The 72089-nt window shown below is 40.8% G+C and overlaps 1 protein-coding gene across 1 annotated transcript; it reads right to left on the bottom strand.

Annotated features, from left to right (window-relative positions):
• Positions 1-17912: 17912 nt before the first annotated feature.
• Positions 17913-44860, bottom strand: LOC126913418 (putative uncharacterized protein DDB_G0271982). Its single transcript, XM_050712739.1, has 4 exons — positions 44812-44860; positions 35909-35989; positions 34319-34648; positions 17913-17982 (listed from the first exon to the last, which is right to left on the bottom strand). The coding sequence occupies exons 2-4, from the start codon at positions 35926-35928 to the stop codon at positions 17913-17915; spliced, it is 420 nt and encodes a 139-aa protein (XP_050568696.1). The 5' UTR covers positions 35929-35989; positions 44812-44860.
• Positions 44861-72089: the final 27229 nt, after the last annotated feature.

Genomic DNA, 72089 nt, shown 5'->3' with positions numbered 1-72089 from the left:
GTAAAACTGGCTTTTCCAATGCTTATTTTTTTCCCTTGTCTTGAAAAATATCAAGAATCATCATTCTTTAAGATATATGTTTAATTTGACATCACCTCCGTAAAACTAATTGCAGCTAAGGTTGATATACATATGCATTTCAGGAAAAGTTAATATCTCTTTCAGGTTGTTAATTTACACTGTGATAATTTAGTTGATTGGAAGTATTGAAAAATATTTTTTTTGCTACATACGATATTGCATATATTATCTTTGATTTGCTTCATCATTTGCCAAGGCGATCAGCTCTGGTGTGGGCATGTTCTGCAGCAGAGCAGCGGATTGCAACATACAGGGGGCTTCCTGCATTGAAGCAATCCCAGGGAGCAGAGGCAGCCACCAGCAACCAGCAACCCTTGTGAGAGTGGCCAACAAGGCTTGGGTGGGGCCAGGAGCAGTGGCTTCCACCTCATAGGTACAAAGGTAACCCCTACGGAGCGCAAATGACCAGGGTGGGCAAACAGGGTGTGGCGTGTCAGTGAGTGGGGCAGTTTGCACAGAAGGGTTCTGCCACAGCTATTTGCAATGGCAGTTTTAACCTGCTTGCAAGGAACCACCATGGTATCCACCTGGCAGAAAGCCATGTTCTCTGCATCCCCTGTGGCCTCACCAGCCATAAGAAGTGATTTGGCTACCCGGACGGAGCTCCAAAAAGAACATACAGCTATCCACTTCTCAGGCTGAAGAGTGTGCTTAAGTTTTCAGTCAGTATCTGACAGCTGCAGTGACTACACCTGTGGGAGGTGCATCCAGCTTGGGGAACTGCTCAGCCTGGTGGCAATGCTATGGGAGGAGGTGGGCAGGCAGAGGAGCATCAGAGAGTCAGAGAAGGAGATTGACTGGTGGAATCCTACTCTACTATCCCTGAGACAGGCACACTGGCCAGGCACAAGAAATGAAGGATTCCCTCCCCCCTCGCCACCAGGCAATAGGTTCTAAGAGATGGGGTAAAAGGAAGTAGGTTTCTGCTTGGGGCAGCAGGTTAACCCCCCTTCCTGCCTCTAACCTTTCTGGGTCCTCTTACACAATAGATATGAGGTTGTAGAACTAGATGATCAACAATGTGGATGTAAGTCTGTCCAGATTGGAGGGCATGCCTAGGATGAGTCAGCCTACCTCCTGTGTCACAACAACGTCCATCAAGAATAAAACAAATGGTTATTGTCATAGGGGACTCCCTTCTGAGGGGAACGGAGAGCATGATATGCTGTTTGCACGCAACCCGTAGGGAAGTCTGCTGCCTCCCTGGTGCCTGGGTAAGCGACATCACTAGCAAAGTCACTTGGCTGGCATTGCCCTCTGATTATTACCCGTTATTGTTTTGAAATTGGTTAAAGGATCAGATGTGCAGATAGTATTTTCCTTTATCCTTTCAGTAGCAGGGAACAATATTGAAAGGAGCAGGCAGACCCAGCTGATCACTATGTAGCTCCAATTCTGGTGCCACCAGCAGAATTTTAGGTTTCTTGATCATGGGAAGGTCTACATGGCACCAGGCCTACTGGCACTTGATGGGATGTGCCTTTCTCAGAGGAGGAAAAGGATTTTTGCACAGGAATTAGCAAGGCTGATCAATAGGCCTTTAAACTAGGTTTGAAGGGAAAAGGGATAAAACCAGGCCTGCTGGTGGTAAACTATAGAATAGTTTATCACCAGCAGTGAGATCCTTCAGTTTGCTCCACGCAGTGCTGAGTACAATGAAGCACATTTGAAATGTTTCTACACCAGTGATGATAGCATGAGGAACAAGTAAGAGGAGCTACAAGCTCAGTCCCAGAGCTACGATATCATTAGCATAAGTAAAACCTGGTGGGGAGAGTCCTGTGACTGGTGTGTTACAGTGGACGGTTATAAGTCCTTCGGAAGACATAGGCAGGGCAGGTGAGGTGAAAGGGTGGTGTTATATGTAACGGGGCAGATGGACTGTACAGAGCTTGCAGTTGGTGATGACATGATTAAGAGGCTCTGGGTGAGGATTAAGGGACAAGAAAGTTGTGGGGGTCTATTATAGACCACCCAGCCAAGACGATGACACTGTTGAATTATTCTTTAAGAAACTAAGAGATACCTCTAGATCAGCTGCCCTTGTCCTTATGGGGTACTTTAACTTGCCAGACATTAACTGGGAATATCACACAGCAAACAGGTCCAGGAGACTTCTAAAATACCTCGATAATAACATCTTGGTACAGGTACTAAGGAAGCTGACTAGGAAAGTTGCCCTCCTAGATCTGTTGCTTATGAACAGAGAAGGTCTCATGGGTGAAGAGGTGATTGGTGGCCATCTTGTTCATCGTGACCATGAAGTAGTCAAGTTTAAAGTCTTTCATGATAGGAGGAAAACTTCCATCAAAACTTCAACCCAGGGTATGAGAAGAGCAGACTTCAGGCTGCTCAGGGAACTAGTTAGTAAGGTCCTCTGGGAAAATTCTTTTGAAGACATCGGGTTCCATCAGTGCGGGTCACTTTTAAAGTACCAGCTCCTAAGAGAAAAAGAACAGGCAATTCTAAAATGTCAGCAGTCAAGCAGGCAGGGCAGAAGGTCAGCTTGGTTGAGCAGGGATCTTCTTCCAGACAAAGAAACAAGGTCAGATTACAAGGGAGGACTACAGGGATGTTGTTTGTCATTGTAGGGAGAAAATTTTTATGTTCAAAGCTCAATTAGAGTTAAAGCTGGCCTATTCTGTAGGGGACAACAAGGTGTTTGTTTGTTTTGTTTTGTTTTGTTTTGTTTTGTTTTTAATCATGTTAAAACAGCAAAGGAGGACCAGAGATAACATTGGTATTTTACAAGTCTATGGGGCTCGATGGGATTCATACCAGGGTACTCAGAGAGCTGGCTGATGTCATTGCAGGACGTTTCTCAACTATTTTTCAACAGTCTTGGGAATCTAGAGAGGTCCCAGTTGACTGGAAGCTGGCAAACATCATTCCAATTTTCAAGAAGGGCAAGAAAGAAGACCCTGGTAATTACAGGCCTGTCAGTCTCACTTTAGTGCTTGGTAAGATTACGGAGAAAATTATTTTGGGAGTTATTGAAAAACCCCTGAAAGACAATGCAGTCATTGGTCATAGACAACATGGGTTCAGGAAGGGAAGGTCCTGATTAACAAACTTAATTTCCTTTCATGAGAATGTCACCCATCTAGTTGGCCAAGGGAAGGCTGTAGATGTAATCTTTTTGAATTTCAGTAAAACATTTGATACTGCTTCTCACAATATCCTTCTGGACAAAATGTCCAGCATGGAGCTAGATAAAAACATAATAAGATGGGTGAACAATTGCCTGATGGATTGGGCTCAAAGGGTTATAGCAAATGGGATTAGATCAGGCCAATAATGGCCAATGACTAGTGGAGTTCCCTGGGGCTCCATTTTAGGACCAGTTCTTTTCGAAGTTTTCATAAATGACGTGGATGTAGTTCTAGAAGGTATTTTGAGTAAGTTTGTAGATGTTACTAACTTAAGAGGATCTGTTGACTCTTTTGAGGGTGGAGAGGCCTTGCAGAAAGATCTAGACAAATTAGAGAGGTGGGTAATTACCAACAATATGAAGTTTAACAAGAGCAAGTGCTGGTTTCTGGGAAGAGGAAACCCTGGCTGTATGTACAGACTGGGGGACAAAAGTCTGGAGAGCAGCTCTTCAGAAAGGAATCTGTGGGTTTTGTTCAACACCAAGTTGAATGAGTAAACGGTGTGCCCTGGCAGTTAGGACAGCCAACTGTATCCTGGGGTAAATCTAGCAATACATTGCTAGCTGTTTGAGAGAATGGATTGTCCTGTTTTATCCTGGTGCAGCCTCGCTTCGAGTATTGCATGCAGTTTTGGGTACTGCAGTATTAAAAGGACATAAAACTGTTAGAGTGTCCAAAGGAGGGCCACAAAGATGGCAAAGGTTCTAGAGGTCAAGACGTATGGGGAGTGGCTGAAGTTACTTGGTTTGTTCATCCTACAGAGAATGAGACTGAGGGAAGACTTCATTGCAGCCTATAGCTTCCTCACAAGGGGGAGCGGAGGGTCAGGTGCTGATAATTTCACAAATCACAGAATGGCTGAGGTTGGAAGGGACCTCTGAAGATCATCTAGTCTTCTCTCTCATAACCAGTAATAGGACCCAAGGGAATGGCATGAAGCTGCAACGGGGGAGGTTCAGGCTGAATATCAGGAAAAGGTTCTTCACCAGGAGGGTTGGCAGGCACTGGAATAGGCTCCCCAGGGAAGTGGTCATGGTACTCAGCCTGACAGAGTTCAGGAAGTGTTTGTATAATGCTCTCAGACATATGGTCTGATTTTTGGTGGTTCTATGTTGACCCAGGAGTCAGAGTTGATGATCGTTGTGGATACCTTTCAACTTGAGATATTCTATGATTCTATGATATAGTATTTCTGGTTTTATTGTACTTGTCTATGCATTTATCTTCCTGTTTTTAATAAATAATTCACTAAAATTAAGCACATATTAATGAGCTATCTGAAATATTTCAAGGGTTTTGAGCCAGAAGTGCATTGGCAGCTGTGGCACACAGTTTGAAAGCTATCAGCTGTAAAGCTGTTATGGTGCTATTGTAACAGACTGTAGAGAAAGACAATAGTTTTAGGAGCACTGCCACGTTTCAGTCTCATTATCTAATGTGGATTCAACTGGAAACATTATTCACCTTATCAACTTGGCTATCTACTTCATATAATATGATTGTTACCTACGTCAAATTTACACATTCAGGTAGCAATAGAATTATTTATACACATACATACATGAGGAGATAAGTTTTAGGAAGAAAAGAATAAACAGAAATCACAGAGTATTTTGAGATGAGAAAGCCAGTTGGAGTTTACTAGGAAAACACCAAATAATAATCTGATTAGAGCTTCGAATTCAGTGTAAGGCTCAGCTGTCCTAACACACGTAACACTGACAAACATCTGGAATGATTACTGGGTACATTCATGTGTGCCAATTCCTTTTTTAATAACACCAGAAAGAGATTGTAGCATTAATATAGCTATATTGTCCACATGTGATAATGTCAAAAGACAGCCAACAGGCCAAAAGAATCACTGAGTCATAACTTCAGTCAGCTGTTATAAAACTAATTTGTCTGAATTTTACAATGCGGTACACATGAATTACTTTTAATGAAGACTGAGTTTGGTACTATCCAGAAATAACATTAATTAAAAAAATTGTTGCCCTTTATCAAAAACAAAACAACAACAAAAAATGGCAAACTCTCTTTTCTCTCCGTTACAGACATAATTCTCTAAAAATAAGGAAAATTAAATCTCATTTTTTAACAGCTTTTGAAGCAAGACTGACATCTGAAGTAAACCATAACATTCAGTTTTAAGAAAACCTCTGCGCTGCTGGCTTCCATTCAGTATGTGTCACTGCTGTCATTATTCTAGTAAATATTACAAATTTTACTGCATAATCCTGTAAATGTAATAATTCTTAAAATATTTTGATGAGAAGAAAATAGCACAGCCGTAGAAATTTTTGGATCTGTATCATCAGTAGGTGTCATATATCACTTTATGCCAAAAGTCAAAATACTATAGAAAGAAATAAGAGGATTTATCCTGTTTGTTGGCATGAAACAGTAGCATTAAACTGCAGTTATTGAAGTTCAGATCTAATTTAACTATACAAAGAAAGCTTTAAATTTACTGAACTATTTGTTGTACAAGAAAGAAAATAATGGCACATAAAGGGAAACTACCTAGGTCAATTAAAATCCTGCTTTTAACATTCCTGTGTTGATATTCTAATGCTTAATCATTAAATATCATTAAGGCCTCCATCCTAAAAGTTGTAAAAATTCTTTACACAATAAAGAGTAATGTTAGAGCTTTATTGGTCTCAGAGGTCCTCTGGTGCCTGAAGTTCTGTTTATGGGCATAGGCAGAAGTTCTTCAGTTTCAGTCAAGAAGAGCAATTAAGTGCCTGCAACACTTTAAAAACCTTCCCTAAGTCAAGACAATGGATGTTCTTTACCTATTGCTCATGTCAGGTATAATCTAGTAGTTTCTTAATCATGTTCTTGGCAATAAGCATAAATGGCTGATATTTGTTTCTAATTCTTACAGACAATAGAATCTTATATTGGAATTAATGAGTCTGTGGGCAAAAGACATTTATTTTGACCCATAACATAAAACTCTATCCCTACAACAGTCCAAAAAGAGTTTTGCATTAAATTATTACACACATATTCAAATGCATATATAAATTCCTACTTAGATATAAAATAATATATCACTTATTGAAAACAAGACCTAAAATCCAAAAAATAAGATAATCTGCCCCTTGATGTTTATCTTTGAATATCAAATATATTCTCTTTTATCCTATCTGAGAAAGATTAATTATTTTCTTTTGGTGCTATTGTTGGTGCTTTAAGTTCTTACAGTGTTCAATAATTGTAGTATGAGTTTTTATTTTATTTTATTTTATTTTTCATTTTATTTTACTTTTTTATTTTATTCTGTTTCATTTATTTATTTTTATTTTATTTTTTCTTTTAATCAGTATATTCTGTGAAATATTGGAAGGAAGTGGAGCTAGTACTGAAGTTCATGCTAATTACTCAATATAAATAATTACTAACAAATAATAAAAATTTGAATATTCAGAGTGTTTTTTAAAGACAGAATATAAAGAAAAAAGTGTATAGTTTGCATAATTCAAAGAATATGAGTAGTAGCATAACAATTCACTATTCTTATATAAATTCAATAATTCATATATGAGGAAATATTTTCATGTTTAATAGAGGTTTGGAACAACGTGTATTAAGCAACAGCAGTATTAATAAAATCTAGTATTATATCACCTGCATATAGTTTCAGTCCTATGTAAATCACTATTAAAAAATGGGGAAGTGAGTTAAAGTTAATAACTGTACATTTCTCAAGGTTTTTCTTTGTTTTTTGTTTTTGTTTTTGTTTCCCAGATTTGAAATATCATATATTTTAAAACATTATATACATTTTAAAATATTAATTTATACCTTCGTTATTAACAAGATGTAAGCAGGTGTTACTTACTAATTACATCCATATAGAAAAGACATTTCTTTGTGAAGAATAGTAATTAAGCCTTCAAATTTTCCCATGTACAACTTTTTCTGCTTTAATTAATGATAGATATTTAAAAGAACATTGGCTTCTAATTGGAATTAAAACTTTGTTTTATGAACAACAAAACAGAATGAAACTTCTTTCAATTGATTTAATCAAAAAAAGAAAAAGAAAACAAACAAAAAACTAGAACAAAACCAGCCCTTAATAAATACTCTTATCTTTATGAACTTGCATAAACTTTATTTTATCACCTAATCATAATTCCTAATAATTATTTACTTTAAAAATGGAGAAGTAATTTTAATCTCCATATTGTAGCTACAGAGAATGGAGCTTATTTTAAAATTACTGCAAAACTCCTTGTAAAGTGTTTGTTTATTTGATTTCATTTATAAGTTTTCTTGTACTTGTACTTTTATCCTTGTTTAGACACTTCAGAGCTACCACCAAGGTATTTTTTAATAGTTTAATTGCAGATGTAAAACCAAGAAGAAAGAGTACATGATCAGAATGAAATAAATATTATAAATCACAAAGTTTTTTATATCAATTGCATTTGCTGTGACCCGACTGAGATGAAATTTTGGTGAAGGAGGCTGCATGGCAGTCTTTGCCATTACTTATTTTCCAATAGATTGCAATGGAGATCCATTAAATCATTAATAACACTGTGGTATCCACTTCAAACATAGCATCTTTGCATGAGCATGCAACTACATACAATGTAGATTATATACAGTTATTGAATATTTTGGTGTTTGTTGTTGTTTTGTTATGAGGAGAGACACTCAGGAAAAAAAAAAAAAAGGATTTGGTGTTTACTTCTATAACATGTCTTAGTTTTAGATTTCTGCTGTCTAGTTTTTGCCAAAATTTGTTGGAATTTTCATGAAGGTTCAGTAAGAATAATTAGCATCGGAAAGAATCGATTCCATTTATTTTCTTTGTGTTTTGCTGGTTCCCATAATGAAATCATGCAGATGTGTAAACTGATCATGTCATAGAAATGAAATTTCTTGTGCTGACCTGTCTCTATGGTGAAACAATTTTATCTCACAGTTCTCAGGAATGTTTATAGTTCAAGATTTTAGTTTTTTATTATTACTATTTGTTTCCTTAAAACAAACAAACAAACACAAACAAACAAACAAACCATAAGATTGAAGCATCCTGTCAGACTTCCTTTCTGGTTATACACTGTTAATCACACTGGCTAAGTGAGAGTTGATTTCCTAAAGCTAATAAGGAACTAAACAATTGTATTCTCTTTTGTTTGCAAATCTAGTGCATTAAATCTTAATTAATGAATGTGTGTGTGAGTATTTGTGATGGGGTAGCAATTCCAAAACATGGAAAAAAATTGATCTGACGGTCTACTTCTCAGAGCAATTTTATTAGTTTTTTGGACTTCTGAATGTCTTGCACAGTAATCTTAACATGCTATACTATGGTTTGGTACATGTAGCAAATTTTTAAACTGAATAGTTCAATTTCCGATAGACTTTTGCAAGCTTTAATTAGAACATACCCTTTACTTTTCTATAAATATTTATTTTTAAAACAGTAGATGCTCATCATTTCCCTGTCTTTCTTTTTTTCCCCACAAACATTTTAAGATACTATACTTTTCTTTGATCCTAAGGTTGTCCTGCTAGTTTACGTATTGATTAGCCCTCTGAAGTTAGTGGAAACAAAAAAAAAATCTTTAAGAACATGCACCAAGGAGATGACATCTGTTGATTTAGATGCATCAGGAATACATTGGATATGAAACGATTTTCCACTTCTTGGCAGAATGTTCTTCTAGCTATATGGTAAGGTATTCTGAAATGGGATAACTGGGCTTCTGCTAGTGCTTTAGCAGATGCTTAATTATATAAGGGAAAAAATGAACATTATAAGAAAGGACTGGTAGAGCTGTATCCCAGATACCATATAATTTAGTTAACAGCCAGCATATTGAAAAAGTAGAACAAGGCATTTCAAATGTCAAGAAAAATATCCAAATCCCTTTGCCATAGTTACAGTTGTTACTGCAACTCAGAAAGAGAGTTATTTGTCCATTGTGTTGCCTGGAAGGATTACTCAGCAACTCTAAGGAATGTTGAGAAATAAGAGGTATCACTTAAATGCCAGAATGATTCACTGCAACTCTAGATTAAACTTAGGTCGGAGATGGCAGAGTAGGATTCCCGTCTTTCACATATGCCTAGGGAAATTATGTACAAGGCCAACTACATGTATGTTATGTACCCCAACTACAGGGGGCAACTGAAGGTGGATATGACATTTCTTCTTTTCTGTTTAAATTATCACTTTCCCTTCCCTTCCCTTTTTTTTCAGCTCAAGTAGAGACGGTTAAAATGGTGAATTTATGGATTCTTCCCAGCTAAGTGTAGGCACTTAAATGAGGATCCAGTGTTAAGATCCTTGTTGTTGGAGGCGTATCCTAAAGTTAATGGAAAGTAAGCTGCCTCTTGAGAGCAATTAAGACCTTAGTTTGACTGAAATAACCAGCTGTAAAATCCCTTCACTCTTCATATTATATCTCTAGAGCTTGTGGGATAAATCTGGAACAATATATTTAATTTGGACTTTAGTGGTTGTGTCACATTGAATGGAACACCTATTTTAAAGGATGAAAAATAAGCAAGCAGAAATATTTAAAACCAACCATTTTGGGGCAGTTAAACAATCAACAAATTTCCTTCAAAAATTTCTTTAACATTGTCATAAGTAGCTTACTATGCATAAGAGCTCTTGTATGTATACTCTTCTTAAAAATATATTTATGGTGGGCTAAGTTCCTGTTAATATATTTACAATAGCTGTTGGTTTGATCCCAAGTGTTTAAATATTTATTCACCTATTATACTTAACACTGAGAAAAAAAGCAATGGACGGTTTGCAAGTAAAAATGTGATATCGTGGCAAAAGCTAACCCCTTGGCTTTCAGTGAAATGTCTAATTTCTTTTCACTTTTTTGATAAGGATCAACCTTTTTAATAAGGTTAGATCCTTTCAAAAATATATTTTTTTAAAGCTACCAAAAATCTTCCATGTTACGTCTGGAATTCTCATTTTCCTTCCTTACAAGTGATTCATTTTCACTCACCCTAGTACCAGCACAAGTCAAAACCGTGTGTTTTAAAGAAAAGACATGATCCATTATGTTAAGTTGTAGGACCACGATTTACAAGGACTAATGGTATTACTAATAAAAGAACATAAGCCTGTGGTAAATTAGAAATAAAACAAACATATAATTTATTTGGGCTATCCAATATCATTAATTTAAATACTGAATATTATATGAATATGATATATCATACTGAATATCATATCAACTTTCCTAGTGAAGACTTTCAAGAACAATATAATTCCTGTTTTTGAAAAAGATTTCTATGTATCTTCTAATATCTTTATTATCCACAACTTTGCCTTGGCACACTGATTTATACTTCTAATAGTAATATAATTTTGGAAGATGACTCTCACTGAATTGTTCTAGCTTACATTCTTTCAAAACCCCTGACCACTTACACTACATTGGCTTATGCATTCCAAATTTCATGAGGCATTTCAGAAACACATCAGTGCATTGAAGACAAAGATCTACTTCTGAAAGCAGGATTTGTGTGCTGTCAAAAAAAAAAAAAAAAAAAAAAAAAAAAAAGGAACGTTTTCTCATTTTCTTCCTATCAGTGTGCAATTTAAGCCAGGGCTTGATTCAACTCACTGAACTGTGCAATGAAAACATGTACTTTTAAACAGCTCGTTATATTTTTCAGGCCACTATTTTACGTTTTGTATTGTATTTTTAGAGAAATATATAAAATTTTATTTTATTTTGAGTGATATTTCTGTTTGTGATTATCTGTTTTCTTTATAGTAAATTCTGTCTTTATTTATTTTCCTAACGTTATTGGTAAAGAGTACTCAAATCAAGGTATTTCAAACAGATTTTCCTGTCAACAATGGTTTTACATGAATTTGTTTTCTGACCTCTAGCTTACCCTTCCAAACACTAATCATTAAAACATCTACTCTTCCCTTACCACAACGCCCTTATTTTTTCCAAGAACCTGCAGTGTATCCAGCTTGTCCCTGGTCCCAAAGACATCTCCCTTGCAATATCATGAGTTCATTCCCAAGCCTTCTGTTCCCTCAACTGTTACCTGGTGCTCCTTAGGTTCTAACATCATCATGCTCTCAGCTTTTCTCGTATCACTGACTATTGCTGTTTTGGTTACAATTTGAAATAAAGACAGCAAATGCTGCTATTGTTCTGGAGCCATATGCAGTTTCTTGGTCTCCTCAACATGCTTGTGATTATTGGCACCTGGTTTCTGGTTGACTGAATGAATAGCTAATTCCTCACTTCAGTGTTAGTGAATTAATTCTGCCTTAGCTTACCTATAATTAAGAGATAGTTCTTCAAAAAATGAATTTATTTATTTATTTTTAACAAGACTATTGTGGTACTAGCAGAGAATACTGAGAATTGTTACCAAAATAACCTTTTAATTCTCATTAAGGAGAGAACACTGAAGAGTCTACTTTACATAGACAGAAACCATTTCCACACACTACCACTGAAACAGCTGATATTTATCTTTAAAATCTGATTTCATTAGAGTTCTGTAAGAGCACTCAGAACTCATTGTAGGACAAAAGATCAATTTTGCCAACCTCACTGACATTTTTCACTGGGATAAAATGTTTAAATAGTCTCTTGAAACTCCACTAACATTTATTAGTTTTACTATGCAGGTTTAGGCTGAAGTTAATGCCATATTTTGACAAATTATTTTAAAAACACTTTGTGTTTTGGCTAATAATAATAATTTAAAAAAATACAAAAATAACCTCTATTATGTTTGAGATTTGATGTCACTGTGCAGCAGAATAATATGGTCATTACTGCTTCATCTTACAAGAGCAGCAATTTCAGTCTACAGAAAATAACTACTGTCTAATAAAAAATAAAATAAAATAAAAAGTCATTAGGATGATAGAGTGCCTACTTGACATTAAACTGTAAAACCTACACATCTTGGGAGTGACTTAGACTTCATTCAAATCCGATTTTTAAGTTTAGGTGTCTGTGTTGAACCTTTCAGCTCCTGTATATAACATTTGTTGAATGGAATCTCAGTGCCATACATCCATATCTCTGACAATCTCTCTCTGTTTTCTTGTTGGTATTACAGGCTCTTTAGAGAAGGAGGAAAATAAGCTTCAAAACTTTCCACATCTTGCAGACATCTTCAGGGTTGGTTGTCTTGAACAACTGCTGTCACCTGGAAATTTTCTAATATTTCTGTTAATCACTGTATGTTTTCAGAACATATATGAATATCATGAGCTGTACAGAACCCACGGAAAGATTCACCTCTGTCCACATTGGAAATAGCTCATATTGTCCTACTGTTTGATTTCTATCCTTTTTTTTAAAAGCCTTGTGAACATTTAAAGAGCTTGTGTGTCACTTTGTAAAAAGGTTTTGGATAAATGAAGTAAGTGTACCTGATCACTTTATTAAAATACTTATTGATTCTCAGATGACTCCTTTCTGAATGAAGTTTCTGTTCTTGATGGGTTACAAAAGTTAACGAATTAGCTTCTATGGGTTTAGAAAGTTACTTTATTTATTATTTATTTATTTATTCCCTCAGTCTTATTGTAATCTAAATGTATAAGTAACTTGTCATGGTTTATATAATAATTTCTTTTATTTTTTTCAATTTGTATATATCTTCCACTTGAAGATTTTTTATTTTTTATTTTTCCTAATTACACCAATATCCCTTATTCAGCTGTTTAGGCTGACTTGTAGCCACCATGACTTTCTCCTTTCAGAATTCCTTTGATTATAAGCACTTATTTATTTTAAATATCTACTACTAACATTTAAAGAAAACCTCCACAGCCTGAATGAATTCATCTTTCCCTTTAAATGCTTCATTTACTTCCTGTTAAATAGCACTCTCATTGTATTTAGTTTCTCATTACTAGAGCTTGTTATAGGTAGGATTTTCGGGGTGTGGTGGTAGTGGAGTTCTGTTTGGATTGTTTTTTTTGTTTATTTGTTTGGTTTTTTTTGATTGTTTATTTGCTTGCTTTTGTTTTGTTGGTGTTACATTTTTGGTTTTGGTTTTGTTTTTTGGTTGCTGAGAAGATATTGAAGTAGAGTGTATTTTGACTAGAGATATAGAATCATAGAATCTTTTCAGGGTAGCTATTATCTTGAAGCAAAATATCACAGTCAAGAACTGAAGATCAAGAACCATACTGAACAAAATAACTGGATTCTCTAACCACTTTATCCACGAAGTGATCATTGTGAGTGTCTAAAATTTGTTCAATTATGAAGAGATGTTTATTAGTTTGTATACGTGCAGTTGGAGACTCCCATTTCACACTTTTCACAACCTTTCTCATCTCAAGTATGACATTTTTTACAAGGGGAATTATATGACACAATACCTGTCATAGTAGAAACTTTGAGTGGTGTCCTGTGAGATTTTCCACTTAGATGTTCTCATAATTTTGTGAAATTATTATTATTTTTTCCTAAAATATATACATTTGCAGTATTGGGGAAATCATATCTGGATTGCATTTGAGACCTACGTTAAACCATATATAGATCTGATCTCATTGTTAAATACAATGATACAACTTAACTTTTTGGTATAGGTATTGGTAAGAATGCGTAACTAGATGTAGTGGGTTTGCGTGGCAAGGTTTTGGTAGCAGGGGACCATAGGGGTGGCTTCTGTGAGAAGAATCTAGAAGCAGCCCCATGTTAGGAAAGGGCCCTGCTCCTGACCAGAGACGAGCCAATAAGTAATGTTGTTTGCGCCTCTGTGAGAGCATATTTAAGACAGGGAGGGGGAAAAAAAAAAAAAAAAAAAAAGCTGCGCCACACAGCAGCTGGGAGAGAGAGAGGAGTGAGGAACAGCCTTGCAGGTGCCAAGGTCATTGAAGGAGGAGGGGGAGAGGTGCTCCAGGCGCTGGAGCAGAAGTTCCCCAGTGGCCTGTGGTGAGGACCGTGGTGAAGCAGGCTGTCCCCCTGTAGACCATGGCGTACCACAGTGGAGCAAGATTCCACGCTGCAGCCCACGGAGAAACCACGGTGGAGCAGTTAGACCTGCACTGATGAAGGCTGCGGCCTGTGGAAGACCCCTGCCGGAGCAGATTCTGGGCCGGACCTGTAGCCCGTGGAGAGGAGACCATGCAGGAGCAGGTGACCTGGCAGGAGCTGCTGCCCGTGGAGGACCCAGGTTGGAGCAGTTCCCTCCTGAGGGATGGACCCCGTGGTACAGACCCATATCTGGAGCAGATCTTGAAGAGCTGCTGCCTGTGGGAAGCCCACACCAGATCAGTTCAGCAAGGACTGCATCCCATGGGAGGGACCCCACGGCACAGGGGATGAGAGTGACTGAGAAGGAGCAGCGGAGAAGAAACGCTATAGACTGACCATAACCCCTCTTCCCCTGTGCCGCTCGGGGGGAGGAGGTGGAAGAGGGTGGTTGGGGGGAAGGTGTTTTTGTTTTCTTTCCTTTGTTTCTCACTTCTCTAGCTTGTTAGTAATAGGCAATAGATCTTACTATCTCCCTATGCCGAGTCTGTTTTGCTCATCACGATAATTACTGTGTGATCTCCCTGTCCTTATCTCAACCCTTGAGCCCTTTTCATCGTATTTTCTCCCCATTCCTCTTTGAGGAGGAGTGAGAGAGCAGTTGTGGTGGAGCTCGGCCGCCCACCTGAGTAAAACCACCACACCTGGGCACTTCAGTCTCCATCTCAATTCTTATTTCAGAGAAAAGGAAGAAATTTCAACTCCAGAGCTGAGCAAACCCAAGGGAATTCACTTAGATGAATGAAATTGCTGTCCCAGTCTCCCAACTTGTAATGGTTACACACATGAATAGGTACTTCAAGATGCAGCAATGTTTCAAGGGGAAATTTTAAAGCATCAACCAGAATCTGTAAGTTGTGTTTTTTTTTAATGTTTATAATACTATCACACAAGTGAATATAAAAGCAGTCAGGACTTTTCATAACAGCGAACTGGAGACTCAGCTTGTACTGTCCTTCACATAATTTATATAAACATAAAAATGTTGTAGTGTAAATTCTACATTCACAAATAACCTTTACCTCAGTCCTTGAGGAGGCATTGCATAGGTATGAAATAACTAAAAATTGGATAATTAGGCAGAAGTAGAGGGGAATGCTGCTACTCATTTTGATTAAAACTCATTCACAACATCTTCCAAACAGTGCAAACTACAGCACGTCTGAAAAAATGTTTAATAATTCTATTTCAGATGAAGGGTCATATTAACATCAGTTGAGCAATTTGCAATCATTTTAAGAAGATATGGAATGCCTACAAGGAATGACAAGCAAACTGAAAACTTACTTATGTTACCTCAGCTTACACCACTTATTATTTTAGTCACATCATACTCTATAATCTAAGAAGTCAATTAATATAGCTGGCATGACCCAAAAAAAAAAAAAAAAAGTTTTGCATTTTGCATATACTTAACTTTGAGCTTAATGATAAATTGTATCAATATTTTCCTCTTGATAAATCTAATAAAAAGTGTGAAAAAAAACTCCTTAGTTGAAGATAATTTTATTTTTCTGTTATCAGCTAAAGCAGTCATACTTCAGGTTTCCGCTTTCCAGTTTTTCTAACAGTAGGAGGGAATTTCCTTCAAGGTCTTATCAGCTTGAACCACAACCCTTGCACTGATTTCTGGTTCACTGACAAATTACAATCCCTTAATCCCCTTCCAGGACAGTTTTAATGAATGCATATTTTGAAATGATACCACTCATGACAATTTTTACATGTATACAACCTTATTAAACAACAGGCTAAACTTTTCACTGCAAATGAAGAGAACACCTCAACATCTGAATCCTTCCAAATTCTGAACCACCTTTGCTTTCAGTCGGGCTAATGTGGCTAGTTTCCTCTACTTATTTTATTTCTTTAGACAAAAGAAAGCTAAAATCAATTTTAAAATTATTCATTTTTTCCCAGAGTGTTATCAAAGTGGGTAAAGGAATTATTCACAATAAAATGCAAATTAGAATAATCTAAATGTCATTCACTGAAACACTGAAAGAGTATGAATGACAATAGTCATTTCACTAGCAAGTCCAAAATTCTTGGCAGGAAAAAACAGTGAAATGACTATTTAGTAGGTGGTTGTCACTACACCTGTATGTATGGGAACACGTCTACGCAGTTCCCCTGCCCATGTGCTTCCCTGCCTTTGAGCCACAGAGTTTCTGCACAGAGCCTCACTAATGGAGAGATCAGATGCACTGAGATGAGGTCAAATCTCAGAGAAAGCTGGTTTCTGGTCAGGACTTACAGTTTCTCATATGTGTCATTTTTCACTGCTTATTTCTTGTAGCTGCTTGGTTTTCCTTTATACAATACTTTGCCATGGTAAGAGAGTAAGGTATATAAGTAAGACAATAATACTCATCAAACATATTTTAATTGAAGATCAGTATCTTCTTACTATATACCATATGCTTCTTCATGGGGCTTTCTTGTTTTGTTGGTTATTTTTGTTTTGATATGTGTTTATTATTATTATTTATGTTTGTTTGTTTGTTTGTTTGTTTGTTCTTTTAAAAAGGGAAGATTTAAGATATGAAGCTAGTGAGGTGGAGGAGACAGAGCCATAAAGCAGAGACAGTGCCCTAGAGAATCAAGTTGATTCAGTCACCTTCAGAAAGCACGGTACTGTCCAGTAGGTGTGGTACAGCACCCGCTGTAAAGACATACCAGCTACCCCCATCACCCTTGCCCTTACAGTAGAAGTAGGTTTACCAGATCATGCCACTTCCTCCTGAGGTTAAAAAAAAAAAAAAAGTCACCACTTCTACAGCGTTAGTTTTCCAGGGCTCAAGAGCAGGCAAAGTATTAGGTCTGAGGTAATTTTGCAATTTCCTCCCATTACCATCTTTAAGGACAGTTGCCTACTTTCCTTATGCCTAGATTCACACTAATGTAAGACTCATGGATGTAAAGAAAAGATGGGTAAGAACACTTTTAGAACCAGGGGAAGAATGTCATCACTCTTTCTAGTAAGCTCATAGAATGAGTATTTGGAGACTTTGTCTTCAATTTAAATATATATATATATATAATTTATTTTTTTATTGTGTTTGAACAGTCTGCACTGAAATTTGATATTTTTTCAAAGACTAAGTTGACATGTTCTCCTACAAATGATAATAGCCATGTCTGGATCATGCTGAGGTGAATACACAGTGGGTATGCAGATAGCTTCTGCAGCTCCAATTCTGCTCAAACCCTTACTGAAATACCAAAATAAGCTCAAGTACATTTGCTCGTTTCATTACATGTCATGCTTCATCCATGTTTATCTAACTGTAGGAAAAGTCCTAAAATGGCAGGTGATTTGTTACCGTTATGTATATATATAAGAATAAACAGAAGCAGAAGCAGTAAAAAACATGAACAAATTGGTGCTGTCACAAATTCCAGTTATTGGATACACCACAATACTTGTTTCTATGCACAGCATAGCAACAAAATCGCCTACCAAAATATTAATATATTTCCTAATAGTAAAAATAAATATTAAAATATTACTTTAGAAAATTGCCTATCTCCTCAAATATTCAAAGGAAAAAACAGCTTTTACTGTAGAGTCTTGGTCACTTGTTAACATCTTCACAGACAGCAGTAATATCAAGTGCTGCATTATCAGGATAATATAATTTCATACTGCCAGGTCAACGATATTCTGAAGACAGTGACTTTCATACTCGAAGTCAGGATCTCCTGCTGATCTGCACAAAGAGAATAAGGCAACTTTCATTTCTGAAATAAGTTTAATCTTTGAAGAAAGTGATTACAAATAAGTTCCCTGAAAAAAAAAAAAGTAATAATAATAATAAAATAAATAAATAAATGACTTAATAGAGACACTATTTTGCAAACCATAGTTTGGCTAACAGAATACTGTTCCTAAATACAAACATTTTATAATCAAATTGTGTTTGTCTTCAGCTTCTAACAGAAATGAGCACTTCATATTTTACTGGTGTTTTTATCCTTTGTATCACAGTGAGGCTAGACCTCACTCAATGTTTTTCTCATGTGACAGAATGCAAATTCATACTCCTCATCTGACTATATATCTTAACTTCTTTGCTCAAGCATAAGAAAAAAATGTTAAGTTGAAGCTCATCTCAGTCTTTTACACAAGTTTTAACATGACAGAAGCTTTATGCATCTCAGGTAGCAAAATGCATTTAGGAATTAAACTATGATTTGAACTTATGTTTATGGCTTACCCCTGAGCTTGGTAGAATAGAAACATCTGAAGCTGAACTCTTGAAAGATCTGCAGTTTTGGATTGAAATATATATATCCAAGTGAAACAGAAAAGGAAACTGGTCTTAAAAAGTATATATATATATATATATATATATACACACATATATATATAAAACACATGCCAACATTTCATATCCAATTTTCCAACTGTTGATCAAGGAAACAAAGCCATTTAATTTTACAAGGTTTTTCATATTGAATATTTCATATTAAATGAAAAATAGTGATAGAAGCCTAAAGTTTAAAAAAGATAAAAAAATGGATAGCTCTGTTTGAAATACTACAAATTAAAAAAAAAAAAATCACATGGAGAGTGGACAGTCATCTTGGACAATACAGAATATGATGGGACCCAGAATTAGTCAGAACACGAAGTGATCTGCCTAGTTCTTTTCCTCAATTCTGAATTTCCTAAAGCAGAAATACTCAAAACAAACAAACAAACAAAAAACAACCAAGCAATGACAACAAAAAAACATTTGGATGAAAACTGGAAAAATTAATTTTCTACAGAACAGAAAATTAAACATTACTAAGTAAAATGGAATAGAAATAAAAATTTTAAAAAGCTTAGAAATAAATCTTGTCTCAATTTTGTCCTCTGGATAGTGCTGTGTTTTGGATTTCTGATGAAAATAGTGCTGATAACACACTGATGTTTTAGTTGTTGATGAAAAGTGCTTACACAGCATCAAGGACTTTTCTACTTCTTGTGCTGCCCTGCCCGTGAGGAATCTAGGGGTGCACAAGAAGCTGGGAGGGAATAGAGCCAGGACAGGTGAACCAAACTTGCCGAAGGGATATCCCATACGGGATATGGTGTCATGCTTAGCAATAACAGCTGGGGAAAGAAAGAGAAAAAGGGGGATGTGTTCGATAGTGTTTGTCTTCCCAATAAGCCATTATGTGTGATGAACTCTTCTTTCCTGCTTTCCTGGAAGTAAAAGAACACCTGCTTGCTGATGTGAATGAATTCTTTGTATTGCTTTGCTTGTGCATGCAGCTTCTGCTTTACCTAGTAAATTGTCTTTATCTTAACCCATGAGTTCTCCTACTTTTACCTTTTCATTCTTTCCTTCATCTCACCTGGGGAGAATGAGTGAGTCCATGTGGTGCTGAGCTGTCTACCAGGATTAAACCACGACAAGCTTTCTTGGAATTTTAATTTACAATGTTACTGCCAAGTAATTCTGTTAATTATTTTATTTATTTTTTTTTTTTGCTAAGGAAAAAAGCAAACAAATTATAAAACCTTATACTTACTAAAAGATCATATTTTTAAAAGCTGGCTCTCACCAAGTTTCATGACGTACTTTCAGATAATTTTAAATCAGGCTTATTTATTTATTAATCTCAAGCCACTTCTGAAGAAGGATTAGGTACACAGAAGTTTGAAATTGTAATAACTAGCTGCTTTTGATATGTGACAGAAAAGCTAGCTAGACTTGTCGTCAAAGGTAGATATATAAATTTTCAGATCCATAGTACATAATTCAAAACTATCTTAGTTCACTTTCTTGGAGACAAAACACAAGCATATTTAATACACATAGTGATCAAATATAAACATAAGATAAGCTTTTAAGAACTTCATCACCTACTTTTTATGTGAAGTGCATGAAAATCATATTTAAACTCATAAATCATTAGTAAATACCTTTTTTTTAATTTTTATTTTTTTTTAATATCATTATAGAGGATTTTGAAACTATTATGATATTACATTCACTTTTGGAAGAATGAGACACAGGAGGATTTTGGTCAGTGGCTGAGAATACCATGACAACCAAATCCAATGCCTGTGTATCTGAATTCAAAATGTCTTTATCCCTGGAATACTGAGCCTATTAACCAGTTGCACATGCACTTCTGCACAGCGCACAGAAGCCACGGATGGATTTTGGACTCACAGTTTTCAGTCTAGTGAGTACTGCAGCCTGTGCAACACTCTGAACCTCTTTGCAGGTGAAAAGGAAACATTTGAAATGCTGAGAGGATGCTCTTGCTGCCTCTGTTGCCGCAAAATATTTGTGTAGCTGCAGTTAAGAGTGATTTTTTCTTCTGGCAAACAAAGGCAGTCTATAATTATTTGGTTTCTTCCTTCTTTAGGAGAGAGCTCCAATTGTTGTTGGCTATAAAATTAATGATATCTCATTTTCTTCTTACTTTGCTGTCACTTGCACATCATCTGAATAAGTTAAGAACCATAACTAAGTAATTTAGTCTTGCAATTTAGTGAATTCTTATAAAATGTAATGCTGAAAAATTTACCTCTTTATTGTCTGTGCTTCAGTTATGAACAACCATGGTATATTTTGATTTTGTTTTCCTCAAGACAGCTGCTGAAGGATATCACGTGAATCATTATATTACCAGTAATCACATTGTCTCTATTTGATAGCTGCACACATTCCTCTGTGGTAATCCATTTGTCTCTATTGCAAGAGCAGATGTAATGTCATTTACCAGTTCTGAGTGATAGTTGGAATAAAACAAATATAATAGAGACAGAGGACTGGGTATTGTCTGAGAAAGAATTGACTTGGCATCATTTCACAACCTTGTTTTCATATGCTGTCATTTTCTGTGGTGAAGAGGCCTCATCATCTGAGCTGGAATTTAAGTCTTCGTATGACTGAAACCAATACTTTACACAGCAGAAACCTGAAGAGGAATTCTGGAAATGTAGAATGGATCTTCTAACAACCTTCATGCCTATCAAATCCTTGCCTGAGTTGCATGACATAGTTCTAATCTCAAAAATACACCTGAACTTTTAACCTGGCTTCTGCAGGTCGGCAGCCCAAGTTAACATATCATTTCATGCATCAGAAAGAAAATTTGTCAGTATCATCTGTAACTGGTTTATGACATACTTGCTGTTCCATTTTAAAATTTTTTACTTTTTTTTTTAACTTTCTGTCTAGATAGCTTTGATCGGGGATAGGTTTTTTTTAGTGTCTTTTTGTCTCATGGAAGAAACGTTGCTACAACTTTTTCATTATTATTTAAATAAGCACCTGGTTTTCATCATCTTCTATAATGTTGCATGTCAAATTCCTTTGTCAACTACTAATCAAGAAATATGAAATACAACATTTTTTGGTCCCAAATGCATTTCAGTTGCAAAGGCAAGTATCTGTTTTCATTGAAGGAAATACTGTATTATCATTCTGTGGCTCTAATCCAGCAAAAGTCTTTTAAACAATATTAAACAGAAAAATAGACCAGTTGAATAAATTGGTATTAATTATGTGTTTAAAGTTATATGCATCATATATACATTGCTGCGGGGGAGGGTAGGTGCTTAAATATCTGTTTCTGAAACATGATATTTTCTGTTATTTGAGATAAAATCCATTTTATTTCCTGAGTGGTTTTGAATTAACTTCCTTTTTTGCTGGGATATAATGTAAGAAAATTCAAAAGCAAATGCACCATAAAAAACAAAGAACCCAGTATATGATGCAATGCAACAAGTTTACTCTGAAAACAATAAAGTGATTTTTTTATTATTTTGCAAGGGATACAAATTGTTAATGACATTCATAACTTCATGCTGGTAGCTTTGCAAAACAAAGAGGCTTAATACAAAAGACCCCTGAGGCTTTCAAGATGCCTGCTTTAAAATTATGGTAATCTTGTCTATATTTCGATATTGGTTCACAAGGAAAATCCCTTATGGTTGATGGCTTTGGCAGAACAATGACACAATAATTTGTAGTAAGCTACCTACTTGGTATGAGACAAAATAATGCCTGCATAACAGGTAATGAGATTAAACAAGAACACAGGGACTTCCTTAAAATGAAAAATCAAAATGTCACCCTGAAGTGTCAGTAGAAATTCAGAGAGTACAGATTTACAGTGGATTCCATGTCAAAAGCAGCTTTTAAATTCAAATAGCTTGCAGATTAATAAGGTCTGGGACAGCAAGTTGTGACTATATCCATGTAGTTTATATATTGCCAGAGTTTTAAGCTGAAAGTAATGTCTTTGGGCTAGGGTGGGGAACTTTCAGCAGATACAACTAAATCATATTTGCTAAATGAGTTTATAAATCATCCAAGCAGTACAAGTAAGCTGAAGCCTTCATTTATGCTTCAGCCTTTTTTTTTATTATTTTTATTTTGTGACATTCTGAAGGTGAGGAGTAAGAAAAACTGATTGTTTAACAATGTGAAGTTCTGCCATTTATAACAACAGCTTTTACATGTACATCTTTTTGAATTGCAGCAGAGGAAGATTAAAGCCTACATAAATAATTAAAACCACATAATATGGTTAAAACAGCTGATTGAATGTCTATACAGTTAGTATACTCAATCAGTATAGACAACTCATATAGCTCCTACAGTTGTTCACTTCCTCACAGATGGAATCCAAAGAGACAAAATATAATTTTCTGTGATGGAACAATAATTTTGCTGTGACAGTACTTAAATCAGTCAGTTGAATTTAAAAGAAAACTAATTCATGCAAGCTCCTTCTTTTTCTTGTTGATTTAATTTATTTCAGAACTTCACTAACAATGATTTATCAGAATCATCTTAAATTTAATACTATGTCCATTATCTCTTTTTCCCTTACAAAAGATCATGGGACTTTTCTTCTTTATTTTTTTTTGGTTTTTTTTGTCCCAAGAAAATCAATTCTTTAAGCTTATGCAATGTCATCTAATGTGTACAAAGAAAAATGCATATTGAATCATGTTTGATTCTGTGACTGAGATTTTTTATTCTTTATTTTTTGTGACCCTTTATTCAGTTAAAATTCCTCAAGGCATTAATAAATTTGCCAGTGAATAACCATATACAGTTAAAATCTAAATGTGCTGGATCTATTAACTATATATTTTTGACAATAAAAAGTTACATTAATTTAACATTTTAAATAAGAACACTTTTCAATGTCTACTGAATCATATACACTTAAATTACAAAGTAATCTTTTATTATTTTTGAAAAACATTTCCAGTTCTTTTCCATGCCCTAAGGAGCCAGTGCTCTAAACGCCTTTTCATACCGTAACTGTACTCAGCCTTTTAACCATAAATACCTGAAATGCAAACACAAGCTCTGAAAGTACATCTAAGGGTTTTGTTAGCCTAAAAATGCCATCTGGTAGACAGCAGCTATATTTGCACATACTAAGAGTTGCACACATTAAAAAATGAGCAAAGAAATAAAACCCTACATAATCAATAAGTTCTATTAACAATCTTGGTATGGCAGGAAGTAGAATATTCAAAAGACTTTATATGCAACCTCACTGATCTTTTACATAAACAGAAAATAACATGTAATTTTTCTTACTTCACATCAGAAAAAAAAAATACTAATGGGTCTTCAAAATGGCTAGAGGCAAATAGGGTGTTCATATTTTATTTCATTTCAGGGAGTTTCTAACTTCTTTGGTTTCTTTCAAAAGGTCTCAGCTTGTACCTCTAAAATATGTTCCCCAAAATACAAGTTATTTGTTTACATTACTGCTGCTAAAGGTCATTTTCCTATTTTAAAAAATGGACTACAGAAAACACAATCATGCATATGGAATATACTAACTGCAGTGAGAGATTCTGTTTATTTCAAAATTCTGTGGCAACTATACACCATGATTTCTCGAAAATTTACCCCAGCCTGGGAGGTGGTGGAACATGCAGTGGTACCTGGTTTGTCTGCACACCTGAGTTGCGTCCCAATAGAAAACAAGGTACAGGGAGACAGATGGGAGGATCAAGAACCCAAGTCTCATCCCTATATGCAGTCAGAATCTAACCAGGGCACACATACACCAAACTATGATGGAGAAATGTTCTCAGAATGCTCACTATGATGGAGAAATATTCTCAGAACGCTCTTTTGAACTATGTCCTTGAAATAAGAATTACAGTAAAGATCAAATAACTCAGAATTTTCTGCTAGGAAATTAGCCAGATGTGTGTTGCTGCAGTAGACTGGAATTCTGGTCCTGGGAAACAAGAAAAGATAATTGTCTTTTCAATCCTTTTTTTTTTTGTCTTTACCATTGATAAGCCTGTGTATAAATCTCCATTTTCATATCAGAGTTAAATCAATAGGTACTACATTCCCATTTTTGAAACCACAACTAATAGCAAGATTTTTTCCCCCCTTGCTTGCTTCCATCACCTACTTCAGCAATGTTACTAATTGCATTGCAGTGTTACTAATACTGCTTTTTGAGGATTTTTTTTTTTTTTAATGGGAGAGTAAAGGTGACATATATGAAGAGGAAGCTATTGGGTTTGTTTGTTTGTTTGTTTGTTTGTTTTCCCTCTTATTACAAGAGAGAATGACAAGAAGAAAAGGTTTTTTTCAAGAAGCAGTTTTTTCACTTCAAAAAACAGTTATTTTAAACTTTTCAAGCTACATGGGAAACGGTATTTTCAGATTTTCTAGGGATCAGAGAAGGAGATGAAGGTAATAGGTATCTCGTAGGCTACATGACACAGGCAGAATTTAGTAACAAAAAAGTAGGTTGCCTGGTCAGGAAGTATACACTACAACCTAATTTCCAGAGGTGATGGAAATCTGGGAATCTCTAGGAAAGTGCTACTTTTTCCCTGCCATAACAGCCTAATTCTAGGATTCATTGCTTCAACTCCTTAAATCTGCTCGGTTTTTATTTGTACCCTATCTGAGAAACCTGAAAACTGACACTTGGGAATACTGATACCTAACATATTTCTTTAAATGGGATCATGCTAGAAGTGACCAACAGTCACCTCTTCAGGCAGCTTACTGACTTGTGTAAGAACTAAATTTATAAAAAGAAAGTCAGGAAGCAATAAGAACATTCAGGAAAAACAAAGCAGAAGGAGCTGGCAATGTTCCCTCTTAACTATTAAAAACAGGTGGGGATGCACTAAGACAAAGATGTTACTAAATTATCCCGTTGGTTAAGAGGTTTGAAACAAATCCAAAGATATACAAGGAGGCAATATTATGGCCAATCTTTAAAAAGAGTGACAATATGGAACATAAGCATAATTGTGGCATCTCTTTCCTCATTATGGCCTATAAAATTCCAACTGTTATATCAGTTTACTCTTCAGATGGAACAGATAAGAAAAGGAAAAAAAAATGCACACTGGATCAAGTACTTTCAGTCTGGCATTCAGCCAAATACAAAGCTAACATAGTATCATAAATATCAGAAAATCCGAATGATTTCAGTGAGTAAGATATGTGGTTAGGTGATGGAAGACAGACCACAAAAAATCCTTTGGAAGGCTTTTTTTATGAGGTTCAGTTTTGTGGCCAACCAGGAAAGATGGAAAGATTACACTGAGGAAGATCTAAGAGCTCTTAATATGAATGACCAGCAACAAGGTCTTGGCAAAAAAGAAGCAATGATAAACTGTGAGAGCAGCCACAGATGTCTGTGGTTAACAGAGCTATGGAACATGAGGAATAAAAATACCAGGTAATATATGATGTGCTTTTAGTCATCATACCATGCTTGCTTATGGCATGACACACACACACTCAAGGCATATTTCTGGCTCCTATGAATACCGAGCGCAAGCTTAATAATCAGACTCCTTTAAAAATATAAAATCAAGATAAACCTGATTTCTTATGTTCCCTGTCTTGCAATCAATGTACCACTGTTTAATATGATGAAAGCACCACCCAAAAGTTTCCTTAGTTTTGGAACTTCTTACATGTCTTTCCTACATGAGTATCCTATAAAAGATGAACAAGCACTGCAACTTCGTTCCACTTGTCTTTATCTGTTCATTTGTTTTCAAAGAACATGTGTTTAATTTCTGAGACTTCTACCCCAAAGTCAAATCTCTTGACAAATGAAGCTAAATGAGCAATGAAGTACTCTGAATATTGCAATGATTCTAAAGAACATTTGATTTGCATAGGAATGTTACCTTAAGTACAGAAAGCATGTGTGGTGAGTTGTCATTTCCTTGTTGTGACATGTCACGTACAAATGTCTAGCTTGATGATTCTGTCACATTGGGAGAAAAAGCTTTAAAATACTTGAAAATATAAAATAGAGCAGATATACAATTTTGGAAGTATAGTTTCAGCATAAAAATGCCAACAAATGGGTAATATTATTGTTTCTGGATTAGATTATCTCTAATATTTTTCTTAAATATTGCAAGTCAAATTCTCATCAATTTTAGAGATCAGCTGCAGTGTAACATAAGTCAGTAGGTCTATAAAAGGCAATGTATAATTAGGGCCAGATATTTTCCTAAACCAAATCATGACACCTATTTCTTCCTCCTTAACATAAAATACTTTACCATATAGATTAATTTAGTAGGTATAAAAACAGTTCATATCATACTCGTTCATTGTAAACAGCTTGAATTCCTGTGTGTGAAAAAAAAAAAATACTTGGCAAGGTCTTTGGGTCAGTTTGAGGAGTGATCATTTGCTTCTTTGATTTATTGACTGTTTAAGTTTGTTAATATTTTGCTTCACTATCATTTGCAGTTGTAACTTAGGTGATTCTATACAGCTTGTAAAATACCTGTCCAGCAACCAACTTATGTACTTTTTTTTTGACTTAAAACAGCAAACAATAATTATTTTTATCTTGTAATTACTACATTTATTGTAAATTACTAAAATATTGTAAATTACTACATTTACAGAGAAAATATTTGTTCACATGCTAGTATCAAGAGAAGACATTTGCTGAAGAACTTTCAAATGAACCTTAGGAATGGACAAATAAACATCATTTTCCAATAGGATTTGCTCTACAAAATTGAATATTCATTGAGTCTCTATTTTTAAGGCATCTAAAGCTGTTATACCTCTCCTACGATCCCAATTTAGTGATGACAGAGTTCATTTATACTGGAAACACACTTTGGAAGGAAATTGAAGAAAAACGAGATTATTGGTGAATAATATTGACTAATACTGCAAGAGCTGAACAACATTCCCAAGAAGTTACGTCTGATTTGGCATATACCACTGTCATTTGTTTCTCTTGGTGCAGGCCAACAATTTTTACTTTTCTAGGTCTAGAAAAAGAATATATTTTTTGTTTGTTTTTCAATGTCTGTACCATCAGTCTGTACTGTAATTTATACGTTATATCTTTCTCAGGACTGTGCCAAAAAGACCATATCCAGCTTCCAAAAGCTATATTGTATCTACACTTTCAAAAGTATAGATACTTATACGTAATTACTGCCTGGACTTTTCAGTGTGTTTCCCCTCAGTATTCTTGAATATATATATATATTATAATATATATATATATATATATATATATATATTGCACATTTAAGAAAAAGGAAGTTCAAATCCAATCATGTCAAACATAAAAATCAGCAAAAGATGGAAACAAAAATTACTGTATTACAAAGGTATGAAATCTTGCCCCTTAAAATCGTTTCATCGGAGAAAAGCACTTAACTCCTAACGACTTCACGTGTGTGGGAGTTTATTTCCAGTGACTTTCAACATCATCCCTTTTATCTCATTGTTATTTGGACTTGCACTCAAATGCATGATGTTTCCAAAATATTACTGTATATATCCTTTTTACACAATAGCTCTGTTATACACTTGCCGAGGCGATCGGCTCCGGGGCAGACGCGTTCTGCAGCGGAGCGGGTAATCGGGACAGGCAGGGCTTTTTTTCCAGCATCGAGGCCACTCAAGGGAGCCGCCAGGACCCAGCAGCCCTCGTGAGGGAGGCTGACGAGGCGTAGGCGGAGACAGCAGCGTCCCCTCCCCGGCCATTCAAAAGCAGCCCCTAGGGAGCGCGAGCAACCAGGAGCGCAGCAACCAGGGCGGGCAAACAGGGCGTGGCATGTCAAAAGGGAGTGGCACAGCAGTTCGCCCAGGCAGAGCGAGCAGGGAGGGTAGAGCATTCCCCCCTGCGGCTGATGGAGAATAGGCGGAGCCAGCAACGCCCCTCTACCCTGATGTTCAAAAGGAGCCCCTAGGGAGCGCGAGCAACCAGGAGCGCGGAGAACAGGACAGGCAAACAGGGCGTGGCGCGTCAGAAGGGCAAGGCGCGGCAGTTTGTGCGGCAGTGCGCGTGGGCAGGGCACGCTCAGGCAGGGCAGAGCGTTCCGCCCCGCCCATAAGAACAACTCACCTAACGGCTGTCTACCACTAGCTAGGCCGCAATGGTCTACACTAGGCAGAGAGCTCTCCCTAAGAAAGTCTGTAACCACCCAGACTGACTGCCCGCTCAAAAATGCGGCAGTTCAGATCTCTGGATGCAGGGAGTGTCTGAGCCTGTTGCTGCCATCTGAGGGAGACAGAGAGACTGGGTGTGTGAGGTGCGAGCAGGTGGATGACCTGGTCCACCTGGTGGCAGAGCTCAGGGAGGACGTGGAGAGGTTGAGGGCCATCAGGGAGTGTGAGCGGGAGATAGACTGGTGGAGCAACTCCCTGCAGGGCCTGAAGGAGAGGTACCGGGGTGAGACACCCCAAGTGGGGGTGCACCCCCTGCCCTATCGCTGTCGGGCAGAGGGAGGGGACCTAGGAGTTGAGGAGGAATGGAGACAGGTCCCTGCTCGACCTTGCAGGCACCGCCCCCCCCCTACCGGCCCCCCCTTCCCAGGTGCCCTTGCACAACAGATTTGAGGCCCTGGAGCTTGAGAGACTGGTGGGTGAGGATGAGGTAGAAAGTCTACCCAGGAGGATGCCTAGGGCGAGGAAGTCGACTCCACGCCTCAAGACTGCCTCCACCAAGAAAGACAGAAGGGTAATCGTTGTAGGCGACTCCCTTCTCAGGGGAACAGAGGGCCCTACTTGTCGGCCTGATCCTACCCGTAGGGAAGTCTGCTGCCTCCCTGGGGCCAGGGTCAGGGATGTTGCCAGAAAGCTTCCCAACCTGGTTCGCCCCTCTGATTACTATCCTCTTTTGATAGTCCAGGCTGGCAGTGATAATATTGAAGAGAGAAGCCTGAAGGCTGTCAAACGGGACTTTAGGGGACTGGGACGGTTAGTGGATGGAGCAGGAGTAAAGGTGGTGTTTTTGTCCATCCCTACAGTGGCAGGGAGGGGTACCGAGAGGACACGGAAAGCCCACCTGATTAACACGTGGCTCAGAGGCTGGTGCCAACACAGAAATTTTGGTTTTTTTTGACCATGGGGTGCTTTACTCGGCACCCGGCCTGATGGCCACAGACATGGTCCCACCTATCTCTAAGGGGAAAACGGATCCTAGCCCAGGAGCTGGCAGGGCTCATTGAGAGGGCTTTAAACTAGGTAAGAAGGGGGACGGGGCTGAAGTAAGGCTTGTTAGAGGTGTGCCAGGGGGAACAATGGCAAGGCCGGGGGAGAAGGCAATGGCCCAACTGAAGTGCATCTACGCTAATGCAATCAGCATGGGTAACAAAGAAGAGGAGCTGGAAGCCATCGTGCAGCAGGCAGGCTGTGGCTTGGTTGCCATCACGGAAACGTGGTGGGACCACTCTCATGACTGGAGTGCTGCAATGCCTGGCTATAGGCTCTTCAGAAGGGACAGGCAGCACAGAAGGGGTGGTGGTGTGGCTCTCTATATTAGAGAGTGTTTTGATGTTGTGGAACTTGAGGCTGGGAATGATAAGGGTGGGTCCCTATGGGTTAGGATCAGCAGGAAGGCCAACAAGGCAAGCATCCTGGTGGGGGTCTGGTATAGACCGCCGAACCAGGATGAGGAGATACGATGAGGAAGTTCTACAGGATAGCTGGCAGAAGCTTGCGAAATCGTCAGCGCTCGTTCTCGTGGGGGACTTCAACTTCCCAGACATATCCTGGAAGCACAACACAGCCCAGAGAAAGCAGTCTAGGAGGTTTCTGGAGAGCGTGGAAGATAGCTTCCTGACGCAGCTGGTTGGCGAGCCTACCAGGGGAGGTGCCCCGCTAGACCTTCTGTTCACAAACAGTGATGGACTGGTGGGAGATGTGGTGGTTGGGAGCTGTCTTGGGCAGAGTGACCACAGAACGGTAGAGTTCTCTATTCTTGGCGAAGTCAGGAAAGGGACCAGTAAAACCGCTGTCTTGGACTTCTGGAGGGCTGACCTTGAGCTGTTCAGAACACTGTTGTCAGAGTCCCTTGGGAGGTGGTTCTGAAGGCCAGAGGAGTCCAGGAAGGCTGGGCACTCTTTAAGAAGGAAATCTTAATGGCTCAGGAGCGGTCTGTCCCCACGTGCCCAAAGATGAGCCGGCGCGGAACTAGACCGGCCTGGCTGAACAGAGAGTTGTGGCTCGAGCTTAGGAGAAAAAGGAGGGTTTATAATCTTTGGAAAAGAGGGCAGGCCACTCAGGAGGACTATAAGGATGTGCAGGGACAAAATTAGAAAGGCCAAAGCTCATCTGGAGCTCAATCTGGCTACTGCCATTAAAGATAACAAAAAATGTTTTTACAAATACATCCACACAAAAATGAGGACTAAGGAGAATCTCCATCCTTTACTGGATGCGGGGGGAAACTTAGTTACAAGGGATGAGGAAAAGGCTGAGGTGCTTAATGCCTTCTTTGCCTCAGTCTTTAGTGGCAAGACCAGTTGTTCTCTGGATACCCGGTACCCTGAGCTGGTGGAAGGGGATGGGGAGCAGAATGTGGCCCTCACTATCCACGAGGAAATGGTTGGCGACCTGCTACAGCACTTGGATGTATGCAAGTCGATGGGGCCGGATGGGATCCACCCGAGGGTACTGAGAGAACTGGCGGAGGAGCTGGCCAAGCCGCTCTCCATCACTGATCGGCAGTCCTGGCTATCAGGAGAGGTCCCAGTCGACTGGCGGCTAGAAAATGTGACACCCATCTACAAGAAGGGCCGGAGGGTAGACCTGGGAAACTATAGGCCTGTTAGTTTGACATTCAGTGCCAGGGAAGTTCATGGAGCAGATTATCTTGAGTGTCATCATGCGGCACTTGAAGGGCAACCAGGCGATCAGGCCCAGTCAGCATGGGTTTATGAAAGGCAGGTCCTGCTTGACGAACCTGATCTCCTTCTATGACAAAGTGACGCTCTTGGTGAATGAGGGAAAGGCTGTGAATGTGGTCTACCTTGACTTCAGTAAGGCTTTTGACACCATTTCCCACAACATTCTCCTCAAGAAACTGGCTGCTCATGGCTTGGACTGGTGTACACTTCGTTGGGTTAAAAACTGGCTGGATAGCCGGGCCCAAAGAGTCATGGTGAATGGAGTCAAATCCAGTTGGAGGCCGGTCACTAGTGGAGTCCCCCAGGGCTCAGTACTGGGGCCAGTCCTCTTTAATATCTTTATCGATGATCTGGACGAGGGGATCGAGTGCACCCTCAGTAAGTTTGCAGATGACACCAAGTTAGGTGCATGTGTCGATCTGCTCGAGGGTAGGAAGGCTCTGTAGAAGGATCTGGATAGGCTGGACCGATGGGCTGAGGTCAACTGTATGAAGTTCAACAAGGCCAAGTGCCGGGTCCTGCACCTGGGGCACAACAACCCCAAGCAGCGCTACAGGCTGGCAGATGAGTGGTTGGAAAGCTGCCTGGCAGAGAAGGACCTGGGAGTACTGGTTGATAGTCGGCTGAATATGAGCCAGCAGTGTGCTCAGGTGGCCAAGAAGGCCAACAGCATCCTGGCTTGTATAAGAAGCAGTGTGGCCAGCAGGTCTAGGGAAGTGAATGTCCCCCTGTACTCGGCTCTGGTGAGGCCTCACTTCGAGTACTGTGTTCAGTTTTGGGCTCCTTGCTACAAGAAGGACATCGAGGTGCTCAAGAGAGTCCAGAGAAGAGCGACAAGGCTGGTGTGGGGTCTGGAGAACAAGGCTTACGAGGAGCAGCTGAGGAAACTGGGGTTGTTTAGCCTGGAGAAGAGGAGGCTCAGGGGTGACCTCATCGCTCTCTATAGGTACCTTAAAGGAGGCTGTAGCGAGGTAGGGGTTGGTCTATTCTCCCACGTGCCTGGTGACAGGACGAGGGGGAATGGGCTAAAGTTGCGCCAGGGGAGGTTTAGGTTGGATATTAGGAAGAACGTCTTGATGGAAAGGGTTGTTAGGCATTGGAATGGGATTGTTAGGCATTGGAATGAATCAAAGCTTTATACAGTTCTACGTCAAACCTGGATATCATGCTACGTGGGGCTTTTTGGCCTACATTTAGCCAAAAGGCAGGCAACTCAATGATTTCATTTTAATAGGATCCTAAGTATGTGTTTAAATATTAAGCCAGGCAAATACCACAGTATTATGAATTATGTGCTGAGCAATGTACAGAGCTTTAACTCTTCGATCATCTTTTTCCACATAATTATGCCAATCCAAACTGCAGACTGCGTTCCTATATTATTTTTCTTTGCTCTCAGTAACACTGTAACACAACATTTCCACGTATTTTTTAACACTTTCAGACAGAAACATAAGCTTAATCTATATGCCATGAACAGGATCTGGTACTATCTGCACAACTGCTTAATATCAAAAGGCAGAAATCCCATATATTCAGATTTTCAACACTGTTTAGGTCTGGACTTGCAATTATAATGAGAGTATCTCATGACATTCAAAAAAAAAAATCTACAAATCCATTCAAGCCTGTCTTCACATCCTCAAAATGCTTCACAAGTTTCTTCAGTTCACTGTTACTTGTAAATCAGCATGTTGATTAACATCTTTAGAGAGAAGTCTCCAGTAATCTTCAAATGTGTTTTGTTGAAATGATTGTGTATACAGTAGAGTCAAAATTAGAACTAATGGGAATATTTGGGAACTTCCCCTTCATCTTTCACTTTACCTTCCCCTTTGTGGTGGTTTTACTCAGCTGGGCAGCTGAGCTCTACCACAACCACTCTCTCACTCCCCATCCTCAAAGGGAAGGGGGGAGACAATACGGTGAAAAGGGCTCAAGGGCTGAGATAAGGACAGGGAGATTACTCAACAATTCTCATCACAGACAAAACAGACTAAGCATAGGGAGATTTATGTAACTTATTACCTATTGCTAACAAGCTAGAGTAGTGAGAAACTAAACCAAAACAAACTAAAAACACTTTCCTTCCATCCACCCTCTTCCATGTCCTCCCCCCGAACAGTGCAGGGGAACAGGGAACAGGGGCTGTGGTCAGTCCCTAATGCTTCGTCTCTGCCGCTCCTTCACGGTCACTCTCTGCCCCTGCTCCACATGGGGTCCCTCCCACGGGATGCCGTCCTTCCCAAACTGAGCCTGCGGGGGCTGCCCACAGGCAGCAGCTCTTCAAGAACTGCTCCAAATATGGGTCCGTACCATGGGGTCCATCCATCAAGACCAAACTGCTCCAGCACTGGTCCCCCATGGGTGGCAGCTCCCCCCAGACCCCCTGCTCCTGCGTAAGCTCCTCTCCATGGGCTGCAGCTCCGGCCCGGGGCCTGCTCCTGCGGGGGCTCTCCATGGGCCGCAGCCTCCTCCAGGCCACATCCACCTGCGCCACTGGGGGCTCCTCCATGGGCTTGCAGCATGGAGATCTGCTCCGCCGTGGGACCCATGGGCTGCAGGGGGACAGCCTTCTCCACCAGGGGCCTCTCCACAGGCCGCAGGGGAACTGCTGCTCCATGACAGAAGCACCTCCTGCCCTCCTTCTGTGCTGACCTTGGTGTCTGCAGGGCTGGTTCTCACTCCTCTCTCTCCCATCTGCTGTTGTGCAGCACTTTTTTTCCCTTTCTTAAATATGTACTCACAGAGGCACAACCAGTATTGCTTACAGGCTCGGCTCTGGGCAGAAGCTGGTCCCTTTTGGAGCTGGTTGAAATTGGCTCTTACCCAACATGGGGCAGCTTCTGGATTCTCCTCCCAGAGGCCACCCCTGCAGCGCACCCCCCGACCCCCCCAAACAAAAGCACTTGCCATGTGAACCCGATACACCCTTCCCCCTCCCCTTCTCCTCCTTCTCCTTCTCCTTCTCCTTCTCCTTCTCCTTCTCCTTCTCCTTCTCCTTCTCCTTCTCCTTCTCCTTCTCCTTCTCCTTCTCCTTCTCCTTCTCCTTCTCCTTCTCCTTCTCCTTCTCCTTCTCCTTCTCCTTCTCCTTCTCCTTCTCCTCCTTCTCCTCTCCTTCTCCTTCTCCTTCTCCTTCTCCTTCTTCTTCTCCTTCTCCTTTCTCCTTCACTTTTGCCTTCTCCTTTTCCTCCTTCACGTTCACTTTCACCTTGCGTTGCCTTCAAAACAAACAAAAAAGGTTTTCTGTAAGGGTTTCCATTATGGAAATAGATCTATTAAATATGACAATACCTAGCATCACAGAATCACAGAATTGTAGGGGTTGGAAGGGACCTCAAGAGATCATCGGGTCCAACCCCCCTGCCAAAACAGGTTCCCTTGAGCAGGTTGCCCAGGTAGGCATCCAGACGGGTCTTGAGTATCTCCAGAGAAGGAGACTCCAAAACCTCCCTGGGCAGCCTATTCCAGTGCTCCATCACCCTCACTGTGAAGAAGCCCTTTCACATATTGGTGCGGAACTTACTGTGATCTATTTTGAGGCCATTGCCCCTTGTCCTGTCCCCACTGAAAAGAGGTTGGCCAAATCCCTCTGTCTCCCACATTTAAAGTATTTATAAACATTGGTAAGATCCCCTCTCAGTCTTCATTGTGTTTTTCTACTGTGAAGCTGTATGTTGTTTAAGTAGGAAGAAAACAGTGAGTTAAACTTCCACTTTCAAATGGAAAAACAAGTTTGGGCATTTATGCTACTAACTTGAATTGATTTAATGTAAGAGAACAAAATGTCTGAATTAAGGACTATAACTCCATATGCATGTATCTAAGCTGATCTATTTCTAAGGAGAGTGAAGATACAATTTTATTTAAAAATAAAAAATAAACTTATTTTCTACTATTTATTTTATCTAATATTTATTAGGAATATGTGTCCTGATTTTTTTATATTTCTTGAACTATAATGGTAGCTTATAATATACTGTGCGTATTTGGGGACAGTATTATAAAAACGGGAAAATATCAGGTATCATTGACATTTTTGTTATACCAGTACTGTGAAAACAAAAACCAAACCAAACCAAAAAAAAAATAAGTCTAAAAATGAAAATGCTAAAGCAATAAGAAATGCATTCTGCAGTAACAAAATAATCTAAACAATGATTGATTCATCTGTACACAGAACTTTAAATGCAGTTAAATCAAATATATGGAAAAAGAGAAAACCCTAGGGGTGGGAGAATGCATTTTATTTCTATCCATAAATTGGTCTAGCTATGTTCATAGCTGGCACGTCATTTCTCATTGAAATGGAAATATATTTTTACCTTTATTACACTAGCATTTCTTATACACTCCTCTAATCTACTGAAGAAGAAAATGTCCTACAAGAGAAAATGCAGATGAGCTTTTCTTAAGCAAACAAACCAAAAAATCACAAACCAAAATCAAAGCCATTACATTTATAGAACAGTCTATAGTACCTGCAAACATGGAGAGTCATCCAAGTGACTAACTAGGTAAGTTTTTTTTGAGCAGGAGGAGGAAGACTGGATTCAAAAACACTGGGAAAAGAAAAGGAAAGAACTCACGGGTTGAGATAAGGATAATTTAATCAAAGGAAAAATAATTATTAAGTGAACATTATTATTAATTAAATAATTTAACTAAAGGGAAAAGGAGGAAAGGAAAAAAAAGGAAAAAAAAAAAAAAAGAAAAAGCAAAGGCCATGTGGAAGTGCAGAGGAAAGAAATTACTCTCTAATTCCCACCACCAAGCAATTTTTTACCGCATCCTTGAAGCAGGGCCTCAACACACATAGCCATTGTTCAGGAGGACAGACAATTCCACAATGAGAGCCCACCCCTCCCCTCTTTGTACTTTTTCCACCTTTTATTGCTGAGTGTGACATCATATGGTATGGAATATCCCTTTGGTTGGTTTAGGTCAGCTGCCCTGGTGATGTTCCTTCCTCACCTCTTGCCCACCCCCAGCCTGCTGGCTCTGGGCGGGTTAGAGGAAGTCTTGATGCTGTGCCAGTATTGCTCAGCAGTAGACACAACACTGGTATGACACCAATGCTGTTCTAGCTGCAAGTGCAGAGCACAGCACTGTATGGGCTGCTGCATGGAAAGTTAACTCCATCCCAACCAGATCCAGTACAGCCATATTTCCTTTCCTTTCCTTTCCTTTCCTTTCCTTTCCTTTCCTTTCCTTTCCTTTCCTTTCCTTTCCTTTCCTTTCCTTTCCTTTCCTTTCCTTTCCTTCTTCCTTTCCTTCTTCCTTTCCTTTCCTTTCCTTTCCTTTCCTTTCCTTTCCTTTCCTTTCAGTGCAATACCTACTTAAGTATCTTTGAAATATACTGTGGTTCATGTGGGAATGACTGTATTATATGCAAACTTTAAAATCACCATAGAATGTTAAAGCTGTAGTTAATTGTTCATTGTTCTTTTGTTTAGACAGCAGGGTGTGTACAGTCATGATTCTGAGTCATGCATTTTCCTACCTGAGTCAAACAATCTGATAGATAAGCAACTATGTTTCTCTGGGCAACAATAAGCACACGTTGTATTTAGAAAAGTGGAGCAATTTTCTAGAAATCCTGCTTCCAGTTTCAATGCTCAAGCCAACACTCCTGTTTACTGTATTGCAAAATTCACAATGCAGTTAAAACAAGTAAAATCCTCAAGGAGTGAAATGATTGAAAAGTTGAAAAGAGCACCATAATAGTTATATATATTATGGCGGGGAGGGGGAAGAATTTCACCCTTTCTAAAATAAGTAAATAAATACATGCAGACCATAAGAAAAACTACACACTGTTGTGCTAGAATCTGTAGTTTAGGAATAGGAAATGAAAACATAAGTCAGTTGTCACAAAAATATGTTTCTTGATACACTCTTTGGTCTGCTTTTCATGGTATCACAAATATTATTCACAACTATCCTGTGATGAAATAATAAATTAAGGTATTGGTTTTCTTGTACCTTTTCAATTTAGTCTAGTCTATACACGATATTCTTGTAATTAATTCTTAAGTTCATGACCTACTTTGTATTATTACATTTCATTCCAATTCATTCCAATTTTCAGTCTCTTAGCACTATTTAATGCATTGCATACATTGATACTCTGACATGTTGGCAATACCTCAGCAATCGTTTGTCATCAGCACATTTTTATTACTTGTTCCAAGGTCATTAATGAAATTAAAGTATTAAGTAAAATTAATCCCAAGAACAATCTTTGGGTGATTGTCTTTAGCCTTTTTGGTACCAATTATTATCTTTTCCCCACAGATATTTTCTTCGATTGTTCTTTTCTTCATTTTACCTTTCTCTTTATGTAACACCAAAATACATCCTTTACAGAAGTCCAGGTACAGCATTAATTTCACCTAGAAACTGATTATCGGGGAAAAATTAGCTATCTATATATAGAGATATAAATATATATGTATACTTAATTGTAATATTCTATCCAAGAAAACTGTATCCCATATTTAGTTCCCGTTTTTTTCTCTGACTTAAATATGCTCTTCAATAGGGTCCTTTTAAGTAATAACAGGAAGACAGACTTCTGGCCTCTGAAGGGTTGTTGTGGTTTAGCCTGGCTGGCAGCCAAACACCACACAGCCGTTCGCTCACCCTCCCCCCTCCCTCTCCGGGATGGGGGACAGAAACGGGAAAGTGAAGTCTGTGAGTTGAGATAAAGACAGTTTATTAAGACAGGGAAAAGAATAACAATAATAATAATAATAATAATAATAATAATGTGTACGAAATAAGTGATGCACAATGCAATTGCTCACCACCCGTTGACCGATGCCCAGTCTATCCCCGAGCAGCCGGCCCCCCACCCACCCCGGCTAGCCACCCCTATATATTGCTCAGCATGACGTCAGATGGTATGGAATACCCCTTTGGCCAGTTTGGGTCAGCTGTCCTGGGTCTGTCCCCTCCCAGCTCCTGCTGCATCCCTAGCCTGCTCGCTAGCAGGACAGAGCGAGAAGCTGAAAAGTCCTTGGCTTGGTGTAAGCATTGCTCTACAACAATTAAAACATCAGCGTGTTATCAGCGCTCTTCTCATTCTAATCCAAAACATAGCACCCTGCCAGCTACTAGGAGGAAAATTAACTCTGTCCTACATGAAACCAGGACAGATATCCACCCCTTATTCCATACCATTTATGTCATGCTCAGGTTACACTCTTTCCAATACCTTCTAATTAATCACCATTTTCATCTATGATATATAGCAACCATGGTAGTGATGACATACAGTGTTATATGACAATTAACATACTACAATTCAACTCATGGGCTATTCTCACCCAGTATTAGGTCCCCTTGAGGTACACACCGAACCTCCCCATTCTTTTGCATTACCCACCAAGTGCATCCAGGTCCCTGGGCAAAAGCAATCCCACGAATGGGCTTGCCTTTTCCTGAGGCAGGAGTAGCCCAGACTGTCTTACCCAGCATGTTTCTTACTGTGCACTACAGGAACTTTATCCCCTTCTACAGTGCGTAACAGGTTTGATTGGGCAGGTCCAGCTCGGTTGGCAGATCCTCTAGTATTGACTAACCAGGTGGCCTTTGCCAAATGTGTTTCCCAATTTTTGAATGTCCCAGCACCCATCGCTTTCAGTGTAGTCTTTAACAGTCCATTGTATCGTTCAACTTTCCCGGAGGCTGGTGCATGATAAGGGATGTGATACACCCACTCAATACCATGTTCTTTGGCCCAAGTGTCTATAAGGTTGTTTCGGAAATGAGTCCCATTGTCTGACTCAATTCTTTCTGGGGTGCCATGTCGCCATAGGACTTGCTTTTCAAGGCCCAGGATAGTGTTTCCGGGCGGTGGCATGGGGCACAGGATATGTTTCCAGCCATCCGGTGGTTGCTTCCACCATTGTAAGTACGTGGCGCTTGCCGTTGCGTGTTTGAGGGAGTGTGATGTAATCAATCTGCCAGGCCTCTCCAAATTTGTATTTCAGCCATCGTCCTCCATACCAGAGAGGCTTTGACCGTTTGGCTTGTTTAATTGCAGCACATGTTTCACAATCATGAATAACCTGTGCTATAGTGTCCTTGGTCAGGTCCACCCCTCGGTCACGAGCCCATCTGTATGTTGCATCTCTACCTTGATGGCCTGAGGTGTCATGGGCCCATCGGGCTATAAATAATTCACCTTTATGTTGCCAGTCCAGGTCCACCTGAGCCACTTCAATCTTAGCAGCCTGATCCACCTGCTGGTTGTTTTGATGTTCTTCAGTAGCCCGATTCTTGGGCACATGAGCATCTACATGGCGTACCTTTACAACCAGGTTCTCTACCCGGGCAGCAATATCTTGCCACAATGCAGCAGCCCAGATGGGTTTGCCCCGGCGTTCCCAGTTGTTCTGCTTCCATTGCTGTAGCCACCCCCACAGGGCATTTGCTACCATCCATGAATCAGTGTAGAGATAGAGAACTGGCCACTTTTCTCGTTCAGCAATATCTAAGGCCAGCTGAACGGCTTTCACTTCTGCAAACTGACTCGATTCACGTTCTCCCTCAGCAGCTTCTGCAACTCGTCGTGAGGGACTCCATACAGCAGCTTTCCATCTCCAATGCTTTCCCACCATACGACAGGACCCATCAGTGAACAGGGCATATTTCTTCTCATTTTCTGGTAGCTTGTTGTACAGTGGGGCTTCTTCAGCACGGACCACCTCCTCCTCTGATGATATCCCAAAGTACTTGCCTTCTGGCCAGTCCATAATCACTTCCAGGATTCCTGGGCGACTGGGGTTTCCTATTCGAGCCCGCTGAGTAATCAGTGCAACCCACTTGCTCCATGTAGCATCAGTTGCATGATGTGTAGAGGGGACCCTTCCTTTGAACATCCAACCCAGTACCGGCAGTCGGGGTGCCAGGAGGAGCTGCGCTTCAGTACCGACCACTTCCGAAGCAGATCGAACTCCCTCATATGCTGCCAATATCTCCTTTTCGGTTGGAGTATAGCGGGCCTCAGATCCTCTGTATCCCCGACTCCAAAACCCCAGGGGTCGACCTCGAGTTTCCCCAGGTTCTTTCTGCCAGAGGCTCCAGGTGGGACCATTCTCCCCGGCTGCGGTGTAGAGCACATTCTTTACATCTGGTCCTGTTCGGACTGGCCCAAGGGCTACTGCATGAACTATTTCCTGTTTAATTTGTTCAAAGGCTTGTCGTTGCTCAGGGCCCCATTCAAAAGCATTCTTCTTAAGAGTTACTTGGTAGAGCGGGTTTACAATCAGACTGTAATTTGGAATATGCATTCTCCAAAACCCCACGACACCTAGGAAAGTTTGTGTTTCCTTTTTGCTAGTTGGTGGAGACATAGCTGTTATTTTGTTGATCACATCCATTGGGATTTGACGACGTCCATCTTGCCATTTTATTCCTAAAAACTGGATCTCTCGTGCAGGTCCTTTGACTTTATTTTGTTTTATGGCAAAACCGGCCTTCAGAAGGATTTGGACTATTTTCTTCCCTTTCTCGAAAACTTCCTCTGCCGTGTCACCCCACACAATGATGTCATCGATGTACTGCAGGTGTTCAGGAGCTTCCCCCTGCTCCAGCGCAGACTGGATCAGTCCATGGCAAATGGTAGGGCTATGTTTCCACCCCTGGGGCAGCCGATTCCACGTATATTGGACTCCCCTCCAAGTGAAAGCAAACTGTGGCCTGCACTCTGCTGCTAGAGGGATGGAGAAAAATGCATTAGCAATATCAATTGTGGCATACCACTTGGCTGCCTTTGATTCCAGTTCGTACTGGAGTTCTAGCATGTCCGGCACTGCAGCACTCAGTGATGGCGTGACTTCGTTCAGGCCACGATAGTCCACTGTTAGTCTCCACTCACCATTAGACTTTCGCACTGGCCATATGGGACTATTAAAAGGTGAATGGGTCTTGCTGATCACTCCTTGGCTCTCCAGTTGACGAATTAGCTCGTGGATGGGAATCAGGGAGTCTCGGTTGGTGCGATATTGCCGCCGGTGCACAGTTGTGGTAGCGATTGGCACTTGCTGTTCTTCAACCCTCAGCAACCCCACAACAGAAGGGTCCGTTGAGAGACCGGGCAAGGTAGACAACTGTTTAATGTCCTCTGTCTCTAAGGCAGCTATGCCAAAAGCCCAGCGGAACCCTTTTGGGTCCTTGAAATATCCTCTTCTACGATAGTCTATGCCAAGGATGCACGGAGCATCCGGGCCAGTCACAATACGGTGCTTTTGCCACTCATTTCCGGTTAGACTCACTTCAGCCTCCAATACAGTTAACTGCTGGGATCCCCCTGTCACGCCATAAATACAGATGGGCTCTGGCCCTTTACAGCTTGATGGCATTAGAGTACATTGTGCACCGGTGTCTACTAAAGCCTTATACTTCTGTGCGTCAGACGTGCCAGGCCATCGAATCCACACAGTCCAATAAACTCGGTTGTCCCTTTCCTCCCCCTGGCTGGAGGCAGGGCCCCTCTAGTCCGGGTCAGAATCTTCGTTTCTGTGTTTAAAAGACTGCCCGCTAGAAGTTGGAGCAGCAAACTTTTCAGAGAACCCCTTTCTCCCGATTGTTTTCTTTTGCAACTCACGTACCCGTGCCTCTAGGGTCTCAGTAGATTTTCCATCCCATTTTCTCATGTCCTCTCCATGGTCACGTAGGTAGAACCACAGGGTGGTGCGGGGTGTGTACCCACCATATTGTCTTCTTTGCACGGATGCACATTTACCCCTAATAGCCGAGACGCTGGTTTGTACAGGTGGGGAAGAAAATACACTCTCTTTAAGTTGGTGGACCTCTTCAGAAAGTTTCTCCAAAGTATTCTCTTTCAGTTGGTGGCCACTGGTTCGTTCAGGTGGGGGGGAACATACATTCTCTTTAAGTTGGTGGACCTCTTCAAAAAGTTTCTCCAAAGTATTCTCTTTTAGTTGGTGGCCACTGGTTTGTTCAGGTGAGGGGGAAGATAAATTCTCTTTAAGTTGGTGGAACTCTTCAGAGAGTTTCTCCACAGCCGAGACGCAGGCCTGTAGGGAAGAGGAGAGATTTCCTTCGTACTCCCGGAGTTGTTTAGCCATGTCACCCACTGTGGGATCTTCACCGTTTTTCCAGGTTATTATTGACAATGTGCTGGCCCTTGTTGATGGTGCATTCCGTACAAAATTCCGCCATATGGGTCGAGTACACTCGACTTCATCTGGATCTGTGGATGTTTGTGCATCGTCTAGGTCCTTATAAATTACTTCCCGTACGGCTAATTCCCTCAGGTACTGAATTCCCTTCTCCATGGTGGTCCACTTGACTGGTAGACATACAAGTTCTTCCTTGTAGGGATACCTTTCCTTCACAGCTGACAGGAGACGCCTCCAGAGGCTGTGAGATCGTGCTCCATCTCCAATTGCTTTGTCAATGCTTGCATCTCTAGCAAGGGATCCCAACCGCTTGGCTTCCCTGCCCTCTAGTTCCACACAATTTGCTCCAGTGTCCCAGCACCGGAGCAGCCAGGTGACAAGCTGTTCACCTATACAGCGACCAAAATCTTTTCGCACATCTCGTAGCTCACGCTGGTATAGGGTTCGGGTAGTTACTGTTGATTGTCTGACATCCTCATCCTCATCTTCATCCTCCTGCACACTTGATGGCCCAGCCTCGTCTTCTCCATACCCAGACTTAGCAGAAGACTGTCTGCGTTCTAAACGACCTGAGTCTATACCATTTTTTCACCTTGTCTACAGGGGCAACTTGCACTGCTACAGCTCGCCTCTCCGACCCGTCCACAGGGTCTGCCACAGGGGTTGGAATACCCTCTGCAGGGGCAACTTGCACTGCTACAGTTCGTTTCTCCGACCCAGCCACAGGGTCTGCCACAGGGGTTGGAGTACCCTCTGCAGGGGCAACTTGCACTGCTACAGTTCGTTTCTCTGACCCAGCCACAGGAGTGGGAACGGCTGCGGGAGCTGGAACGGCTGCGGGAGCTGGAATGGCTGCGGGAGCTGGAACGGCTGTGGGAGCTGGAATGGCTGTGGGAGCTGGAGCCAGGACGGCTGCGGGAGCTGGAGCTGGAACGGCTGCGGGAGCTGGAACTGGGACGGCTGCGGGAGCTGGAGCTGGAACGGCTGCGGGAGCTGGAGCTGGAACGGCTGCAGGAGCCGGGACTGGAACGGCTGCGGGAGCTGGAACTGGAAGCGGCTGCGGGAGCTGGAGCTGGAACGGCTGCAGGAGCCGGGACTGGAACGGCCGCAGGGTCTGTCACTAGGTTGATAGTAGCATCAATTGCAGCTCGATAGGCACAAGCCAGACCCCAGCACACCACAGTGATTTGTGTCACTTCGGAACTGCCAGAGTCATGACACCTTTTTTTCAAGCATTCTACCAGTTTTTTAGGATTTTGCAGTTGTTCAGGGGTGAATGTCCAAAACACTGGAGGTGCCCACTGCCCTAGAAACCTGCCCATATCCTCCCACACTCCCTGCCACTCGCAAATATCCCGCCTCAAGACAGATCTCCGGATGAGACTCCTAAGTAGTTGTTTAACCTTAAACAAAACCTGAAGCGCATTCAGGAGACATAACAACAAGAACATGCTGGTCTGAGTATCCCAAGGATATTCAACATCTTGGAGAGCTACCGTAACTAGCTCGAGGGATAAGAGGGTGGTGAAGGAGGAAGGGAGAGTGAACAGGTAGGAAAAAATATCTTCCCCTGTCCCCTCCAGAGATTGACTCCCTGATGAAAAAAGGCAATAGGTGTAATTGCTAATAGTTTCTGAGATATGGTTTCCGAAGTATAGAGTCGACGACAGTGCTGAGTACAAATACCAGGTTAGAGTCATCACCAGAAATCTCATCATTTCATAAGCCATCGTTACACCACACAGTACCATAACAATCTTAAACCAGGGCCCAGAGAGGATAAACAGCACAACAGGGAGCACATACAGAAAGTAACTTGCTATAAAACTCAATTTGGGAAACAGGTACAGTAGACTTGAGATTAAGGCAATCAACATTGTGACTAGCAACTATTAAGCAGGTCGAATACTTATATCAATTTTAGTTTAACACACTCTGGTCAAATCTGTCGATATCTCAACCCTTCGGGCCCCACGTTGGGCGCCAAATGGACTGTTGTGGTTTAGCCCGGCTGGCAGCCAAACACCACACAGCCGTTCGCTCACCCTCCCCCCTCCCTCTCCGGGATGGGGGACAGAAACGGGAAAGTGAAGTCTGTGAGTTGAGATAAAGACAGTTTATTAAGACAGGGAAAAGAATAACAATAATAATAATAATAATAATAATAATAATAATAATAATTAATAGTAATAATGTGTATGAAATAAGTGATGCACAATGCAATTGCTCACCACCCGTTGACCGATGCCCAGTCTATCCCCGAGCAGCCGGCCCCCCACCCCGGCTAGCCACCCCTATATATTGATCAGCATGACGTCAGATGGTATGGAATACCCCTTTGGCCAGTTTGGGTCAGCTGTCCTGGGTCTGTCCCCTCCCAGCTCCTGCTGCATCCCTAGCCTGCTCGCTAGCAGGACAGAGCGAGAAGCTGAAAAGTCCTTGGCTTGGTGTAAGCACTGCTCTACAACAATTAAAACATCAGCGTGTTATCAGCGCTCTTCTCATTCTAATCCAAAACATAGCACCCTGCCAGCTACTAGGAGGAAAATTAACTCTGTCCTACCTGAAACCAGGACAAGGGTATCTAAGATCATGTTGCTTTCTTCATTCATGATGATGGTACCTGGCCTACTCACCTCCTCGTTCACCTGGTAGCTCAGCTCCTCAGCCAGAGCTGAGGTTTTCATTGCTCTTGACCCATGGAGGAGGCACCAGGTAAGCCTGGCAGCCTGACAACTAGTTTGCAGTGTCCATTTCCATCTGTCATCTGGGATGTTACCACCATCTTTGCATGACATGAAAAGTCCCACACTATCATGATCAAAGTCTGAAGGCCTTTTGCAACCCTTATACCACCAGCTATGACAATAACTGAGTCTATTCCGTTCACCATTCTTCTGAGAGCAGCAACCCTGAGGCTGCCAAGCAACATTCCCTAAACTGGAAACAGTAGAAGCTGAAGGACTAAACAGTGCCTAGTCAGGAAACAGCAAACAGAAGCAAAGGCCTAGCTTTGTTTGTTAACAATGAATGCCGTATTAACTGCCAACTCCAAGATGCTTTATAGGAACGTTTTTTGATGTATCAGATTTTTTTCAGAGCAGAGTATTCTTAATGAACAAAGTTCTTCTGAACTTTGATTTATATGATCTGTCACTATACTGAGTCTTCTCTGTCAGTCTATATGTCAGCCAGAGATAAAGGTTACACTTTGTGTTTTTCTCTTAAAACTAAACTTTGATTATGTTGGTCTCAAATATGAATCTACAGTCTTTTTTTTTTTTCCATTTTGCATTTACTGTTTCTCTAAATTAACTTAACCATTTACTTTTCTAAAGGGGTACTTCTAGTCTATCAGGATAGAGCTATTTTGGTATCTCATCCAGTTATACAGCTTAGAACTATACCATACTATACCATATCATAGCATACCAAAACATATTACTCTAATTTTTCCCTTGAACTATGATCTCATTGGATAGTATCTTAAATCTTATTATAGCAAACTTCAGTGTAGGTCACTGGCTCTCATCCATCTGTATAAACACTCATTCGTCTTGCTGTCTCATTCCATACATTACACTTCAACGTTCAGAGAATATCCATCTCAAACTATTATGAAAATTGACACCAATAAACCACAGAAATAGGCGCTAGCCATTCCTATTAATCTATCAATGATTTCTAGGATACATCATGTAACTTCTCTGAATATACATTCAGCATCAATTAGTTGGGGAAAGTACTTCTCTTTGAGGCAAATTTTGCACTAAAATATATTGTTTGTTGATATTAATGTACAACACTGCCATGTTTACACACACACCAAAAAAAAAATACAAGAGAATTTTGGGAAGCAATGATTAGTTTTGTTTTGTTTTGTTTTTCTCATTTTTACTTAACAGGAAATTAAAGTTCAAAAAGAAGAGCAGCAAGATCAATTTTGATGTGGAAAAAAAAAAAAAAAAGATTTGCAGACAGTGGGATGTGCAGTAACTTTTGTATTGTTCCAAAATGTTGAAGAGTACACAGTAGTTTAGTTCACTGAAGCATTTACACAATATCTGGGGAAAGTAGTAGAAACTTCTAACATAATCTGACAACCTCTGAGTAGGCAAGAGCTGAAGAAAAAGTCCTAGGAGTCAATCTCTTTTGTTTGTGGCCAACTTATTTAAAGCATTCCTTCAGGTTCATATTTCAGGTAGCATGCAGAAATTTGTAAGGTTCATTCGGTTCTAAATAGCATATCATTAAATAATGCAAATAGTCTCCTGTCTGGAGTACTAGATCCTATTCACATGATCATTTTAAACTAAAATACATAGAGAAAGAAAAAAAAATAAAAAAAAATTATGGTATAAATGGATTTGTACATGACAAGAAAGTGCTGACATTAAGGGTAGAAGGAAAAACACATATATGTATTAAAATATTCTCAAATTTTGAACAGTTAATAGCTATGTTTTGTGGTTTGACCCTGGTACGGCACCACACAACCACTCACTCATTCTCTCTTTGTGGGACAGGAAAGAGAATCAGAAAGGTAAAAGTGAAAGAACTTATGAGTTGAAATAAAGACAGTTTACTAAGAAAAGCAAAAGCTGCAGTCACAAGCAAACCAGAACAAGGAATTCATTCACTACTTCCCATTGGCAGGCAGGTGCTCAGCCAGTTCCAGGAAAGTAGGGCTCATCATGCATAACAGTTTCTTGGGAAGACAAATGATATCACTCCAAACATCACCCCCCTACACTTCCTCCTTCTTTTCATCAGCTTTTACTACTGGACACAAAACCATATGTTATGGGATATCCCTTTGGCCTGTCTGGGTCAGCTGTCCTGGGTGTGTCCCAGGACACCCCAGGCTGTGCACCCCAAGCTTCCTTGCTGAAAGGGCAGCACAAGAAGCTGAACAGTCCTTGGGTCTGTGCAACAACTGCAACAAGTCTTCTGTGCAACAACTAAGACATTGGTGTGTAATCACCACTATTTCTGTCAAAAATCCAAAACACAGCATCATATGAACTTCTACAAAAAAAAAAAAAAAATTAACTCTATCCCAGCCAAAAACATGACTTTATGAAAAGTTAAAAGCACTCAGCACCTGTTTGACTTTCGTAACTGCAAAAATCGATACCCCTGTTGTGGTTGTTTGTTAAAACAAACAAAGAAACAAACACAACAACAACAACAAAACTTTGGTAAAGCAATATTTGTTCCCAAAGAGTTTTTCCTCTCTATACAGATTCCAGGACCATGTTTGCACAAAGTCTTGTACAAAGCACAGAAAACATGGCCAAATTCTGCAATTTTTTTCCCTTCAAATTTTAACCAAGTCCTAGGAGAAAACAGCAGTGAATTTTGTAAGCCTTTGTATTCTTTCCTAATGCCAGCTAGAACTATGAAGCTGTACGAAGTGTAGCATGGTAGCATGCTTGTTTGTTTGCTTATTTCACAGAATAAAACATTAAAAAAATAAAAAAATAAATTAAAATTAAAAGTGAAATAATAATAATAAAGAACATTTCAGTGAGATCGTTTTCCAAAACAGATGTGACTGTTCATATAATGGAAGAACCATGAAATTCTGATAATGATATGCATGTCCAAGCTATAAAGTCTGGTTATATACAGGCAAGCTGAGTTAAGAGATATATTTGTCTAAAGAATTAGTTTCTTCCCTCCTCTCAGAATCACAGAACAACAGAATGGCCGACATTGGAAGGGACCTCTAAAGATCATCTAGTCCAACCCCCCTGATGAGCAGGATCACCTAGAGCACATTGCACAGGATGGCATCTAGGCAGGTTTTGAATATCTCCAGAGAAGGAGACTCCACAACCTCTCTGAGCAACCTGTGCCAGTGCTCTGTCACCCTCACAGTAAAGTGCCCCCTCATATTCAACCAGAATTTCCTGTGCTTCTGTTTGTGCCCATTGCCTCTCGTCTTGTTGCTGGGCACAACTGAAAAGAGACCACCTCCGTCCTCTCGACACCCTCCCCTCAGATATTTATATACATTAATGAGGTCTCCCCTTAGTCTTCTCTTTTCTAGGCTAAAGAGGCCCAGTTCTCTCAGCCTGTCCTCATACGACAGGTGTTCCAGTCCTCTAATCATCTCTGTTGCCCTCCTCTGAACTCATTCCAGTAGTTCTATGTCCCTCTTGTACTGGGGAGCCCAGAACTGGACACAGTACTCCAGGTGTGGCCTCACCAGGGCTGGTTAGAGGGGGAGTATCACCTCCCTTGATATGCTGATGGCAACACTCTTCTGAATGCAGCCCAGGACACTGTTGGCCTTCTTGGCCACAAGGGCAATTGCTGACTTGTGCTCAGCCTGCTGTCCACCAGGACTCCCAGGTCCCTCTCTGCAGAGCTGCACTCCAACAGGTCAGCCCCCAGCCTGTACTGGTGCTTGGGGTTATTCCTCCCTAGGTGCAGGACCCTGCACTTGCCTTTGTTGAACTTCAAGAGGATCCTCTTGGTCCAACCCTCCAGCCCGTCAAGGTTCCTTTGAATGGCAGCACAGTCCTCTGGGGTATCAGCCACTCCTCTGAGCTTTGTGTCATTTGCAAACTTGCTGGGGGTGTACACCGTTCCATTGTCATGGATGAATAAATTGAACATCACAGGTCCCAGTACTGACCCCTGGGGGACACCACTAGCTACAGGCCTCCAACTACACTTCACACCACTAAGCACAACCCTTTGAGCTCTGCCATCCTGCCAACTGTCAATTCACCTCACTGTCCACTCATGTAGACTGCATTTCCTGAGCTTGTCTATGAGGATGTTATATGGTGTACACACACCACATCCACCGTTCTCCCCTCATCTACCCAGCTAGTCATCCCACCATCGAAGGCTGTCAGATTGGTTATGCATGATTTCCCCTTGGTGAACTCATGCTGACTATTCCTGATCACCTTCTTATCCTCCATATGCTTGGAGGTGACCTCCAGGATGAGCTGTTCCATCATCTTTCCAGGGATGGAGGCGAGGCTGACTGGCCTGTAGTTGCCTGGGTCCTTCTTCTTGCCCTTTTTCAAGACTGGCATAACATTGGCTTTCTTCCAGTCCTCAGGCACCTCTCCTGTTCTCCATGACCTTTCAAAGATGATGGAGAGTGGCCTAGCAATAACATCAGCCAGCTCCCTCAGCACCTGTGGGTGCATTCCATCGGGGCCCATGGATTTGTGGATGTCAAGTTTGCTTAGATGATCTGACCCGATCCTCTTTGACCAAGGGAAAGTCCTCCTTTCTCTGGACTTCCTCTCTTGTATACAGGGTGTGAGATTCCTGAGGGCTGATCACAGAATCATAGAATCATAGAATCATTAAGATTGGAAAAGACCTTCAAGATCATCTTGTCCAACCATCACCCTACTACCAATGTCACCCACTAAACCACGTCCCTAAGCACCAGGTCCAACCTTTCCTTAAATACCCCCACGGACAGTGATGCCTAAAGACTGAAACAAAAAAAGCATTCAAAAACTCTGCCTTCTCCATATCCTCTGTGTCACCGGGGCACCTGCCCCATTCAACATCAGGCTGGCATTTTCCCCAGTCTTCCTTTTTCTACTGATGTATTTGAACAAGCCCTTCTTGTCCTTGACATCCTGTGCCAGATTTAATTCCAAATGAGCCTTGGCCTTCCATGTCACATCTCTGCATACTCTGACAGTGTTCCTATATTCCTCCCAAGTGGCCTGTCCCTTTTTCCACGTGCTGTAAACTTCATTCTTCTGCCTGAGCTTTTCCAGGAGTTCCCTGCTCATCCATGCAGGTCACTTGCTCCCTTTGCTTGCCTTCTTACTCACAATGATGCACCAATCTTGAGTTTGGAGGAAATGATACTTGAATACTGCCCAGTGGTCTTGGACCCCCCCTTCCTTCCAGGGCCCTAAACCATGGAATCCTTACAAGTAGAATATACTATATATTATGTACTATGTAGTAGAATGTATTATTTAAGTATTCTATGTATTTTTGCTACCTAGGATTTTTTGGAGCTATTTTCTAGATGTGAAACATGAACTAGCTGCAATATTCATATGAAAGTGCAGAATAACATCATTTTATGAAACTCTGAGATGCTGAGAGAAAAATAGGTGTATAAGCATGCCCCCCTTCACCCCTCCTCTTTCCCTCTCTTCCTTCCCTCCCTCCCCCCCCCCCCCCCATGCAATATGGCATATAAATCATATTATGTCATTTAATGTTTCTGGTGTAGATTATGTCTCATGTTTGGTTGTGGTTTTTTGTTGTTGTTTGTTTCTGTGTTTTTTGTTTTGTTTGTTTGTTTGCTTGTTTGTTTTGTTTTGACAGAACCTTTATCCCAGTATGAACCTTTAAGAAACCACTTAATCATGATTTTCACTTCTTTCCATAAAAATTTGTAATAAGGACTAGTGGAACAATCTGAAGATGATGGAATTATATGGGTTATTTGTACTGAAATCAGGGTGTCCAATGATTTCATCATGCCAATGCATATAGTCTATACATAAATATATGTGTGTATTGGGTTTGCGTGGCAAGGTTTCGGCAGCAGGGGGCTGCAGGGATGGCCTCTGGGAGAAGAACTGGGAAGCTGCCACGTGTTTGATAAGAGACACAGCTGGCTCCAGGTTCTCTGCTGGCCAGAGCCAAACCAATAAGAGATGTTGTTTGTGCCTCTGCAAGAGCATATTTAAGCAAGGGAAAAAAAGTGCTGCACAACAGCAGATGGGAGAATGAGTGAGAGCCAGCCCTGTAGACCCCAAGGTCAGCACAGAAGGAGGGCAGGAGGTGCTCCCATCGCGGAGCAGCAGTTCCCCTGCAGCCTGTGGAGAGTCCCCTGGTGGAGAAGGCTGTCCCCCTGCAGCCCATGGGTCCCACGGCGGAGATCTCCACGCTGCAGCCCATGGAGGAGCCCCCAGTGGCGCAGGTGGATGTGGCCTGGAGGAGGCTGCGGCCCATGGAGAGCCCCCGCAGGAGCAGGCTCCAGGCCAGAGCTGCAGCCCGTGGAGAGGAGCCCACACAGGAGCAGGGGGTCTGGGGGGAGCTGCCACCCATGGGGGACCAGTGCTGGAGCAGTTTGCTCCTGGGGGATGGACCCCGTGGTATGGAGCCATGTGGGAGCAGTTCTTGAAGAACTGCTGCCTGTGGGCAGTCCCCGCAGGCTCAGTTCGGGAAGGATGGCATCCTGTGGGAGGGACCCCATGTGGAGCAGGGGCAGAGAGTGACCGTGAAGGAGCGGCAGAGATGAAGTATTAGGGACCCGTTCCCTGTTCCCCTGCTCCACTTGGGGGGGGTGACATGGAAGAGGGTGGATGGAAGGAAAGTGTTTTTAGTTTGTTTTGGTTTAGTTTCTCACTTCTCTAGCTTGTTAGCAATAGGTAATAAGTTACATAAATCTCCCTATGCTTAGTCTGTTTTGGCTGTGATGAGAATTGTTGAGTAATCTCCCTGTCCTTATCTCAGCCCTTGGGCCCTTTTCATCATATTTTCTCCCCCTTCCCCTTTGAGGATGGGGAATGGGAGAGTGGTTGTGGTAGAGCTCATCTGACCAGATGAGAAAAGCCACCACAATATGTACATAATTGATGATTAAAATAAACTGCAAGATACCAAGAAGTAACTGACTATATGCAAAGTCGGACTGCAAACTAATTCTATGCATCATGATCTGCCAAAACCCCTTGCAAGATATTTCATTTTCTTTTGCTCTAGCATCCACATATGCACTAACGGTTCAATTGACTTTTTTTTTTTTTTAATTGTCAAAGAAGTTACATTCTTGTTTTATTAAGAATATCTTTAGAACTGAAAATGTTGAGTCACAGATCCTTTGTAACTGAACTGTCATGTATGACAAAGTAGATTTAAATTGGTACATCCCTTGTGAACAAAATATTTTAAACCAAGACTCAAACACATAAGTATTTTGAGTTCTCCAGAAATGGAGCATATGAACACAGATGTATTAAAAGACTGGTATTGTAGGTAAGAGAAAATTTTAATTTCTACACAAATTTAAAAAATCTATAATTTTAACCTTAAATTAGTTCTAAATGAAACAGAGGAAGATATAAGTATTGAAAAGATGAAGAGAGAAAAATGTTTTATTTAAAGAATCAAAATCAATAAAGACCCACAGGATATTAAGTATCTTTGAAAAAGGAAAAGAAAGTATATTTTTTTCTATCAGTCTGTGAGTACTAAAAGCCTTCACATACCACCCAAAGAATAAAATAAGACGGTAATACGTCTGATTCCAGAGAACCCAGAATCACCACATTTTTACATCACTGAAACATGATAGAGTGGTGGTTTAACACTGATAGACAGCTAAGCAGCACTCCCCCTCTTCAGCAAGATAGAGTGGGGGAGAAAAGGAGGCGGAGGAAAAACTTGCAGGTTTCAGATAGGTACAGTTTAATGAAAGAAAACCAAAAGCCCTGTGGAATCAAAGGAGAAAACAATTATTCTCTACTTCACATCTCCAAGTGATGTTCAGCCACTTCTTGGCAAGCAGGGCCACATCAAATGTTTTGGAATCATGGCTAAGATATCATATGGTTTGGAATATCCTTTTGTCAGTTTAGGTCAACAGCCCTGGTGATGTCCCTCCTCCACCTCTTGCCCACCCCCAGCCTACTGGCCTTTGGTGAGGAGTTAGAGAATCAGCCTTGATGCTGTGCCAGCTCTGTTCAGCAATAACCAAAACACTGGTGTGATATCAGTGCCATTCTAGCTGCAAGTGCAAAACACAGCACTACATGGGCTGCTCTGGGGAAAGGTAACTCCATCACAGCCAGACTCAGTACAGCTAGAAAAGCTGGAAACAAAATATTAATGAATATAGTTATCAATTATATTCCCCAGGATGTCCATTTGCTTCTTTTAGATATTAGAATCACATATAAATTATTTCAATTGGACTTGAAAAGGCAAGGAAAAAGGAATATGGACACAGAAAACGAAAGTCCAGGCTCTATATGACTGAATTTCTTGGCAAAATGGATTAAACTTTCAAATTATTTTCATCTACTTTCAAAGAGTGAAAAATAATGCAACTGCAATATTAATACATTTCATTGCTTTCATATCATGCAATAAGCTGTCCATGTCCAGAATAATTGCATAAGTGAATAAACAGACAAATAGGGGAAAAAAAAAAAAAAAAAGATGGTGTTTTTACCAGGAAATAGGCATGGGAAGATCTCATCGTAAAGAGATCTCATTGTCAATTTGCCCCTAAAATATACATTTGCAAATAAAGTTTTTCAAGTTTTTTTAGAAGTCATTTATTTCACTATAAGGCCATTGTAAAAAGACAAAAGATGCATTTGAGAAGAGATAATTTGGGCAGCTAGTTCATAGCATAGGGAGGGTGTTGATTTCTGTGTGGAGGAAAAAGTTTTTGAAGATGTGATAGTATCTTGAAAAGAAAAAATGGCTTTCGGAAACTTTCTGGAGACAGAAGAGGTTTTTAAGCCTATAGATTATACTCTACTTCACTTCAGTTCTAACTTCGGTTCTTTTGTTATCCAGGAAAGACAATGAGTAGTCACTACTCGTCTTTGATACGGTGTTTATATTTTATTACACAAATTGCTACTTATTCATTCATTAATTCTCATTTTTATTTATGTAGTAGCTGAAGGACAAATAACTATGTTTTTCATCTTAAGCTTTTAATGTAAATATTTTTTTTCAGCTATGTCATAAAAATGCACAGAAATCCGATTCCAGACAATGGTTATATAATCTCATAAAATCACATACAAAAATTGCTAGTGTCCTGGTTTCATCTAGGATAGAGCTTATTTTCTTCCTAGTAGCTGTATGGTGCTGTGTTTGGGATTTAGGATGAGAATGATGTTGATACTATGCTGATGTTTTAATTGCTTAAGCAGTGCTTACACTAAGCCAAGGACTTTTCAGCTTCTCACTCTGTCCTGCCAGCGGGCAGCCTAGGGGCGCAGCAGGAGCTGGGAGGGGACAGACCCAGGACAGCTGACCCAAACTGGCCAAAGGGGTATTCCATACCATCTGACGTCATGTTGAACAATTATATGGGGGGGCTGGCCAGGGTGGGGGGACTGGCTGGGCATCGGTCAGCGGGCAGTGAGCAATTGAATTCCTCATCACTTGTTTTGTACACATTAGTAACAGTAGTATTATTATCATTATTATTATTACTTTCCTTTCTTTTCTGTCCTAATAAACTGCCTTTATCTCAATCGACAGGCTTTCACTTTTTTCTGATTCTCTCTCCCACCCCAGAGACAGAGGGGGGAGGGTGAGTGAACAGCTGTGTGGTGTTTAGCTGCCAGCTGGGTTAAACCACAACAGCCAGTCAAACTAAATGAATAGTATGTCACGCATGTATGAGGTATAACCCAAAACAGAGGAAGAAATGAGCAAAGAACGTGCAAAAATATTTTTATTCTGCAGCAAGACTTTGTGTCATGTTCAAGGAAATCATATATATGAAATTTTGCAACCAAATGAGCTGATCCAATAACTGCATAAGTGACTTACAATATTTCTTCACATTACCTTTCAAAACTAAATAATTTACCTAAAACAATGCAAAATCCCCCAAAACAGACTAAAACCATAAAAGGCATACTGGTACTTAGTTCTGTACTGTTTATCATTCAACACGGTACTCCTGTGACAGCTGCAGGGGTAGCTGGGTAGGGGGATCTGTACTTTTTATACATTTTAGCTGTGTATCTATTTTATTTTATTTTATTTTTAAATAAAGTCTTTTTTTTTAAATCTTTTTAAATTTAAGTCTTTTTATAAGACAGGATTTATTGGTGCTCTCTGTACAGAATCATGAACGTCTACTGATTTAGTTTGTCACCATAATTTGATTTGAATTATCTAAAAAATCTGACCTATCCAAATTTAGATTGAAATAACAGATTTCAGCCTCAGATGGATACCATCTAAAATGTTTACCTATGTCCAAAGTAAGTCTTGTAGTCTTGTCTTTTTTTTTTCTTTTTTTTTTTTTTTTTTCCCAAGGAGCTAGCATTTTTCTTTTCTTTATTAAATACCACATTTAGCACAGGGCATTGATTTTGACTGGTCATAAAAGATTTAAGTCTGACAAGAATAGCAGTGGTAGAAATTACAACAGTTTTAGCCCTGCTCAACCAATAATGAACACAGGTAATCCTATAAACTTTTTAGAACAAGAACCTGCTACTAAAAAGGAATTTTTTCTCAGCAGCTTCTTGACACAAAATCAACAACCTTTCAGTAATGCTGTTGCTAATTTAAATTCCTCTCCTTAGAGTTAGAGGAAGTTTTAAAAAATAAATTCAGAAAACTAACATTACTTTTTTTTTTTTAATTTACATTGAATATTCTGAACAAATTCCTTTTCTTTTCTTGAACTCATAATGTCAAACTATCATCTTTGAAGAACAGATTCTGTTTGTGGGCATCCCGCTCCTTAGTAAGCACTCTTTATTCTTTCTCTTCATGATTAAAAAAAAAAAAAAAAAGGCTTTCTTCTTCCACATCAGGGAGAGCAGCCTAATATGTGCCTTCTCCCTTGGAGGAATAGGGAGTGATGTCCAATACAGTGCTCTTAATAGTATCTTTTATTTCCCTTAACAACATTGCCAATAAATTATATGAATGATGGTGCTGGAACATTAGGATGTTCTTGTAAGTGGAAGAATAAAAAGGCATTCTCACATGGAGAATTTAACATCATTTGGACTCAAACTTCCAAGTGCAAGAAATGCACATAAAGTTTTAATTTCAGGTTTTCAAATATCACAATCTTCTTCTGTAAACTGGGATCATAAGTCAAAATTGGACATAAGACAGACCTTTCTGAGACTTATGAACCACCTAATTAAGGTGTTTGTGAAAAGTCTAATACAATTATAATATTTAGCATAAAGCTGACAAACTAATTCTAGTGATATAGGGACATTTCAAAGCCATTCCACATGTGGAAAGGGAATATATCCTCATTAGGGTCTTGCCTAAAGATGCACAAAAATTCTTGGAAGCCAGTATCTATGTGACAAATTTATGGAAATGACAAGTGCAAAGAAATTTTTTCATTATATGAAAGAAATCTTGTATTTTCAGAATAAGATTTTCACACACTAAGAAATCAATTTCTTTCAGAAGGGTAATTCATGAATACAATTGTTCCAATCCACCATAGCCAGAAGCAGAACAGCAGAACAACTGTTTTGTACCTGGATAGACAGAATAAAATAGGTGTCCTAACATCTTTGTGGTAGTGATGCTGTCTTTCAAAATCTGGAAAACAGCTCCCAGTGTGGTCTCGTGACTGTGTGCAGTTGTCAATTTCACATTCTAGTGAATGATTAACATGCATATACTTATAAATGTTCATGTATATGTGTGTGTGTATGGGTATGTGTGTGTCTGTGCATGTTTGAATTTTTCTTAGGTATCAGTAGCACTGTACTGACAAAGATAATACATTGATTTTTTAGCACAGGTCTACTGATTTTTTCTTACATATACAGCCTGTCACTCTACTATCACCTATTTGTCTCCTTTGAACAGTTACTTTCTTTAAATTCACCTTATACTATTATGCTGTTATCAAATGTTACCTTCGCAGTGGCATTTAATTACTTGAAAAGAAAAATGCTCCTTATATAATTTTCAACCATGAATATTATTATTTAACTAAAACCAACAACATCCCATGTGTCTTTTGGCATATACAACTCTCCTGAGGAATATAATTCACCCAAGTCCATATGCTTGAAATTTAAATTTTCAATGCCATCTAAAAGTACATTCATGTCACTGAAATTCCCTGTTGGTACCTTATATTTCTGAGTAAAACTTTCATCTCCGAATCACTCCTTATGTCCAATGTGATGATTATAGCTCAGTCTTTTTGTGAAGGAAGAATCCTGCTGTATTCTCTTCAGCAATGATTCTGAACGATGTGGAGGGATGATTCATTATCAACCATAATGAACTATTAAAAAAAAAAAAAATTTTTTTGCTCTTAAATTATAGAACTACCACACTCCCCTTTCAAAAACAAGACAAAACAAAACAAACAAACAAATCTTCTACTTCTGAAACTTCATCTGAATAGATGACTTCATAGGTTAGAAAACCCCATATAGAAAACTGAACCGAGCAGGCATTTCTACAAACAAACAGGTGTATTACAGTTTAAGGGAGAGTAGGAAATAACAAGTTATAAAAAATAACACTTCTCCCACACAGTTATACACCCTGCATAGTGTTTCTACCTAGAATAATCAGTCAGGTGGGAGTCAAATCTTGATTTTATCAAACCTGATTTTATCATTTACTTAGGGAATATTATATATATATATATATATAAATTACCAGAACCACTGTTAAAGTAATAACATCATGCATTTTCCTTCTTAAAGTTCCATAGGAATATTATTTTGTCCCCAATACAGTGAATCAGCCAGGAAGACTACAACTGTCATGGGAATCAGGTCACTGTTAAGATGACTTTCTATAAGTTCTAAGTGAGTTGCACTATAAATTCAATATATGTATATTGTAGAGGCTTGCTGTCTGTAGGTAATCTTAACATACTTGCTTCCAATCAGTCTATTTAAGGAAGAATTACCATTTTTTTATTGTTGGTGCGTTGTTGGTTTTTATTATTTTTTATTTTTACTTACCAACTTAAGAGTCATGTTTCCCAGTTCTCTGGACAGTGAGGAGTAAATTACATCATGGAGAATGAAGCACTTCAAGAAAGAGGAGAAACTCTTCCACCTGTATTCGGACAAAAGAATTCATATGTTACCAGTTATAAGTACTCATATGTTGTCCAATGAGCTATTGAGTGAACAGGTGTCCTCTGAGAATGCCAAGGCACATAAGAAAAACTCAAATTTCTCATAAGCATTCATCTGTCTAGAGCCTAGTACTGCTGAGTATGATCAGATAACTCATGTTAGTGGTTCTAAGCATGAGCAGAACAGGTTTTCAGGTACTGAAGAAACTCTACCGTTAAACCTTTAGTACCTAAAGTAGTTAGAGATGGATATAATCAAGCAGATTAACACTAGATATCAAAGATATTCAGTGATGCTCAGTGATTTATCTATGCCCTCTTTTTCAAATCTAACTCCAGGTCTGAATACTTCTGAAGCCCTTGTTGCAGCACAGTATCCAGAATTTTTCCTTCTTCCACCATACTAGCTCACAGTAGCTTGTTTCCAGTAGAAGGGTTCTCAGTTTAAAATGTGAGATCTGAAATGACCCAATTGCCACAAACTGAATGAGCTGCAACAGGGAACTGAAATTCTAGTGCTGAGCTTGTCAGTTTATTTTCAACTTCAGGCAGAGTTCTCATCTGAGACTGAAATGAGATACAGATAAAAGTTTCACAACAGAAAGACAAAATTTCAGAATTGTCACAAACAGGAAACACTATCCATTTTTCCATTATTCAGTATAGTACAACGACATTCAGATTATCTGATTATATAAGGTTGTGTTGAAATTTCTTCAGAATTACACAAGGGATGGCAAAATGCTCCCTCAGTTTTTCTTCTAAATAAAATTGGTTCTGTATGATCAGTTTATACAGCTGTGCGCCTAGACATACAATTAAAGCCTTGCTAATTGCTGTATAATATGTATAAAATGAATTAGTAGGCAATTTAATTCTATTAACATATTATTTATATTATGCTAGTTCCCACAACATACTAAATTTTGTACACTCATTGCATATTCATTTCTTTAAGAAATGAAATTTCTTGAGAGTCTGTAGATTCTAGTTTCATAACAAATTATTAATATCTGATATATTCTACTCAGACCCTAACATATATTCTGTTATTTTAATTGCATATCTAAATTTCAATATTCAATCAACAATATTCATGTTAAATTTAGAGATTTAAAGTGTGGTATAAGAGTTTAAATCATTCTTTTGGAGAATAATTATTATTAGACATTTCTATTTGCATGTTTCAATTAATATTTGTATAGCAAAAAAAGAATTTAAAAAAAGTCAACAGAAAAAAAAAAAGTAGATCTGTCCTGGTTTCAGGTAGGACAGAGTTAATTTTCCTCCTAGTAGCTGGCAGGGTGTTATGTTTTGGATTAGGATGAGAAGAGCGCTGATAACACGCTGATGTTTTAATTGTTGTAGAGCAGTGCTTACACCAAGCCAAGGACTTTTCAGCTTCTCGCTCTGTCCTGCTAGCGAGCAGGCTAGGGATGCAGCAGGAGCTGGGAGGGGACAGACCCAGGACAGCTGACCCAAACTGGCCAAAGGGGTATTCCATACCATCTGACGTCATGCTGAACAATATATAGGGGTGGCTAGCCGGGGTGGGGGGGCCGGCTGCTCGGGGATAGACTGGGCATCGGTCAACGGGTGGTGAGCAATTGCATTGTGCATCACTTATTTCATACACATTATTACTATTATTATTATTATTATTATTGTTATTAATTTTCCTGTCTTAATAAACTGTCTTTATCTCAACTCACAGGCTTCACTTTCCCGTTTCTGTCCCCCATCCCGGAGAGGGAGGGGGGAGGGTGAGCGAACGGCTGTGTGGTGTTTGGCTGCCAGCCGGGCTAAACCACAACAAGATCATATAAAGAAAATTACTTTTATCCAAACACATCATAATTGATTCATTATTTTATTGAATAATCTTGAAACGTTTATTAAGCATTGGTCTTGAAAGAAGGAAAATAGGCAATTTTTCCAACACCTTCAAGGAACTTTTGATTCCAGCAATAAAAAGCCATTCTCTGCTTAAAAATTTATGAAGTTTTGTCTGGTGATTATTGTTAAGTTTGTTTCTATCTTTTGAATAAATCAGAAAGAAATAGCATTAAAAAAAAAAAAGTGTGAAAGTGTGTAATAAGTGTATCACCTTGTGTTTAACATTAATCAAATTTTAAATTTACTGATATGTTTCATGAGTAGATATTTTAATATAAACTTGATCTGAAATGTCACTCAGGGCTACAAAAAAATCTTAAAATCAAGAATTAGAACCTAATTAATCTTCAGCATCATTATGGTTCATATTTTCTTTATTCAGACAAGAAATGTTAGTAGATGACATCATGTCTGAGAAAATGTCACAGTAGGCAGGAAAGATTCTTCGGCCAATTAAAATCACTCTTTGAGGTGATACTGCTATTTCTGGCATCACCAATAACAGAAAATGTAATTGTCTAAACACGTGAAATGAACATTTCTTTTCCTTTGAAGTATATTTTATATATATATATATATATATATTAAAAATAAAAGAAAAAGAAACCTTATTAAACAGAATGTTGTAGGTTTCTTTGATGTGAAAATATACCTGTTCCAAAGGGCACATAGTATGTGGCAGTAGATTAGGAAAGATCAGTCTTTTCTGATAAACTCCCTATGGTAAAACTGGTAGAAAAAGACTTACAAAAAGCCAGTCAAAAATTACCAGCATCTATCACACTAAGAATAAAATGTAACAAAAGCCTGTGAAAGCTGTCAGAAAGAACAAACGATTCTTGATCCATAGTAGTTAAAAGTGTTCTGTAAACAAAGCAGGTTTTATTTTCATTTCAAACAGTCCTGTGATCAGACTGAAGTGAGATAGCAGCTGCTTAAATAGAGTTAACAAGCCAGATACTTCAGACTCAGTAAAATGCTACTGTACAGTATGGTGTGGCAGTTTGTTTTTAATGAAAGTCAGCTTTCTGGTTACAAACAATTTGTGCTATCAGAACTTCCATAACACTTGAAATACCATAAAGAAAGAAGTGTTAACACTGATGGTAGTGAAACAACAGATTTTAGGTTAAACTAAGCTATTTAAATAGTCTACAAGTTTACTTTGTCTTTGATTCTTCTGTCACCAATATTTTCATATGAGAGTACTCATTTTTATTTGGAAGTTTCTAAATATGAATGCTAAATTACTGAAGATTTGTGTAAAAATATATGATGATTGATATAAATTACAATTGTTTTCAGTTGATCATAACTGTTAAGGTTTCCCTTCTGTTACTGAATTATCATACAAGAAAATAAATAAATAATCATCCACTTTTCTTCGGGCCATAGTATTCCATTTGCCCAAGTCATACTAAACAGATTATAACTAAAGACTGAAATTTGAACTACATAAATATGGGAAATTTCACATTATTGTTCTCCATTTTTAACGATACTATCGGTATAAGAAGTTTCATTTCTAAACCCATCTTGCAAGTCAAACTTGAAAAAATAATTCCAGTTTGGAGAAACATGCAATCTAGGAAGAGAACTTTTAGTTCTCACCAGCGTTTCACCTACCAGCCCACCCTACTATAAAAGTCATATATAGTCGTATCTAAAAGTCATATTTAAGAATAAAATATCTAACACTAGCCTAACAGAAGGTGAACATTGTCAAAGAAATTTTTCCAATTTCTTCCTGTGAAATATTTCCTCTTTCTCACCAGTTTTTGACAGATTTCCTCCAAAAGGCAATACTAGGGCCTTGGACCACTCAGATACTGAGGATTCATTATTCAGCTACCACTAAGTGTTTCCACTGTATCAATAATGTAACTATTTCAAGCTCTAATTCATGAAAAGTGTAATTCATTACTCTTATCATAGCTTTTTTTTTTCTTTTTTTCTCTGCCTTATACAACTCAATTCATGAAAATCTGTCTCCATCATGACCATTTGTGAGCTGCTGTAATGTAGTTAGATACTAGACCTACAATACCATGGAAGAACTGCGAGGGGATCAAAACTTTGAGTAATGTACAACAAATGAGACATTGGTCAACAACTGAACTGAACTATGGAGAATGCTCATAGAAATGAGGGAGGCAATCCTGTGTACAATGCAAGAATTCTTTTGTAAGTGAAAGGAAGGGATTAAGTAAGCAAATCTAATTCTAGTATTCACCAATTTTTGACAACTTAATTTCATAATCCTCACAATGTGCTTCAATACAGCATTATGAGTACAGCTTATAATGTCTTTTGACATTCTTATGATTAGAAGTCAGAGGGTTTATTTATTGTTACGATTTATGTCCATTCCAATTTGGTTATAGTTTGTCCAGTTCCCAAGTATCTTCACTGCAAAGGGAATCTTGGAAATCTGTGAATGTTAGGGATTCAGTAGAAATAGCCTGCCTTGGTAAACTCACTGAAACATAGCTGTCAAGAACAGCAAAAGCCTTGTAAAATCTCCTCTGATGTAGGCTAGAATGGAGCGATAATAAACTCTGACCCATAAAGTCACGTAAACATTATAACACGTTTTTACTAGCCATTTAAGTGGCAGGAGCAATTGATCTTATACAGCTTGTGTCTTACCAGCTTCCAAGTCTACTTGAGCATCCAGGATCCTACATGGGTGTTAAAGTGCCTCTGGTTTTGGAAGACTGAAATAGGAACAGATATAATGCTATCAGCTGTTTAGTTATTCACTCCAGTAAAATGTTTGATATTTCCAAATGCAAACATCAAAAAATGAAACACCTATGGAAATCAACTGAATGTTCCAGTACTTTTAATAAAAATAAACATATCTGCAATCTCGAGTTGTCCCCTTAAATTGCCACAGTCGCCATACTGAAAAGTAAAGGAAAAACAAAACAAAGGAAAAAAAGGGAAAAACAAACAAAAAAAGGGAAAAAAAAAAGGAAAAACAAACAAAAGAAAAGAAATGAAAAGAAACGAAAAGAAAAAAGAAACAAAACAAAACAAAAAAAGAAAGAGAAGAGAAGAGAAGAGAAGAGAAGAGAAGAGAAGAGAAGAGAAGAGAAGAGAAGAGAAGAGAAGGGAAGAAAAGAAAAGAAAAGAAAAGAAAAGAAAAGAAAAGAAAAGAAAAGAAAAGAAAAGAAAAGAAAAGAAAAGAAAAGAAAAGAAAAGAAAAGAAAAGAAAAGAAAAGAAAAGAAAAGAAAAAAGAAAAGAAAAAAGAAAAGAAAAGAAAAGAAAAGAAAAGAAAAGAAAAGAAAAGAAAAGAAAAGAAAAGAAAAGAAAAGAAAAGAAAAGAAAAGAAAAGAAAAGAAAAGAAAAAAGAAAAGAAAAGAAAAGAGAAAGGAAAGGAAAGGAAAGGAAAGGAAAGGAAAGGAAAGGAAAGGAAAGGAAAGGAAAGGAAAGGAAAGGAAAGGAAAGGAAAGGAAAGGAAAGGAAAGGAAAAGAAAAGAAAAGAAAAGAAAAGAAAAGAAAAGAAAAGAAAAGAAAAGAAAAGAAAAGAAAAGAAAAGAAAAAAAAAGAAATTTAGAGTAACAGTAAATTAGAGAAAAAATTAGGGCAAAATTAGAGAAACAGCTCTTTGATCATGACAGCATCCCTAAGGTTCAATGCTCCTATTTGTTTTAAGAAAAAATGCTGGAAACTTTAGTCTTCAGTGGAACGTGAAGTTCACTTCAATACACTTCAATGGGAGTTTTGCCTAAGTAAAAGCTAAAGGATTTAGCTTGCTGTTAACTTCATGAACAAACAACATGAATTTCAGAATGTTATATATATGTGTGTGTAAATGTATATTTTGCTGTCACTGTGGCAGCTGCTGTTGACCTCAAACAACGTCTCTTAAATACATAGACTTAGTGGTGGAGGTGTATGTGACTCTGACGTTCATTAAGCCTCACTAAAAAAGCTCAAAATCTCTCCCCTCTGTAGATGGTTGCCATAACAATCTACCCATAACAATCTAACATCGCCGAGGCGATCGGCTCCGGGGCAGACGCGTTCTGCAGCGAAGCAGGTGATCGAGGGGGACAGGGCTCTTTTTCCAGCATCGAGGCCACTCGAGGCAGCCGAGGGAGCCGCCAGGACCCGGCAGCCCTCACGAGGGAGGCTGATGGAGAATAGGCGGAGCCAGCAACGCCCCTCTACCCTGATGTTCAAAAGGAGCCCCTAGGGAGCGCGAGCAACCAGGAGCGCGGAGAACAGGACAGGCAAACAGGGCGTGGCGCGTCAGAAGGGCAAGGCGCGGCAGTTTGTGCGGCAGTGCGCGTGGGCAGGGCACGCTCAGGCAGGGCAGAGCGTTCCGCCCCGCCCATAAGAACAACTCACCTAACGGCTGTCTACCACTAGCTAGGCCGCAATGGTCTACACTAGGCAGAGAGCTCTCCCTAGAAAGTCTGTAACCACCCAGACTGACTGCCCGCTCAAAAATGCGGCAGTTCAGATCTCTGGATGCAGGGAGTGTCTGAGCCTGTTGCTGCCATCTGAGGGAGACAGAGAGACTGGGTGTGTGAGGTGCGAGCAGGTGGATGACCTGGTCCACCTGGTGGCAGAGCTCAGGGAGGACGTGGAGAGGTTGAGGGCCATCAGGGAGTGTGAGCGGGAGATAGACTGGTGGAGCAACTCCCTGCAGGGCCTGAAGGAGAGGTACCGGGGTGAGACACCCCAAGTGGGGGTGCACCCCCTGCCCTATCGCTGTCGGGCAGAGGGAGGGGACCTAGGAGTTGAGGAGGAATGGAGACAGGTCCCTGCTCGACCTTGCAGGCACCGCCCCCCCCCTACCGGCCCCCCCTTCCCAGGTGCCCTTGCACAACAGATTTGAGGCCCTGGAGCTTGAGAGACTGGTGGGTGAGGATGAGGTAGAAAGTCTACCCAGGAGGATGCCTAGGGCGAGGAAGTCGACTCCACGCCTCAAGACTGCCTCCACCAAGAAAGACAGAAGGGTAATCGTTGTAGGCGACTCCCTTCTCAGGGGAACAGAGGGCCCTACTTGTCGGCCTGATCCTACCCGTAGGGAAGTCTGCTGCCTCCCTGGGGCCAGGGTCAGGGATGTTGCCAGAAAGCTTCCCAACCTGGTTCGCCCCTCTGATTACTATCCTCTTTTGATAGTCCAGGCTGGCAGTGATAATATTGAAGAGAGAAGCCTGAAGGCTGTCAAACGGGACTTTAGGGGACTGGGACGGTTAGTGGATGGAGCAGGAGTAAAGGTGGTGTTTTTGTCCATCCCTACAGTGGCAGGGAGGGGTACCGAGAGGACACGGAAAGCCCACCTGATTAACACGTGGCTCAGAGGCTGGTGCCAACACAGAAATTTTGGTTTTTTTTGACCATGGGGTGCTTTACTCGGCACCCGGCCTGATGGCCACAGACAGGTCCCACCTATCTCTAAGGGGAAAACGGATCCTAGCCCAGGAGCTGGCAGGGCTCATTGAGAGGGCTTTAAACTAGGTAAGAAGGGGGACGGGGCTGAAGTAAGGCTTGTTAGAGGTGTGCCAGGGGGAACAATGGCAAGGCCGGGGGAGAAGGCAATGGCCCAACTGAAGTGCATCTACGCTAATGCAATCAGCATGGGTAACAAAGAAGAGGAGCTGGAAGCCATCGTGCAGCAGGCAGGCTGTGGCTTGGTTGCCATCACGGAAACGTGGTGGGACCACTCTCATGACTGGAGTGCTGCAATGCCTGGCTATAGGCTCTTCAGAAGGGACAGGCAGCACAGAAGGGGTGGTGGTGTGGCTCTCTATATTAGAGAGTGTTTTGATGTTGTGGAACTTGAGGCTGGGTCCCTATGGGTTAGGATCAGAGGGAAGGCCAACAAGGCAAGCATCCTGGTGGGGGTCTGGTATAGACCACCGAACCAGGATGAGGAGATACATGAGGAATTCTACAGATAGCTGGCAGAAGCCGTGAAATCGTCAGCGCTTGTTCTCGTGGGGGACTTCAACTTCCCAGACATATCCTGGAAGCACAACACAGCCCAGAGAAAGCAGTCTAGGAGGTTTCTGGAGAGCGTGGAAGATAGCTTCCTGACGCAGCTGGTTGGCGAGCCTACCAGGGGAGGTGCCCTGCTAGACCTTCTGTTCACAAACAGTGATGGACTGGTGGGAGATGTGGTGGTTGGGAGCTGTCTTGGGCAGAGTGACCACAGAACGGTAGAGTTCTCTATTCTTGGCAAAGTCAGGAAAGGGACCAGTAAAACCGCTGTCTTGGACTTCTGGAGGGCTGACCTTGAGCTGTTCAGAACACTGTTGTCAGAGTCCCTTGGGAGGTGGTTCTGAAGGCCAGAGGAGTCCAGGAAGGCTGGGCACTCTTTAAGAAGGAAATCTTAATGGCTCAGGAGCGGTCTGTCCCCACGTGCCCAAAGATGAGCCGGCGCGGAACTAGACCGGCCTGGCTGAACAGAGAGTTGTGGCTCGAGCTTAGGAGAAAAAGGAGGGTTTATAATCTTTGGAAAAGAGGGCAGGCCACTCAGGAGGACTATAAGGATGTGCAGGGACAAAATTAGAAAGGCCAAAGCTCATCTGGAGCTCAATCTGGCTATCTTGGGTGTCATCACGTGGCACTTGAAGGGCAACCAGGTGATCAGGCCCAGTCAGCATGGGTTTATGAAAGGCAAGTGCTGCTTGATGAACCTAATCTTCTATGACAAAGTGATACTCTTGGTGGATGAGAAAAAGGCTGTCGATGTGGTCTACCTTGATTTCAGTAAGGCTTTTGACACCATTTCCCACAGCATTCTCCTCAAGAAACTGGCTGCTCATTGCTTGGACTGGTGTACACTTCCTTGGGTTAAAAACTGGCTGGATAGCCAGGCCCAAAGGGCTGTGGTGAATGGAGTCAAATCCAGTTGGAGGCCGGTCACTAGTGCTGTCCTCCATGGGTCAATACTGGGGACAGTCCTCTTTAATATCTTTATCGATGATCTGGATGAGGGGATCGAGTGCACCCTCAGTAAGTTTGCAGATGACACCAAGTTAGGTGCATGTGTCGATCTGCTCGAGGGAAGGAAGGCTCTGCAGGAGGATCTGGATAGGCTGGACCGATGGGCTGAGGCCAACTGTATGAAGTTCAACAAGGCCAAGTGCCGGGTCCTGCACCTGGGGCGCAACAACCCCAAGCAGCGCTACAGGCTGGCAGATGAGTGGTTGGAAAGCTGCCTAGCAGAGAAGGACCTGGGAGTACTGGTTGATAGGCAGGTGAATATGAGCCAGCAGTGTGCTCAGGTGGCCAGCAGGTCTAGGGAAGTGAATGTCCCCCTGTACTCGGCTCTGGTGAGGCCTCACCTCGAGTACTGTGTTCAGTTTTGGGCTCCTTGCTACAAGAAGGACATCGAGGTGCTCAAGAGAGTCCAGAGAAGAGTGACGAAGCTGGTGAGGGGTCTGGAGAACAAGTCTTATGAGGAGCGGCTGAGGGAGCTGGGATTGTTCAGTTTGGAGAAGAGGAGTCTCAGGGGTGACCTTATCGCTCTCTATAGGTACTTTAAAGGAGGCTGTAGCGAGGTAGGGGTTGGTCTATTCTCCCACGTGCCTGGTGACAGGACGAGGGGGAATGGGCTAAATTTGCACCAAGGGAAGTTTAGGTTGGATATTAGGAAAAACGTCTTTACTGAAAGGGTTGTTAGGCATTGGAATGGGCTGCCCAGGGAAGAAGTGGTTGAGTCACCATCCCTGGAGGTCTTTTAAAGACGTTTAGATGTTGAGCTTAGTGATATGGTTTAGCGAAGGACTTGTTAGTGTTAGGTCAGAGGTTGGACTAGGTGAACTTGGAGGTCTTGTCCAACCTAGACGATTCTGTGATTCTGTGATTATGTAACATACGCACAAATTTGTTAATTGTTAATGTGTACTCTACTCCTTCCATTCTGATTAAAGAAAATGAACATATAGAAGTACTGAGGAGGTGGTGTTCAGAATTTAAAATGGATTTGTAACTATCTCATATTTCCAAGAAAAGTTATGACACTGCATCTGAATGCAATGCAATTTTACATGCCAGTGTCTGGGCCTGGATCTGAATATGGAAACTTACATCTATTGTTTAAGTACTTTTTTTTTTTTTTTTTCTTTTGAAGTTTTACATCCATAAGCCCTTTGGAAGGTAAATACTTGTCCTGGTTTCAGGTAGGACAGAGTTAATTTTCCTCCTAGTAGCTGGCAGGGTGCTATGTTTTGGATTAGGATGAGAAGAGCGCTGATAACATGCTGATGTTTTAATTGTTGTAGAGCAATGCTTACACCAAGCCAAGGACTTTTCAGCTTCTCGCTCTGTCCTGCTAGCGAGCAGGCTGGGGGTGCAGCAGGAGCTGGGAGGGGACAGACCCAGGACAGCTGACCCAAACTGGCCAAAGGGGTATTCCATACCATCTGACGTCATGCTGAACAATATATAGGGGTGGCTAGCCGGGGTGGGGGGGCCGGCTGCTCGGGGATAGGCTGGGCATCGGTCAACGGGTGGTGAGCAATTGCATTGTGCATCACTTTGTACACATTATTACTATTATTATTATTATTATTATTATTATTATTGTTATTCTTTTCCCTGTCTTAATAAACTGTCCTTATCTCAACTCACAGGCTTCACTTTCCCGTTTCTCTCCCCCATCCCGGAGAGGGAGGGGGGAGGGTGAGCGAACGGCTGTGTGGTGTTTGGCTGCCAGCCGGGCTAAACCACAACAGTCAATTTGGCGCCCAACGTGGGGCACGAAGGGTTGAGATATCGACAGATTTGACCCGAGTGTGTTAAACTGAAATTGGTATAAGTATTCGACCTGCTTAATAGTTGCTAGTCACAATGTTGATTGCTTTCATCTCAAGTCTGCTGTACCTGTTTCCCAAATTGAGTTTTATAGCAAGTTACTTTCTGTATGTGCTCCCTGTCATGCTGTTTATCCTTTCCGGGCCCTGGTTCAAGATTGTTATGGTACTGTGTGGTGTAACGATGGCTTATGAAATGATGAAATATCTGGTCATGACTCTAACCTGGTATTTGTACTCAGCACTGTCGTCGACTCTATACTTCGGAAACCATATCTCAGAAACTATTAGCAATTACACCTATTGCCTTTTTTCATCAGGGAGTCAATCTCTGGAGGGGACAGGGGAAGATATTTTCTCCTACCTGTTCACTCTCCCTTCCTCCTTCACCACCCTCTTATCCCCCGAGCTAGTTACGGTAGCTCTCCAAGATGTTGAATATCCTTGGGATACTCAGACCAGCATGTTCTTGTTGTTATGTCTCCTGAATGCGCTTCAGGTTTTGTTTAAGGTTAAACAACTACTTAGGAGTCTCATCCGGAGATCTGTCTTGAGGCGGGATATTTGCGAGTGGCAGGGAGTGTGGGAGGATATGGGCAGGTTTCTAGGGCAGTGGGCACCTCCAGTGTTTTGGACGTTCACCCCTGAACAACTGCAAAATCCTAAAAAACTGGTAGAATGCTTGAAAAAAAGGTGTCATGACTCTGGCAGTTCCGAAGTGAAACAAATCACTGTGGCATGCTGGGGTCTGGCCTGTGCCTATCGAGCTGCAATTGATGCTACTATCAACCTAGTGACAGCTCCCGCAGCCGTTCCAGCTCCAGCTCCCGCAGCCGTCCCGGTTCCAGCTCCCACAGCCGTTCCAGCTCCCGCAGCCGTTCCAGCTCCAGCTCCCGCAGCCGTCCCGGTTTCGGCTCCTGCAGCCGTTCCAGCTCCCGCAGCCGTTCCAGCTCCAGCTCCCGCAGCCATTCTAGCTCCAGCTCCCGCAGCCGTTCCAGCTCCCACAGCCGTTCCAGCTCCCGTAGCCGTTCCAGCTCCAGCTCCCGCAGCCGTCCCGGCACCCACAGCCGTTCCAGCTCCCGCAGCCGTTCCCACTCCTGTGGCTGGGTCAGAGAAACGAACTGTAGCAGTGCAAGTTGCCCCTGCAGAGGGTACTCCAACCCCTGTGGCAGACCCTGTGGCTGGGTCGGAGAAACGAACTGTAGCAGTGCAAGTTGCCCCTGCAGAGGGTATTCCAACCCCTGTGGCAGACCCTGTGGCTGGGTCGGAGAGGCGAGCTGTAGCAGTGCAAGTTGCCCCTGTAGAAAAGGTGAAAAAATGGTATAGAGACTCAGGTCGTTTAGAACGCAGAAAGTCTTCTGCTAAGTCTGGGCGTGGAGAAGACGAGGCTGGGCCATCAAGTGTGCAGGAGGATGAAGATGAGGATGAGGATGTTGAAAAATCAACAGTAACTACCCGAACCCTATACCAGCGTGAGCTACGAGATGTGCGAAAAGATTTTGGTCGCTGTATAGGTGAACAGCTTATCACCTGGCTGCTCCGGTGCTGGGACACTGGAGCCAATGGTGTGGAATTAGAGGGCAGGGAAGCCAAGCGGTTGGGATCCCTTGCTAGAGATGCAAGCATTGACAAAGCAATTGGAGATGGAGCACGATCTCACAGCCTCTGGAGGCGTCTCCTGTTAGCTGTGAAGGGAAGGTATCCCTACAAGGAAGAACTTGTATGTCTACCAGTCAAGTGGACCACCATGGAGAAGGGAATCCAGTACCTGAGGGAATTAGCCGTATGGGAAGTAATTTATAAGGACCTAGACGACGCACAAACATCCACAGATCCAGATGAAGTCCAGTGTACTCGACCCATATGGCGGAAGTTTGTACATAATGCACCATCAACATGGGCCAGCACATTGGCAATAATATCCTGGAAAGACGGTGAAGATCCCACAGTGGGTGACATGGCTAAACAACTCCGGCAGTACGAAGGAAATCTCTCCTCTTCCCTACAGGCCTGCGTCTCAGCTGTGGAGAAACTCTCTGAAGAGTTCCACCAACTTAAAGAGAATTTATCTTCCCCCCCACCTGAACAAACCAGTGGCCACCAACTAAAAGAGAATACTTTGGAGAAACTTTTTGAAGAGGTCCACCAACTTAAAGAGAATTTATATTCCCCCCCACCTGAACGAACCAGTGGCCACCAACTAAAAGAGAATACTTTGGAGAAACTTTCTGAAGAGGTCCACCAACTTAAAGAGAGTGTATTTTCTTCCCCACCTGTACGAACCAGCGTCTCGGCTATTAGGGGTAAACGCGCATCCGTGCAAAGAAGACAATATGGTGGGTACACACCCCGCGCCACCCTGTGGTTCTACCTACGTGACCATGGAGAGGACATGAGAAAATGGGATGGAAAATCTACTGAGACCCTAGAGGCACGGGTACGTGAGTTACAAAAGAAAACAATCGGGAGAAAGGGGTTCTCTGAAAAGTTTGCTGCTCCAACTTCTAGCAGGCAGTCTTTTAAACACAGAAACGAAGATTCTGACCAGGACTAGAGGGGCCCTGCCTCCAGCCAGGGGGAGGAAAGGGACAACCGAGTTTATTGGACTGTGTGGATTCGATGGCCTGGCACGTCTGACGCACAGAAGTATAAGGCTTTAGTAGACACCGGTGCACAATGTACTCTAATGCCATCAAGCTGTAAAGGGCCAGAGCCCATCTGTATTTATGGCGTGACAGGGGGATCCCAGCAGTTAACTGTATTGGAGGCTGAAGTGAGTCTAACTGGAAATGAGTGGCAAAAGCACCGTATTGTGACTGGCCCGGATGCTCCGTGCATCCTTGGCATAGACTATCTTAGAAGAGGATATTTCAAGGACCCAAAAGGGTTCCGCTGGGCTTTTGGCATAGCTGCCTTAGAGACAGAGGACATTAAACAGTTGTCTACCTTGCCCGGTCTCTCAGAGGACCCTTCTGTTGTGGGGCTGCTGAGGGTTGAAGAACAGCAAGTGCCAATCGCTACCACAAC

Source organism: Cygnus atratus, chromosome 1 (assembly GCF_013377495.2).
Source record: "Cygnus atratus isolate AKBS03 ecotype Queensland, Australia chromosome 1, CAtr_DNAZoo_HiC_assembly, whole genome shotgun sequence".
NCBI lineage: Eukaryota > Metazoa > Chordata > Aves > Anseriformes > Anatidae > Cygnus > Cygnus atratus.
Note: the sequence above shows the minus strand (reverse complement) of the source record. Positions and strands in the feature narration are given on the sequence as shown.

Coding starts and splice junctions, on each gene's coding strand:
- LOC126913418 (XM_050712739.1), bottom strand. CDS start 35,928: ATGACTCTCCATGTTTGCAG. Junction 34,649..35,908: donor ATGACTCTCCATGTTTGCAG/GTACTATAGACT, acceptor TTTGTTTTGAAG/GCAACGCAAGGTGAAAGTGA. Junction 17,983..34,318: donor AAGTGCTTTTGTTTGGGGGG/GTCGGGGGGTGC, acceptor CTCTTTGTGCAG/ATCAGCAGGAGATCCTGACT.